Source organism: Sturnira hondurensis, unplaced genomic scaffold (genome assembly GCF_014824575.4).
Source record: "Sturnira hondurensis isolate 20B ecotype Veracruz unplaced genomic scaffold, ASM1482457v3 Scaffold0005279, whole genome shotgun sequence".
In the NCBI taxonomy this organism is placed as follows: Eukaryota; Metazoa; Chordata; class Mammalia; order Chiroptera; family Phyllostomidae; genus Sturnira; species Sturnira hondurensis.
This window is the reverse complement of record NW_028077910.1, coordinates 17,882,374-17,954,462: the sequence shown is the minus strand read 5'-3', so window position 1 is coordinate 17,954,462 and position 72,089 is coordinate 17,882,374. Positions and strand designations below refer to the sequence as shown.

General features: G+C 39.5%; 1 protein-coding gene across 2 annotated transcripts; it reads right to left on the bottom strand.

Annotated features, from left to right (window-relative positions):
• Positions 1–27,368: 27,368 nt before the first annotated feature.
• Positions 27,369–46,662, bottom strand: STRIT1 (small transmembrane regulator of ion transport 1). 2 transcript variants are annotated; one of them, XM_037046712.1, is made up of 3 exons: positions 46,378–46,651; positions 43,758–43,856; positions 27,369–27,610 (listed from the first exon to the last, which is right to left on the bottom strand). In XM_037046712.1, the coding sequence occupies exons 1-2, from the start codon at positions 46,388–46,390 to the stop codon at positions 43,762–43,764; spliced, it is 108 nt and encodes a 35-aa protein (XP_036902607.1). In that variant the 5' UTR covers positions 46,391–46,651; the 3' UTR covers positions 27,369–27,610; positions 43,758–43,761. The 2 variants fall into 2 exon arrangements, with proteins under 2 accessions (XP_036902607.1, XP_036902608.1); XM_037046713.1 differs by lacking the exon at positions 27,369–27,610 and adding an exon at positions 41,835–43,659 and having other exon boundaries at positions 46,378–46,662.
• Positions 46,663–72,089: the final 25,427 nt, after the last annotated feature.

Here is a 72,089-nt window from a genome sequence, read left to right as displayed (position 1 = left end):
AGTTGAGGTAGGTTGCTGGGGCAGTTTTTCAAACAGACGATCATGTTGTCCAAAACACACCGGAAGAAAAGCACTTTTCAAGGTAGTCTGGGGCCAAAATGGGTGGGGATCTTCAATTCAAAATGACCAAGTTTACATTGTTCAAGTGCACTGGAAATTTTAAAGCCTGATTTTGCGCCTGAAGGAGGGCTATGCTAACATGAACCTAGAGACCTAGTAAACAACACAAGAATTCATACCTGTTTTCTTTACCATTGTGCCTTCAGGGCTTGGTTAAGGACACAGTACATTGTAGCACTAAAATTTTGTTCTGGTTAGGGACTATGCGCTGGGTTTAAGGCATTGTCATTAACCCTTCTACCACAAAACAGATCTGTTAAAATATGTTCAATACATCCCAGCTAAGCTGACCCCAAACCATTTTCTGAGTCATTTCATAAGTGGCTTTTACATTCTTTTCTGGTAAGATATTTTGCCAGACTCAAATTAAGAAGTTAAAGTTAAGAAGCTAGTGATAAGCAGACACAATTTGAATAGAAATTGTGACAAAAGACTAGAACAAGGGAGACTTGCTTAATAGAGTTGTTCTCATCCTGCTGTAGAGACTTGAATCAGAACCAGCAAGTGGTATTCAGTGTGAGGCCAAGGCAACACAAAAGAAAGTGGAGTTGAATGCAATGGGGTGAGAGTTACTGAAGAGGTCCATTCATTTCAGCTTCAGGATTTCCTATATAGAAAGTGTGCTATGCTGGAATAGCGTATTCCAACTCCTGCCATATTCCAACTCTTGCCGTTTGTGACACCCTTGGCCTTTGTCATTTGCTGAAATTCCCAGAAGAGGGAAGGACTACCGCATAGCACTAGAATTAGTGTGGTGCTGACATTGTAAGGTATAAAAATGTCAACTCACTATACTGTACACCTGAAACCTATATAACCAATATAAGATTGTATACCAACTATTGCTAAATTTTTTTCAAAAGAACCAAGGTTTGGAGGACAGCAAGATTTGGAGGGCTACCAGATGAAGATAAACAGATAAAATAGATCAAGAACATTAGCTGTAAGGTCCTCATTTACAAAGCAGAGGGAGGTGTAGAGAAAGTATCACAGTGCATGTCACCACTTTGTCTTACGACCGGTCCATCAGGGAGGAACCAACACCCTATCCTCTCAACTTTCTCCCAAATATTTGTTAGAAGACTGTGGGGGCCACACACATGCTCCACAAAAAACAAGTCCAGTACTCTTGGCCACTCAAGAATTTCTTTGTCTCTGGTTTCAGTTTTCTGCAAAGACTTCTCCTATTAATGCCAATTCCTAATGCAGCAACTATGCCCCGATACCTACAAAGGGGACTTTAGCTGCTAATCCCCAGCAAAGGGACAGCCAGCCTCAGCTACCTGTCTCCAGTGACACAACTCTCACAGTGTTGATGCCAGGCACCACCAAGGGCACTGTCATCTGACCTGAGGGTTCTGTCTCTTGTTACTGCCAAAGATTTCCTAGCATGGAATTTTTCCATTGTGTCAACTACCATATTATTGACATCTTGTGTTCTCCCATCCCACAAAGATTTTTATTTTTAGGGGGGGGGACTATATACATAATATATGCTACATATAATATGTGCTATATGTAATAGAATATATGATACTATATAGTATAGAACATGCAAACACTAGCCACATAAATATGTGTGTATATGCATGCATGTATGTATGTATGTGTACATGTGTGTGTCTATATACTGTAACATCAATTACATATATAGTATTCATTTGTCTTGTTATTGCAGACCCCTCAGCCCAGGACTCCAATTTGAACTCATGGCAACATTCTGAGTGACAGACAATGCAGGGAGCTCAGAATCTCCTTTTTCCCAAACTTTTGAATATCATCTCTCACTTCCCTGAAGACACGCCATTTCCCGTGAGGCTCCTCACTTCACCCTAAACAAACTCTCGTTGTGCATGCCCTCCCCCACGCCCACTGCACAGGACTGATATTCTGTCAGCAGGAGCCCATGTGCCTATGTTATGTGTTCACAGCTGCCACCCATTCGGATCAGTCAGTAGGAAGTACTTCGCCCAGTCTCCTGTCTCCAGAACTCCCTAAGTCCTGGGATAAATACAGTGGAGGTTCCCAGAACGACACAGATTTTCTAAAACAAAACTCAGGAAAATGCATTTTCCAATAGGAAGAATATAGGATATTAATGTTATTATATTAACACGATAATAAAGTATTAACTTTTATTTCAGGGGATGTTAATGCATCTCATGTGCCAGGATACTTACTATAGAATGAAACAAACTGTGACAAACTGATCCCTTCTGACACTGAAAATTGGCCCAAGGTCTCAGTGGGTGGGGTCAGTCAAATAAAAACTGCTGTGACGGTGCTCCTCACGCTTTTCATAGCAGAATTCCTGAGCCTTGTCTGATCACGTGGCCACTCGGCTAGAGACTACATTTTTAGGCGGGGGTAGACATGTGATTATGTTTCAACCAATAGAATGTGAACAGAAGCACTGTGTACAACCTCTGGGTCATATTACTTAAGAAGGACATTTTTTGCACTCCACGGTGAAGACTGAATATACAAATATGCTGATGAGCTAGTTTCAGCCGGATGGAAAAGTAGCCAGATAGATGAAACACAGGTCCTTGCACAGGCTCACTCTGGGCCTATTCGGGACGGTTAAATGAAAAAGAAATTGGGTCCTACCTTGTTCGAGTCTGAGTGTTTTATTGAGAGGAGAGGAGTCGCTTTGTTCCAGCAGCTTAATCTCTGTGCTAAGAAATACAAAGAGTTATTATAACGCCATTATTAGCCTCTGGTGGAAGAGACGAAGGTTTAAAATTTGTATGTGAAAGACGAGAAAAACTACACGGTACAACTTCAGGGACTGTGTGGTCCCCACGGGAATAACTCCTGTTGAGAAGAAACGCTGTGGGCTGAAGTGTAGATGCTAAACATCGCAAACGGCATGACAGTCTGGAAATCAACCCTATTCATGATTCCATATGACAAAAAAGAATTATGTTAAAGTAGAGAAGTTTTGGGTACCTCTGAAGTAACTTCTCCCGTGCTAGTTCCCAGGCTATCATAGTAAAATGAATAAATAAATAAATAAAATGTAAAAGACAGTTGGATGTGTCTCAGTCATTAGTGTTAGCTATTATAATGAACACTCCCGAACTTGGGGGGCACAATCAAAACTTTGTTCACCTTCACCTGTGATACCCAGTGCAACCAGGCAGTTTTCCCACAGGCCTCTTCGCTAACCCATGACTGCCACCTGGCTCCTTCTAATATTTTTACTCACTGTCTTGGAATTGTTTTACCACATGGTTGGGGGGATAGGGAGAGAGGGCCTGGGGAAGACGCATAGAATACACAGTCACCCAGGCCTAGAAGTGAGAGCCAATATCTTCACTCACATTTCATTGACCAGAACTAGTCATATGCACAACTGGGAATTATAGAGAGTCCATGAATATTCCTAAGTATTTACAGTCTCTTCCACAGCAGTCATTTTGACTGCCCCAGAAAACAACAACCCCAAACATACTGATTATAACCCGTCATCCCGTAAACTCCCGATCCCCCTCAGGTCTGTGAAATACAGGAAGGATTCAGATATAACCTCCATTCCACAACACTGGCCCTAGTTTTATGGGAGTTGAGAGATTAGAATTTATTTTTGCATTGTTTCATTTGGAATTCTTGGTGAAATGCTTAAATTGCATTCTAACTTAGTTCCAAACCGGAATTTAAACTGGCCTTTTTAAGATAGCCATAAACTTCCCTGTGCCCTGGTGAGCCATCTTAAAACAAAACAGAACAGAGCTGCAGCGTCAGGAGAGAGAAGACTGTGCTCTCTCTCGGGCTGTGTCCCTGACTATGTATGTTTGGGGGAAACACCCTCTCTGGGCTCTGTCTTCTCACCCGTGAGAAAACAAACAAGGGGAACGCTAACGGCTGGAGGGCAGGGAGTCACTAGCCGATGTCCCAGGCGTCGGCCACAGGTGGTCTTCTGTGGCTCTCTAATTTCAAATGGCATGTCCTTGATGATGTTGACAGTGTTAAAAACCAGGACATTTTAAGAGCTTCCTAGACTTTGGGTATTTTTATTTTAGAAACTCCACCTTACTTCCTACCAAACATGTTAAAATGTACTCACATTCTACTGAAATGTAATTTATGTGTAAATATACATGAGTTTCATATTTTGAAGCCAATAACTTTTTTCAAGTCTAAAATGTTTTATTGACCTTAACACTATGCCTACAGGGCCCAATGATACATTGATCCTCCAAAGAATCATATTCCAGATTCTCATAAAATGGGTTTCACTGTGGCTCAGTGTCTTTCACCATGCAGAGCTCCTAAAAGTGGAGCATATCCTGAAACCTTCTGTTCTTAGGAAATAGAGGCTGCACCTATCACTACACTCACTTGGGAAGTCGAAGGAGCTAGACAGGGATTGGTAGAGGGGTAGCCTAACATGACAAAGATGCCCAGAGCTGTTTAAGCAATGTGGGCCAGCAGCCTTGATGGCTGTTATAAGCTCTCTTATCATGATTGTGGGAGCACGTTTGGTATATTTAAAAGGGCCTAGGGATTTGAAAGGGAATTTAATTTTATGTGGAAACATTTACAATAGTTGAGGTATAAGAAAATGGGAAGTACACGGCTAAAAAATTACATGGATTATTAGACTAATCGGCTACTGGTCTATAGAATTCAATGGGTTGAACCCTCCCTACACAAAGTTAGGCCGCGTGCACAATCAACATTTCACACTAACACCCACCAGCTCCCTAGAGAGAACTGTTGGCTAAACAATCTATCTCCCCTATTACCCAGCTGGAGACACCACTGAAAAGTTCGTGAAATGAACAGCACTTCCTCCCAAGGACATTCTGCTCTGGGACCCGTTGGCCCCATGAACCTAGACTCAGCCAAACGAGGCGCACAGCCAGATTCACCCACTCACACCATTCACTTGTGAAAATTTCAGCTCTCCGGACACGAGCCCTCTGAGGGTCAATGCAGGTAATCTGAGCTGGGGAAGACTTTGTCAGCCCACTAAATTCGTAACAGCCTTATTAACAGGCCAGGCAACAGTCAAAATGAAACATCTGTGGCAACATAGACTTCCAAAATATCTATCACCACAAGTTGCCCTGATGGCTAATAAGGCTTATTTATCACTTGGATCTACAGCTGGAAGATAGGAGTGACTTCTTCCTTGACACTAATAAAATTGCGTATTTACACAATCAATGTCTTCAAGATACCAGCTTAATTAAAAAATATAAAATGAACATAATAATCCCTTTATTTGAATGCCTATGGCCTGTGTACCGCCAAGAACAACCTTAGAATTACTTGGCCTTCCCAGCCTGATTACCATGAAATAAATCCTTTTTTTAAATTCAAGATTACAAATAAAGTTGTCATGTAAGGCCAGTGGTGAAAATCAGGAAAAAGTATTTTAAAACCTCGGTACATAGTGAAATCGACTGGCTCTGGCAAGCATCTAACTCATTACAGACCTATTTTGTAATTTGGAATGAGGCCAAGCCATTAAGACAGCTTATACAAAACAGCCCAGACTAATAAAGGAGGAACTCAAGAATTAAGATGAACCCAAAACGAGCAGAGCAGCTGCTGAACACCTGGTAGTTAATTAAAATTGAAGTCAAATAGTTGACAATATACAGTAAAAACCATGTCAAGATGACTATTTGGAAAAGAAAGATCCCTGCAAGAAGAAAAGAATTCAAGTTTCCCAAAGTAATGAATTCTATCTCAAATTTATCCAAATTTAAACAGCAGAGGATATCAGCAGCAATCAATAACTTGATTTTGATAGAAGTAAAAATGAGATAGCAGAAAATTTGTATTCTATCCATAAGTATACGTAGAGAAATTGGCAATTGGAAAATTAAAAATGATCTTATTGCTGTTTCTGATGAACAACTTTGAAAAGAAAGGGAATAGGACTAGAAGTCAGGAAACTCGTCGTGAAGGAGGCTGTGATCCTGGGCACGTTGTTTAACTTGTTTGTTCTTCAGCTTCTCTCCTAAATTGAGGCAGTTGGACTAGATGACATCTAAAGTCTGTTCCAGCTCCAACAGGTTATTTCACAGAAAAGCTTGAGAAGTCTCAGCATGACTAAATTAGGGGAATGGTATTTTATTGAGAACAATGGGAACAAGAGCCTACGGGATTTTTCTTACTTCTCATCCTTGAATTAAGCCCAGAGTGCCTAGATTTAGAATTCTCTCCTAATTTCTTGAATAGGGCACTGTTTCTTGTGGCTAGTAGACAGTGTGGCTGCCTTCATGAAACTGTGCAAACTTGCCTAAAAATTTTTCAGCGTGCTTTGTTTTGGAGTGGATTGTTAACAGCACGGCCACAGCAAAAATATTTACCCTAACCTTATCACAATAATCTCTGTGTCAGGGGCAGAGTTTCCCTTTTTCCTCTTCCATCAGGACCAGTTTTAAGATATAAGTAAAAAGAGTCCTTCGCACCTTACCCTTCTTGCCCAAAATCCTAACAGCACCCTTTCCTCGGTACCTTCCCTCTGGCCTCAGCCAACCTTCACGGTCAAGACTGTGTCGTGAAGACAGCTTCTGCGCACAGAAGCACAGGCTTTTGTGGCAGAAAAAAAGCAAGCTTGTCACAGGCAGACACGACCAGCACCCACCATAATGCCTGGCACAAGTAGGAGCTGAATAAATGCCATGAGACTCGCTCACAAAGCATTTTAAGAGTAACAAACCTGATTTTATAGTCCCTCAAGACCCTGCTGCCCCTTCCATTAAATAGCTCCCACCCGTCACTGGATGCTAATGTGTTCACATGACAATCTGAGGTCAGAGGACAGCATTTTCTAGACTAAACAATTTCACCCCTAGGCCTACCCCCAGGGTCAGAATGGGAGATGAAAGAACAGCTCAGAATCCTCCAGTTTTTACAACACCCTCGCAGCCTCATCTTTCAATCACTTACCTGAAAATATAAAATCTTCACTTACTTGAAGTCACCAGTATGAGCGACTTTAAGACTTAAAGGATAGAAGGAAAGAGAATAGAAAAGAGAGTGGGACTGACGGGAAGTTCTATTGTTGAGCTCTGCTGAATGGCTGGTACAGTTCTGGACACTTTACGGATAATGCCTTATTTAGACCCCAGAATGTTAGGTCATTCTTTGACGGACAAGGAAAAGGGGGCTTGCAGAAGCTGGTTTGTTTATACAGAGTTAAGAGACTGAAATCCAGATTTTTTCTTTCTTTTTTTAAAAGCTATTTATCTCTTTCAAAAAAATCTTTTCACTTGTGTTTGGCCCAGGTGGTACACACTGTCAAAGGAACCACAGCAAAGCTACCCTCTCAGCGTGTGCACATCTATCTGTCTGTCTCCATCTGCCAGGTCTTACAATTTGCCCCTTCTAGGCCCAGTTCAACACTTCAAAGAAATTTCCATTTTTTACTCCCCTTGCCTTCCACTGACAATGATATGCCACTGTTATGGGTTGAATTGTGTCCCCACAATAGATGATGGAGTCCTAAGCTGGAGTACCCTATTTGGAAATAGGGTCTTTGCACATGATCGGGTTCAGATGAATTCCTTAGGATGGACCCTGATCCGATGACTGGTATCTATGTAAGAAGAGGAAATTTGGACACAGAGTTGCACGTAGGGAGAGAGCTACATTAAGACGAAGGCAGAGATTGGAGTGAGATAGCTACCAGCCAAGGGATACCAACTTTTGCCAGCAAAGCACGGACGGAAAGCTGGGAGAGAGGCATGGAACCGAGTCTCCTGCTCAGACATCAGAAGAAACTAACTTTGCTAACACCCTGATTTTGGACTTCTGGCCTCCTGAACTGTGAGATGGTAAATTTCTATTGTTTAAGCCACTCTGCTTTGACATAATGTTAGGACAAATCCAGAAAACTAAGACAGCCACCATGCAGCAAACACTAATAATACACATAGAACAGCTGCAAATTACATAACAAAAATTATTCAGAGAGATCAAATAAAAATTCAGAAGGCAAAAGTAATCTTTGTTCAATATATACTCACTCTACTCTGATCACTATAATATTCAGAAAATGAGGCCATCAGATGTAACCAAGTATTTTAATTACATTAATTGCTAACAAAAACTAAAGCTTTTAATCTGGTAAGTAATTTCGATGCTTCCTAGAACTGTATTCTCTGAGGTTCATACATGTGAAACTGACAAATGTGTTTTTAATTCACAAAGGAAATGGATACTGCCCAGAAACTGGAAGCCATTTAACTATTGAAATTCGGCTGTAAGTTCCAGCTCAGTGCAGGCAAGTTGTGTATTTGAAGACCCAGGGAATAAACAGTGACAAGCAAGGACACACTTCACAGATACCTTTCCAGCCCGACTCATGCCGTACTTTCGTACACCTTTCTGGTTTGCGTGTAAGTACAAGAGGAATAGAATTCAAATAATGAGGAAAATGAGATCGTGCTTTAGTGGACCCAATTCATTTTGTTGGCAAATACTGAAATTTACTTGTGAGTTCGTTGGGAAAATCAGCAAACATGGAGTTAAGATAACTTCCATTGTGTATCAAATGAGGTTCAGCTGGTACCCAGGAAAGGCAAGGGGACAGGGATAATCAGTTCTACAGACCAGCACATCCTGTATTTTCTGTTTTATTTCACATTAGCCTCCAGCCACCTCATGTCTTCCAGCTCCAGCTCATCACGATGCATTACTCAAGAAAAAATATTTTAAAATTTACTGAGCAAGTATTAATTTTTTATTAATTTAACAAATACGGACTTTGTTTGTATAGTGGGCCAGACACTGTCCTCAGGAATCACTTTCTTCTAAAGGTCAGTGATGAACTGAAAGGCACAATCTCTTCCCTCTTAACACCCACCTTTGAACTAATTTGTGAACTTGTGTTTCAGGCAAAAAGAATGCTTAGCAATGTAGTACACCTGCAAGAAGCTTATGATGGTTTGTGAATGCCAGACCCATAGATCTCTCAAATCTCAATGCAATGTAAAACAGAGAACTAAGAGTCCAGTACATAATATTAACAATTACTCCTGGGTTTTGTGAAAAAAAAAAATCACTGTCACTGTTTTTCTGCCTAACCTCACCCCCCTTCTATGAATTGCCCCAGCCCCCATTTCAGAAAGGCAGCCACTGTTTAATGTAATCCTGCCCCCAGAGATGATTCACATCACCTACCACCATCTAAAATCCAAATCTAACATGGATTATGGGAACTGCCGTGAACCCAGAGAGCAACCAAGGTTTTGCTGTCCCTTGAGATCTAAAGAAGATTGACTTAAACTCCCAGTTCTGTCCTGTAATTCAAACACCTTCAGCCTCCACATTCTGTTCTGCCACCTTATTTTTTACTGGGAATTGTGAGATTGCCTTTATTGCCACCATTTTCAATCTAAATGTGCCTCCCCCAAACAAATAAACAATAAAAGCCTTACTCTACAAGCACCCTAAAATGGAATAGCAATGTCCCTGGCCTGGCTCTGTAGGCCACTCTGTGTGGAGGTAAAAAAACATCCAAACCTATAGAGAATTTGTATAGTAGTTTATTTCAGCCAAACTGATGTCCTGGTCCCTGGGGGGGGGGGGGCAGCTTTTATCACCAAAAACTGCTGAGGAGTTCTGAATTCCAATAATTTATTTTCTGCTGTATCTCTAAACCTTTTCCTTGTTGAATGCCTCAAACTGTGGGTCTTGAGAGAGTATTAGCACGGGGAGGTCAGAAGTGGGGTATCTACGTTGAAACCAGAAAAGGCAGTCTACACGCTGTCTGGCACTACCAGAACCAATAACAGAGACAAGAATTGAGTCTTTGTGGGCGCTTTATTCAGATGCCAGCAATCTGAGAAGATGGTGGGTTAAGTACCCTCAAAAACTCTTAACATCTCACCTCCAACTGACCTTTGTATAAGGAAAAGAAAAGGTGGGTGAGGGGTTTGGGAAAATGTTAGTTGAATAAGAGTTGTAGTCACGAGCTGGTTTTCCTTGTACTTCTTTATCTGTGGATCAGCAACTCTTCATCTGGGTCTTGAACATTCCCTCCCTCCAATGCCAGGGCTCAGATACCATCTGCATGGCTTACAGACCTCCTGGGGCACAAAGGTGGGGTTGCTCACTGACCCCCTGGAGTCCCACATTCCAGTTCATGGAGTAACAGACTCCCACAAGCATTAATCACTCAAGCCTATCAACTATGACCAAAGTTAAAATTTCTACCTCTTGAGCTCCCCTTTCAACACTCGCCTTATGGGAGTTTACCCAACTTCACAGCATTGATCTTATTTTTTATATCTGCTATACATTTTTTACATCTCTAACAGTTATTTGCTTTTCTTTAAATACCTATGTATAACTGCATCTTGCTCACGCTTCAAGGATGCAAAAATCTTATCTAAGGATATTAATGGTAGATATCAGAAGATGTTTGTATGTTTCTGAAAAGTTTGGGATTTTTCAGCTTCCCTATTTTGATGGGTTTTTTTTAGTTTTTATCTTTTATGTTAAAGTTCCTTGGGTATCTGATGATCTGCTCATCTTTTTTTTAAAAAGCAGAATCAAAGCTCTGTGTGATGAGTGGGTTTTTTGACTGTGGGCCTATGCTTTTTGATCTTGAACCTACAGGTAGAAAACTAGCAATCCACGGACTGAATCTGAAATAAATGTGTCTGTGTTTTGTTTCGATTTTCAGTTAGATTTGCATGCCTTTAACTGTGGGTGTAAGTTTTAACTACCTGTAAATCACACCATTCCTTTTTGATTTAAACTACTTTCAGCCTTCAAATTCCTACCTGATACTTTTCCTACCACTCAAAACCCTGCTTATCTTTCAACACAAGCTCAGATGTCTCTTGCTTTGTGACATCTCCTCTCATACGCTCAAGCCAACTTACACCCTGTCTGGTCTGGGTTCCACCAAGGTTTGTTTCTCCGTCAGAGCCCTTGCTCTGGTCCTCCTTAGCACGACAGATGTTTTCGATGTGTCCAGGGCCTGGGATACTCCACGTGCCTGCACATCTGTGAAGGCGGGGGCTTTTTTTTTTTTTCAGGCATGCTAGTCTCTCAGACTGCGGCTTTAGTAAAACGCTCAAGGTTACTTGCAATCTTTTTGGGTTCAATGAAGCAGGGGTTGAAGGGAAAAAAGGAGGACAAGGGCACGTAGATCAAATCTGGTACTCATCCCTGAGTATTCGCTTATTCCAGTCATGAACTCAATCCTCCCCGCCAGCCCTCAAGGAAGCAACACACCGTCCCAGGCTGCAATGTGGCTTCAGTATACTTTCAAATGATTTCGCAGAGCATAATCTGTTTCACATGATAGAACATTTCTCAAGCAGTAACAAAAGAAAGAAGAAAAAACAAAAACCCCATTTTATTCAAATGAAGGAGAAGAGTGTTCTGCATTTGAAAAGGTAATTTATCCTCATTTGTGATCACGTGCCCTTTGAGAATTCAAATCAGATGAAACATAAATCTTGACACATCTGCAAAGACAGACGGCACAATAAGTCACAGTTTGGGGGAAATATTCCAAAAGCACTTTTCAGATAGCTGGGGCCTTTGAATCTCTGTTGTTTTTATTTCACCATGGCCTCAGTTGTGAAGAATCTTGATGTTCCTAAGTGGCATGGGTTTTTTTTTATTTACTTACTTGTATTGAGATATATTTGACATCCAACACTGTATAAGTTTAAAGTGTACATATATCAATTTGACACATTTATACTGCATATGATTGCGTGAGCTGATGTCCATATAATTATTACTCCATCTAGGAATGGAAACAACTAAAATCTAGTTTCTTTGCAAGTGTAATGTTTATAATACAGTTGTTGTCTATAATCGCTGTACTGTGCATTAGATCTCCAGGTCTTATTTACTGCAAGTATGCACTCTCAACCTCTCCCCACTCCCCACTCCACACCCCTGCCCCTCGCCCCAGCCCAGGCTACTCACCATTTTCCTCTCTGCTTTTACAAGTTTTTTGTTTGTTTCTTTTTTGTTTTCTTTTGTTTTTGTCTTGTTTTAGATTCCACATATAAGCATTATCACACAGTATTTGTCTTTGTCTCTGCCTGAGTTACCTCACTTAGCATTACGCCCTTGAGTCCATCACGCTGTTGCAAATGGCAGGATTTCTAAGCAGCGTGGATTTTTGTCACGCCTCACATCCATTTCCACCGAAAGCTCCAGGGACACAGTCTGGCCTCTCATCCAGGCTGCATTCCCTCCCTAGCCGAACTGGTCTTTTCTTTTTTGATTCATGGTCCAATTTAACAGGGCTAGTTAACTTCTTCTTTCCACTAATTCTTTCCTTTCAAGATGGTTTGAACATTGTGGTTTTTAAGTTTTTGAGAGAGCCCTGGGAATTACCAAATATAGACTCATTTACGAATTCACACAAATTTATGACTCTGCAAAGACTTTGAAGAACCAGATGGGTTTTAAGGACTGCATGTCCAGGTACTCCTAAACTGGGCATGGCAGTTCAAGGGCAGAATGTGGTGGCGGTGGCCTGAGTTGCCATCAAGCCACCGCTCATACAAACAGGGTAGCCTCAGGAGCTATTTAGCTTCTCTCTAAGTCCCAACCCCCATCTGAGAAATGGGCAAAATAATTGCATCGATTTTAGAAGACATTCATGAAGATCAAATAAAAAGGTGCTTGAAACACACATCATAAATATCACTTGCTGTACTTTTCATTAACAAGACCACCAAGGCTGAAACACGCCGTCATACAAATAAACTGTCAGAACTGTCATCCATAGTTTCAGAACCAGTCAGTCCTCTACACTTGCCAAGTCCAAAACCAGAGTAAACTGGTGGTATAAAACCAGAAACATTCAGAATTTAATATTTAAACAAGTTATTTTAATACATTTGGGAACAAGAATCGTAAAAAACTTAGAAGTATCTGGCTTCCAATGGTTTTAATATTATAAAAGAGAAAAGCTTTAGAAGAAATGTACCAAACTGCCAGGTCAAAAACAATTTTTTAAGAATCTCTTGTTTTTATTAGAAACCAAAATACAATGCACCCTTTGCCTCCTGCCCGAAGGCATGTGTCACAGGCCCCTGTTCAGGAGCCACCTCATCTCACTAAGGATGGTAAAGGCAAAGGCCTCGGGAACCCAAACTGAGCAAAACAATAAACCTTGGGCCCTGGCTGGTGAGGCTCAGTGAATTGAGCACAAGCCTGCAAACCAAACAGTTGCCGGTTTGATTCCTAATCGGGGCACATGCCTGGGTTTCAGGCCAGGTCCCCAGCTGGGAGCACACAAGAGGCAACCCCACACTGATGTTTCTCTCCCTCTCTTTCTCCCTCCCTTCCCCTGTATAAAAATAAATAGATAAACTCTTAAAAAAGAATAAACCTTGGCCTAAGAGAATTAGCTTAACCACTTTTAGTTGCCTTTCTGAGTGGAAACAAAGGGGAATGTTTTTCAGACAAAAGCACTTTATAAAATGTACTTTGCTACCATGTATTTACTTTGTTTTATCTAAGTGGGTAGTCAGTTGACATATCAGGAATAGTTCATGTATTTTTATAAGCATTTGGATAAGTTGCTTGAATTAAAGTTAATCTTACTTTGCTTTTCTCTAACCATCATCCACAGAACATTGTTTCTAAAATGTTAATAAATATGCTAGGAGAAAACTGTACCGGAACAAATGAGTTTGAAATAGAGGCATTCATTACATATATTTAACAACATGTCAAATGCACACTAGCATATAAAAGACTGTAAGATGTTCTGTGCTGAAGAAATCTATTTTTTAATCTACTTTTTCCCCACACCATTTGAGCCTGGAACCCACTTTTTCCAGCTCCTCTTTCAGCATCCCACTGAGCACAATTTGCAAAATTCCAATTTGAGGATACATTGATTACGGTAGGACTCGTTTTGCAACTCATTAAAATGCTCTTAAACTGAAGATTGTCAGGCTTCTGTAGAATAATAATAATAACAATATACACCACATATTGAGCACGTAGTAAATCTTAGGGAAAGTATTTCTTCCCTACTCTCTGCCTCTTTTTCCCTTGAAAAAGGTTTCCCCTCCATATTCCCGGCCTCTTGTCCCAACCCTGACCCTCCTTTTGTGAGGAGGTATGTTACCATTGGTCTGCGCTCCTTGGTTAAGTGGAGCTAACAGACTGAAAGTGAGCATGAGCACAGACACTAAGCCTCTTCTATTTTTACTACACCTGGACCAGGGACAATTAATTAAGTGTCTTCCCCCGTGAGGCAAATTCTTTGAAGTACCTTGTTCCAAGGTCAAGAACAAAGGGTAGGAAGTTAGAAAGCCTATTTCACTGGCCATGCTAAGTTGTATCTTCCAACCTAAGCCTTATCATTGATAATGGCAATGTTGTAGGTCTCCATGGAATAAGTTTATTATATTTCAACTCCTTCGGGTCTTGAGCAGCGAAGAGGGGTGTTGTTTTGTGTCCCCCTCATAACTCCAGCGTATATCATTAATTCTGCATGATATTTCACATGTATTACCTCATTTAGTCCTCACAACAAACTTGTAAGATAGATACTAACAAAGCCCCTTTTTACAGATGAGGAAATGGAGAGGGGTTGAATAACTTGCCAGAGGTGATGTAGGAAGTGGATAATTTCAGCATTGATGAAGGACACATCACGCCGGCGATTTAATTTCACTGTTACTATAACTAGTGCATCTCATACAGCAGTGTTTGTGTTTGGTCCCCTTTATTACTTATCTCTGAATCCCTCCTCTGCTGTGCATATTGATATATAAGACTGTAGTTATATGGAATGAATGTGGAAAAATAACCTTGGTCAGTGAAGGAGATACTCAGAGAAGGCCTAAAGTCAGAAAGGTCTAAATCAGAAATTCTGAACCGACGGCCAGCCCATCAACATATCTTGGTTGGCTCCCAAAGTGTTAAAGATGTAAATTAGCTATTCTCATGAAAATACAGATTTCTGGCTTCTCTCGGAAAATGGGGACATCTGGGCGGCAATGAGCCAGAGATGCAAAGCCACTGTCTTCTTCGCATGGAGCACAGACAGCACAGTTCACCTTGGCCTCCGCTGTGTCATTTCATTTAAGTACTTTGCTGGCATGTGCTTCTGTAAACATTTCAATGTGCAGCCCTGGTGCCAGATAGAATGCCTCCCACCCCCAGTCCCTTTGCCCCTGTGGAACATCTGGGCCATCGCAGGAACCCTGAGTCCGGATGTCTGTGTCTGTGGTCGGGCCAGTAAACGAGCGCTAGGTGTCTGTGTGAAGCAGCCGAACGGCAGGCAGCAGCCCCCCAGAGGGGTGTCCTGCAGTGCGGGTGCTCATTCCAATCCCTCGAGCAAAAATGTTCAAGATGTATCTGTGGAGCCTGCACGGAGTGAGGCGAACACCTGGACTGCTGGGGTCGGAATCCACCACACACACCCGGCCCAGTGTGCGTCTGCTCGGGTGAGAGACGTCTGTGAAATGTTGTTACACAATGGGCTCTGGTGGCTCTAGAGACATGCTAAAACCATTGCCCCCCAGACCCTCTCTGTTCTCATCTTCAATACTGACACTTCTTCTTATATCAGTGTTCTTCACATAACAGTGGCTCCATAGCAGTGTGTTCAACGAGTAAATGAAGAGACAAACTATGTGGGTTCCAAGATAGAGATTGTCTTTCCCTTAATGTATGTCTGAATGAATGACAAACAACACACTGCCAAGGCCTCATCCCATGCTTTTGTTAGGTCCCTCTCCTGAATCTCACTCCACTCCATCACCAGCATGGGCAAGGTTATTTCTTATTGCGATCAAGTGTTACCTCTTCGGGGGTATCTACCTTGAAAGGCTCCTTTAAAGGCAACACAAGAAATCTTAAAAAAAATAAAATAAATAATAATAATAAAAGAAAAAAGAAAAAAAGAAATCTGCCCTCTCTTTGTAGGTATATCAAGCATCAGAAAGCTGGTGGAGTATATATTTGGGGAAGACACTTTCTCACCCTGAAATGAGGTCTTATAGCACTGATTTTAAAATCAAAAGAAATGGCAAGTTAAAAATATAAATGAACCATGGTTTATATTTAAACATGAACCACCCTAGGATCATAGAACATGAGATGGAGTTGGGAGGAACTTAGCAACAAATTGTCAGAAAGGGTCTGGCATGGCAGTCACGAGGTTGAAGGACCCCCTGCACCATGTTATTGTAAATAGCAATTTGTTGAATGGCTGTACGATGCTAAGTATAGTGGGTTTCTTGAAANAGCATCAGAAAGCTGGTGGAGTATATATTTGGGGAAGACACTTTCTCACCCTGAAACGAGGTCTTATAGCACTGATTTTAAAATCAAAAGAAATGGCAAGTTAAAAATTTAAATGAACCATGGTTTATATTTAAACATGAACCACCCTAGGATCATAGAACATGAGATGGAGTTGGGAGGAACTTAGCAACAAATTGTCAGAAAGGGTCTGGCATGGCAGTCACGAGGTTGAAGGACCCCCTGCACCATGTTATTGTAAATAGCAATTTGTTGAATGGCTGTACGATGCTAAGTATAGTGGGTTTCTTGAAATAGCTAGTGATTGAAAATCATCAACAGTAGACTTCCATAGGGGGAGTATTGAATTGTTCTTTAGTGTCATATGAACCTGTTAGAGAGAAGGCATGCTTTGGGATAATAACAGATCAATACCATATTAAAATTGATTAAGACTATTTGCTTCTACTTTACCAGGCTTGGCTTACACAAATTATCTGAGTGGGCTGAGAGGTCCTGTCCAGAAGACAAGTTCATACCCACCGAATTAGAAAAAGTGAGAGGGAGGGACTGGACCCAGCCCATACTTTTTATTTCAAATAAATGACACAGTGTTTCTCTCCAATGTATCAGTCATTCACAGATACCCTCAGAAGCTCAGTTTCAAAGTCATCACCAAAACAACCAAGAATTCTTGTCTTTCCACAAATGATCTGTCTGGCTTTGGTATGAATTACTTGCTTTTTGTTAAATTCAACCCTAAGAAAATGAAAAAGAAGTGAATATTATTTCAGCTTTAAAAGTGTGCCAGGGTCCTGACTGGTGTGGCTCAGTAGACCTGGCATTGTCCTGAAAACTGAAAGGTTGCCAGTTCAACTCCCACTCAGGGCACATGCCTGGGTTGGTGGCCAGGCTCCCCCTCCTCATTGAGGGTATGTGAGCCAATCAATGTTTCATCAATATTTCTCTTTTTCTTCCTCCCTCCATGACCCTCTCTCTAAAAAATAAATAAATAAAATATTTAAAAATAAAATCAAACAAAAGTGTGCCAGGAACTTTTTATACCTTAATCTTTTAACTTGGCTTGACCACAAACCTTATGAAGTGAATATTATAGTCTCATATTTACACTTAAGAAAAGGGAGGATGAGAGATCATACATTCATGTTTTCAATGGAGTCAGCTTTAATTCTCCGTTGTAATTTGCTAGAGTGTAGTGATAAGAAACAAAACTTAATGATGTGTGTAAAGACTTATTTTGACTGTTGCAAACTCATTTGCATTCAAGGATAGTTATCATACTCCTTAGAAGAAGCAGAAAAATAATTGAGTTGGCTCTCACCTCCTTTTCATTGTTTAAAAAATATACATGGGGTGTCGTGAGTATAGAAGTTCAGCTCAAAGTAGCTAAGACAAAAAATAAAGAACTAGTTTGTCCCTAAGCCTGGCAAATCAAGGTTAAGTCTGACTTTAAGCATAGCTGGATGCCAGGGCTCCCATATTATCGTCACCGCCCTCTGTTTTCAAGTTCTTGGCTATAATTCTCAATCACTCAGCTCCACTCCCTCCTGCTGTAGGAAACCTTTCTCCATGTAAAATAGTTGCCAGCAGCCTCAATGTAATTTTCTTCAAGATTAGCCACTCCCAGGAAAAATAACTCCTCCCAGCCTAATAATAATTCCAAGGAAGGCTTTCGTTTTCCTCTTCCAGTCACGTGTTTTCCTTTGCATGGATCCTAGAAGGATCGTGTAATATACAGAAAAATGACACCCTCCCCAAAGATGTTCACATTCCAATTTCTGTAACCTGTGAAAAGGCTAACTTCACAGCATCAGGGACTTTGTAGAAGCAATTATATTATGGAGTTTGATTATTATGGATTATCCTGGATTACGCAGGTGGGCCTGGTGCATTCATAAGAGGGATGCAGGGGAGCCAGAGCCTGAGAGAAGGTGATAGGATGAAAGAAACAGAGCTTGGATTGATGTGCTCTGAAGGTGGAAGGAGCTACAAGCCAAGGAACAAAGGTGGTCTATAGAAGCTGGGAAAGCCAACGAAATAAATTCTTCCCTAGAATCTCCAGATGGAACCATGCTTATAGACACTGATATTGGACTTGGGCATCTAAAATTGTAAGAGAATAAGTTTTTATTATTTTAAGCCACGAAGTGTGTAGTCCTTTGTTACAGCAACATAGGAAACTAATGCAAGTTGGGTTTCCCAATATGGCTCAGTTTAGGTTACATGTTTTGATCTGTAGTCAAGGAGGAGCAAGAGTTTCCAAAGGGTGGTGAGAGCGGGAACGCATGGTTGATGGGATAGCAAAGGTCATCTGAGATCAGGCAGAATTTTCCCCAAAGAAGGCTTACTATAGACAAAGAACAAACAGAAAACGACTCCATAAGCAGGAACAGCCAACATTGCCCTGTTCTAATGTCCCAAAAGACAGAGAATGATGAAGAATAAAGCACATGTCTTAGAATCAGTAAGACCTAAGCTCAAATCTGTCACAAAGAACCGACACTCTAATCGTGGTTTTCAACAGTAAAGTGAGTGAGCTGGTGCTTCAACAACTCTTCTGCAAAGAATGCCTGACAGAGACAAAGAGGCTAAATGCACCCACAGAGACGCTGGGTGCGTCACAGGGGACCCTAAGCAAGTGAAAATTTCCTTGACTATTATTTTGATAATTTAAAATTCAGGTTACTATTTGCTTTAATACAAAACTAATATTTTGAAAGTCCTGTAAGTTAAATTATTTTCTGTTCTCAAATACTTCCGTTAATTGGCTGCTCTGGGAAGGTATACCAATTTTACTCTAGCTTCAAACACTCTGTGACTTCAATGACTCACATGTGTAGCTCAATTGTGGGACTAGGGCCAAGTACCTTCCAGACCTCCAGTTCTAAGACAGTCACTACGGATGTGCTGTCCCATTTTCTGCCACCTGAGACCTGAGCTAGGAGGAAGGCATTGTCAGGAACAGAGAGAATTCAACTGTGGTGAGGGGGCTGCTCCCATGTCCCTTTCAGATGACATTTCAGAGCTTCACAAAGGGAGGACTGAAATTTTAGTGGCTTCAAAACATACCAGCAATTTTTTGACAACCCTCCCATCAAAAGGTGGTTCTATGTCCTCTTCCCTTAAAACAGGGCAAGACTTTATGACTGCCTTGACTAAGAGAATGACCGGAAGGAAAACTATGGGACTCTGGAGACTAAATGAGCCAAGGCAATATAGCTGCCACCCACCCACCCCCTCTTGGGAGGTTTGACCTTCTCACTCAGCTGCTATCGTGTGAGGGAGCCACGCCAAATGGAGAAGTATTCAGGCCAACAGCCCCCACTAATACTCCTGCCATAGCCGCCATCAATTTTCAGATACATGAATGAGAAAGGCTTGGTGATGACTCTAGTCACGGTGATTATGTAGCCTTAGTCATTGCCTGATTGGAACAGCAGACAGACCTTGAGCAAAATCAGCCTAAGTGAGTCCAGGCAGCTCACAGGAGAAATACTGATAATGTTATTATGGTTGTTTCAAACCACTAAGTTTATGCAGCAATAGATCATCAAAACAGGGTAATGTCTGCAGAGAAAAGGATGGAATGTGCGGCTCAGGGAGCGTAACCGTCACGTACCTGGGACCCCAGAGTTCACCACTGCACCTCTGATTTTGCTTTCCATGTTGGAGCATGACTCGTCCATTTACTTCTTCACTTTCCCGTCTGGAAGGTAGTAGGTGCTTCATAAGTGCATCGGGGGGAAGAGATTGAGGAAACGAGGGAGGCGGGGAACCGAACTCAGATGATGAGAGCAGTAGTCCTGGGACCCCAGTGACACCTTTCATGGGTTCAACTTGGTGAATAGTTCCAAGTAGTGTAATGCTGCCTGAAGATGCCATGTCACCAACTCTGTGACCTCCCAGCTAAGTGATGATGTTGCTTTATGGACAACGGCACGTTTCTCACACCAAAACACATGAAACAATGGGATCAACAGGGTCTATCTTCCAAAAGTAACAATTATACTCTACTCATTTATTTTACACATATTTCTTGAATATCTGCTGTATGGTAAGCACAAAGATAAGCAATCCACAGTTTTATATTGGAGTAAACACCGGTGTATTATAGAAAAGAATGCAAAATTAGCATGGATTTAAAAAAATAAAGAACGCTCAAAGAATATTGACCCTTGCGGTCGCCTCATGCCATGTCCCTAGAACCGCAGACGTGGGCATAGGTGTCCACTTGCCTCAGCTGGCAGGGGTGCAGTGTTAGGAACTCCCCTTTCAGGCATTGATAGAAAGGCTTCCACTGTAATGTCTTCCTATACCGGAAGTCAGAACGGGTAGCTCAGAGTGCAACCCACGGGCATGTCTTATTGGAACCACAGATTCATTTTCGGTTTTGTCTTCACATCCTGAACTAGTGTCTGGCATTTAAAACTCAGGGGTGTTATTTATTAAGTTGGATTTCCAGCTTCCCCTCGAATAAACGGGAGGAGCTAACAACCTTGGGCCACCTCCTCACGTGTCAACCATCAGCTGTCTAGACAAGACTGGATCCCGTGGCTGACCACTTCCTGTCCACACAAGCTTCTCTTGTCCATGGAACCTGTCTTGGCCTGGGAAGTATTTGAACCTACACTACATGTTCTAGCTTGAATCATCTGGGTCATTTTTCAGTATTTAACACTGACTGATCCAAATTTCTAAAATGGTCTGCAGTTTTCAGAGTACTAATCTCAAGAAACAGATCCAGAAATTGGGCCTTATCTGCCCAAGTCTCAAATCAGAGCTGCCACACAACCGCAGGGCCCAGAGAGTGCCCCAAGATTCCTGACATCCTCTCCAGGGAAGAAGCAGACTCAAACGTGCACCTTCTCCAAACACAGTCCCAGCAAATCAGGCAAACAGGAAATTAAAGGAGGTTAAACAGGGTTATTTTAGAGTGTGCACTCTCCCTATAGGACACAGATTTTACAGTGTTAACAAAGAAGCAGAGGGTTCCCAAAACGTCTTTTGATTCTGTCAAGAACAGGCGGGGGTGGCCTCTCACCAGGATACAGACAGCCAGGTAACTGAGTCCAAGGTCCCACGGTACTGTGCCCACGTGCAGGCATGCATGAACCTGTGCATGTGTGCCACGGTATTCACCTCAAGGGCAGTGAGTGTTCACCATGAGTCACAGTTTTGTTTTCCGGGCTCAGGAGCCTGTGGTCTGGCAAGAATCAAGGCCCAGGATTTTGCAACAGCTGTCTGTGTCACCTGGGAAGGCAAGGAAGCATACACTGGGGTCATTTTCACCAGTTTTGAGCACAAGTCCTACCGGCCAAAAGGCCATGGTCCTCAGCTAAGAAAATAATATTTCCATCTGGGACCAGTGTGGAGTCTTAAATGCCAGGGCTGAAACTTTTAATTTATATTGTACAGACATTGTTTGCATAGCCTCTAGTTCTAACATAACTAACTTCTAACCTCTAAGCTCTAACTTCTAAAGGGAACAGCTGCAACATCTTTTCAAATGCTGCCATAACTCTGGGGAGGCTGGTCAGCATACAGGATGGCGATAAAAGCTCATTCTGCGTATTTAACTCATCATGAAATAACTTTCTCATTGTTTCAGAAAGCAGCCACTTTGTCCTTCGTTCAGGAATGTAATATACAACCTTCTCTCTACCAGGGCAACTGTTAGAGGTTCCTTCACATCACCTTGTCGCCCTGGTCTCCACAGACCTCATTTTTCCCCACCCTGGGGGAAGTCTCTCTAACCCCTTGATCTTGCATTTGCTTCTCCCTGAACCCTTTCCAGCCTTTCCATGGAGAGAGGCACAGTGTCCTTTGGACTGTGGCCATGGGAGAAATGCCGATTGTGTGATGACCACAGGCACTGCCTGTTCCCTGCAAATAGCACACAACAATGACAGAGGGGTGCCACAGGGGACGACTGGCTTCCCTCTTGCTGTGGGAACCTGTTTTAACATATTTGGGATCATGAAAACAGCTGGTTTGGTTAGCAGATGTAACAGAAAACCTTACTAAAGGCCTGAGCCATACTTAAGTCTTGGAAGACAGTTAACGGTCTGAAAAGTCAGAGCAGGTCTATCAATCCATTAATTGGGAACTCAAAGCTCTCTCACTGCCGTGTCCTCAAAACAGGATGCTTATTTGGAAGACAGTCACATTAACAAGGAGAGGTTTTTAGGGCAAAAGGCATTTACATGTATTGGAAGAGAGGAGAGTGGAATTTTTCATTTAGGTTATGTTTTTAAGAATCTGCCTCATGTTTCCAGATCCAAAAGTAGTATTGACAGAAAAGCCTGGGTACAATTTATTGCAGCGACTTGTTTGATTGTCACTTTGATATGCAATGATTTACTTTTAACGGTGATTCTTTGTCTCATCATATCTGAGCCTCTCATCACAAAGTACTAACTCTTACACTTATGATTCTTCTACTATAAATTTTTCTCTCTGCTAATGTAGCATTCTTAAGGCTTTTGGTCTGGAGCCCTGCATAAGATGCAAATAATGCCGAGAGGGATCATACTTTTTGCTATTATTAGTAGACATAACAGAGAAAAAAAACATTAGGAAGGATTGATTGTCAGTAAGAGACAAAAATGGGATTCAGAAGAGGTCATGAAGAAGCAAAGAAACAGAGCAATAGGGTGTGTGTTTGTCTTAAACTTTGACACTTTAAAAAAAGGAATTGAAAAAACCCTCCTCTTCCTTCTCTGCCCCCATTCAACCCTTTCACAGTTTTGCCACAAGTTAGCCTTACCACTAAGGTCCCTTGGAACTTGCCCACCAACCCACCTTACCCTTAGTCAACTTGTAAACTAAGAAGAAGCCTCAAGAATAATAGATTGGTTCCAAGAAACACCACCCCACTCAGATCAGACCACAGTTCTCCATTTCCAGGACACTCTTGGGAGTCATTACTTCCAGGAAAGGAGTCATTGCATTCAGTCCTCTGAGAAGCTAAGCATGCCTTCCTGATGAAACAGCATGCCAGTGTGTCAACCGATTGGGATATTGCTCTGGAACAAAGGGGAACACACAGCAGCTATTCTGAGAATGCTATTAAGTCATGATTACCCCACAGATTGGCCCCCCAAATGTAACCAGCATGTGTGTGAAATGCAGATGAAAAGGACTTTATTGATATAATTTTCCTTCTTATAATTACAACTGGTAATTCTTTTCTACTTGTCATGAGTTGACCCAACAAATAGCAGAAGAAAAACATATTTGTGTTTGATTATAGGCAATGTTGTTTTCCTTAGGATAGGAGAATGGTGGGATGTATATTGAAAAGGAACCATAAACCATAAATTAGACCATATTCTTGGTGACGGAGGCAGGATGTCTGGAGCAACATCACAGTCCTCTGCGGAACGCCCATGTCCTTGGTCTACCGCAAATGGGTACTCTCCACATGGTAAACACAGACATGGTCTTTCCGAAAGAAGGAGTCAATACCATTGTTTTAGTCACTCTAGTTTTCTTAAAAACATTAAGTTTCACCAGACATACAAATATGATGCTATTTTCAACTCTTTTTCTGTTTTTTCTTATTTAAAAAGCGAGGTTTCTTTGTGTGAGAGTTCTCTGATTTTTAGTTTTGAGGCAATTTCTATAAATAAGCTAAAACATTGCTCTGTGAATAATTTTCCTCTCAACTAAAATGGCTCATTCATTTCAGTTGATATTGGCAAGAAAACCTCCACCTGTTTCATCTTGATTAGTTATTTCCACAAACTGAAAGAATGAAGAGTGCCTCAAAGACTCTTAATGTCCCAGAAGATCAGTCAGTGAAAGAGAAAAATGTACAAAAAAGAATGCCATCTTGTGGCTGTACCACTAGAATGACAACGAAGCAAGCTTTTTGGCCCTAGAAAGTAATGCTCTCATGTCCAAACAGGGGCCTGCACAATGTAATAGGAGCCGCTGAGACTCTGGTCCACAGTGGGAGGACTAGACCCGACTCCGACATGAATGCAGGTGCCATTTTGTCCTTGGAACCCAACAAGGAGGACATTGTTCAGTCTGTTCCCTAGAGCCGGGTACCCCTGGGAAGGCAAATTATTTCTACCAAAGATTCTAATTCACTTTGGGCAATGCCACTGGGTGCGATACTGACTGGTCTAGGAAGCCAAAAAGACCTGATGAGAGATGGCTAAGGGAAGGCCGAGCAAGCTCATGCTTGACTTCAGAAGAAAGCTGCTTTCTGGTGGCAGCCTAAAACACACTTCCTGACATGAAATGAAATCTTGAAAATAAGAATTTAGAAAACACCTGTTCAAGAACATGAATTGTTAACCAGACGATCGCGGTTCAATTCCCAGTCGGGGCGCATGCCTGGGTTGCAGGCCAGTTCCCTGCAGGGGACGCATGAGAAGCAACCATACATTGATGTTTCTCTCCCTCTCTCCTTCCCTTTCCCTCTAAAGATAAATAAATAAAATCTTTAGAGAAAAAAAAAGAATGTGAATTGTTTTGAGCCAAACTATGGAAGAAGAAAGCTCAGTAAACATTTGTTATTTTAAAATGGTGATTAAGATCAGAATGAAGGGTTTGGATAAACTCGTAGTTTGTAGATACATTACCATTTAGAAAAGCAAATGATATTTAGTAGACATTTTGTGGCTGGTGCCTACAAGATTAATGATATTCTTCCACAAAACCAACACTTAGTTTTTAATGCTGCAGAAAGCCTGGAAGGTCATCTAGTTCAGTCTCTTAATTTAACAGAGGAAGAAAATAAGGTCAAGAGAGGCTGACTCGAATAAAATCACACAGGCAGCTAGCTAATGACTGAATTAAGTGCCAGACCTGGGGTTCCCAACTTTCTCCGTATGCTACTTAAAAAACACACATACATATACACAGCCATATATGTATATATGTATATATGTAATGCACACCCTTTTCTAAAAGATTCAAAATGTACATTATTATATAAAAAATTCTGAGTAATCATTCAGTAAAAAAATCGGTTCAACTTTACTGAGCTCAGCTTTTCCCAAACCTGCTCGGTCAAGAAGCCTCTTTTGTCACGCAGCAACTATTAACATCCCATACAGCCAAATCATGAAAACACTGCATCCAAACCTCGTTTGAGTCCTAATTATTCTCTCTGGCCCGCTGGTTCTTTTTTTTCAACCTAGTTATTTCAAGCTAGAAATATGGACAGCAAATGAAAGTAGATTCTTAAGCAAAACCCGACACAGTCTCACTCACTCAACCAGCTCCTTAAAGTAACAATAAAATGCTGAGGTTACAGCCCCACGCATCTGCTGCCTAACCCAGAATCGAGGGTGCTTTTGCATATTTTCTTTTTTACATTTTCAAACCGCGATGGCATTGGCCCACTTCTTCAAGGGCGGACAGCTACAGTCTTCCACATATGCCAATTTCTTTGAGGAGAATTGTCTTTAGCATTTACTTCCAGACATTTTTGGCATAAAAGAGAAAGGGGGTGCCCCACAGCAAAGCAGTGTCTGCAGGCCCTTCATGTGCCATTAAGAGTACATTTACCTTGAGCCATGAACTTTTACCTCTAAACTAAGTAAGAAGACATGCAGCTTTATCCCGTATAGAGATTTATTACAGTTTTATTCTATCTGAAAACCTACTCAGCAATTCCTGCGGCATTGTCATTTTATCTTCATGAAGTGGTAGTATCAGGCTGTCGGGGGGTGTGAAAATCCTTGTATTCTTAAGTGTATAACCTGGATCAAGAGAACCACAAACTTGGAAAGGCAGCATTCGCATCTGCAGAAGGCGACAGACTCCTCGGGCAGGGGGCCTGACACTACTCATTGCATCCCTCACGGCAGAATAATTTCTAGTATTTTATACAGGCGCCAGCCAATATTAAGGAGTTGTCTGAGTTCCTGTGAGATGGACATGTTTCACACACTCACAGATACACCCCCCCCCACCCCCCGCAAACTCATAAACACTGAGAAGGTCTTTGACATCCCCCTGTGTTTAAAATGGACCCGGCAACCACTTTCTGACTCAACAATTTTAGGAGCCTTACATGTCAGTCAAGGCAAGATTCTGCCCAAGGTTCGTGTGCCGGCAATCTGTGTTCACGCTGATTTCCCACAGTCCAGTCCTCTTGAGACGGCCGCTGACGTAAGCGGAAAGGTGCCTGGCTAACCTCATGTGATTATCGCAGTCTAATGCAGCTAAACTGAACCCATGCTATAATTTAACACGACATTACATATATATCTCCAATCAATGGACTGATATTGTGACTCATTTTATAATCAACAATTATTTTGACTTTGATCTCCACCCCTGAATGGCTATTGTTACTCTTAGGTGAAAAGGATTATTAGTTTTGTGTGGCCCTTAGTACTACTTTGTGTACATGGTCATACCTGTAACTGGCACTGTGAGAATTGGAGGATAATAAGATTGTTTATAAGGAAATATCTCCACAGTTCCATATGAAATGTTCTGAGCTTCAAAGGATTTATAGAAGTGGAAACAATAGCCTTTGGAGAGTGGTTTCTCCCTAATTATCTGCCTCACAGCACAGCTAAAATCAACGTGATGGCTTTGGAAGTCTGATACACTGGGGACTGGCTGCCCGGTGTTTTGGTTCTTCTAAGACTGCCTGCAATCCAAGAAGCCTGAACAAAACAGCCAAACTAGGTGTGATACTGAGGCTGGGCACGAATGAATTCGAACAAACCTTTCCAATGTTTATACGGAGGTTTACTGCAGACTTCAAACTGTATGAGTCTAGCTTCTGCAAGAAATGCCACACCAGCCAGGTCGTCTGTACAAGAGACAGCCATCTACCACCAGGCAAAAAAAACAATAACTCTGGAAGAAGATGACCCAGGGAACACTAGCTCGTGGCCCAATACTTCAGAGAAAGGTCTCTCTCTCCTGCACAGGTCACCCCTGTGCTACCAGAAAAGGGGTGTTTACGTGCTAGTTCTGAGGATGCAGCACAGGCCATTATGCCTGACCCGCATACCATTTTTTAAAAAATTAATACACAGCATTTTCAATACATATATTTGACATTTAAAAGTAGAAGTTTTCAGAATCTCCTGAAACATTGGAAGATCAGATCAGATTAGTCTTAAATTTTCACAACCCAAAATCTTGCTCCAGGTGAGTAGCAGCTTTCTGCTTCAGAGGGGCATTTGTTTCCAGATCCTTAGTTTCTCCCCGACCCGACCGGCTTCACTCTTCTCTCACCTGGACCCCGCAGGCACGGGGTTTAGACCCCATGATGTAGCTGAAAGGACGATGGAGGAAGAAGGACATGTTTCAGAAATGAATGGTTCAGATTTAGGCTCTACAATTGACCAGTTTCTTAGGCAAACTTTCAGAACAGTATCTACGGCATCTTTGAAAGTCCCAGGATATAGAGAATTTCAGTCATGAGAACATACATGAATTTAAAACATATAGATGACTTTGTTATATGGAAAACAATAAAAGAGAACTTACATCTAAATTTTATTTAGTTTAATAGTACTGTTTCCAGGACCCAATGAAACAAATATATTCACTAGCTAAGGATAAATACATGTCTATTTATCTGATCTTGAGGTGAAGGAGAGGGGAAGTATTGGCTAACCAGAAAGCCAAGGTCTTCTCTTGGAAGGAAAAAAAACAGAAATGACATTTCCTTTTCTAAACCTTTGTTTGATGAAGAAATCAGTAACACTTGCTTTAGTTACAACTTTTTTATGCATACATTTTTAATAGTGCTAGTAGAACAGATTAACATATCCTGATATTTGGGCAATTGATTTTATAATCACAGTAAAACAACTTTTCAACTGAATGGTTCATAGTATTTTGAGACTTAAACTCACCTTCAGAAAATAAAGTGTATGAATGATGAAGCAAAAAATATAGCTAATTGACAAATTAATAAATATCTTTTAAATTGAGCACTCACTAATTTTTAGGCCTTGTCCTACATGCTTGGAATTGGGTGCAAAATTTTTATATGTTAATAAATTTAACTATTAATAGGAATTTCAGCCTGATGGCAAGTGTCTTGGTTTGACTGTCCAAAGGAAAATAATTCTAATACTGTGTTTGGAGCAAGATTCAATATGTGGGTCATTCAAATCTTTGGCTAGTTTGATTTGGTGTTCTTTTACCTTAATTTCTAGTAAGAGCATTACAACCCCTTATCAACTATCAAATTTATAATATTAGAACTTAAAAGATATCAAAACAGTTAAAGCTATAGACAACATCAAGAACAAAATATTAGCTGCAATGAAGACATATCTTTTTCATGGTGGTTTTATGTAAGTGGTATAATATTTTAAATCTTTTTGCTTTAATTGTTATTACAATAAGTTTTATCTGCCGTTGAGGGTGTTTGAAATGTTCTAAGACAACTACAAGAAACATGTTGTATCCAATTTTAATTGTCTAGAGATTTTTTATCAATAAAATCAATAGGCAGGTAATGCTGACGCGCTCAAGAAAATTTGGTTTTTGATGTTTCGTTCGTTTGGTCTGAACTTCAGGGAGGTCTTTCAATATGACTCTGGATTTGCTTCTTGCAGCTCTGCTGTCTATAAAGTACTGAGTTAAGATAACAGTGGAGCGTTGATTGGTTCACGCAGTATCAAGCAGATTATACTCAGGTATCAGAAGTGGTGAGTTTTGTCTGCATTCATTTGGCCTCTTCTAAAGGAGGGTTACTTGGAATGGACAAGGTTGGGTGAGGAACGCTAAAGGTCCATACAGGCTTCCATTTCATCTTTATTTTTTAATAGTTTATTTTTATTGTGTTTTTTCTACTTACAACTTTTTTTTGCCCCAAAGCCAAGCAAGAGTCCTGTGATTTTGGATCAAAAAAAAGTATATTTTATGCTAGTTTCGCTGCCTCTCCATACTTTGATTTCAAGTGGCAGCTGTCTTGGATTTGTTCGTGCATATATTTCTTAACTCAGTGCTAAGTGAAATCAAATGAGGAAATAAAGGCAAATCATTGTGGAAAGATCTGAAAGCCTGTGTAAGTCTTTTAACCTTCTTATATACCTCACTTTGATTTCCTAGAGTCTAGCTCAAAGCAAAGAATTTTACTGCACTACACATTTTTTGAATTTTTATTTGTTGATTTTAGAAAGAGAAAGAAAGGGAAAGAGAGAAAGCCTTTGATTTGTTTCTCCACTTATTTATACATTCATTGGTTGGTTCTTCTATGTACCTTGACAGGGGATTGAACCTACAACCTTGGCATATCAGAACAACACTAACCAACTGAGCTACTCAATCAGGCTGTACAATACATTTTTACTTTCTTTTACACGCTCAAGTTTATATATATCTACAAATATGTAATTCCAACAGCAATCAGAATTAAAGTCACCATTTACACATCCTTTTCTTGAGAATAGACTTGTAACAGATTTTTTTAATTTAATTTATCTTTAGAAAAGAAGGGAAGGAGAGAGGGAGAGAAATATCAATGTATGGTTGCTTCTCGTGTGTCCCCTGCTGGGAACTGGCCTGCAACCCAGGCATGTGCCCTGACTGGGAATTGAACATTGATCTTTTGCTTCACAGGCCCATGCTCAATCCACTGAGCTACAGCAGCCAGGGCTCGTAACAGATTTTTTTAAGTTTTATTGACTACAGTAAAGGTTGTAGACAAACATGTTCTCTTTCAGCGGGCAATATTCTTTTAATATAAATTTCACTCTCCATTTGTTCACACAATTGTTACTATTCTCTAATTTCTTGCATTGGTTTTGCATCTCTCATTTTTGCTACCTGGCTGTCACTAAAGCCTGTGGGTTTTCAATCCCTGAATTATCAATGAATGTGCCAACATGTCATTCACCACAATTAAATTAGAGCCAGACTCAGAAAGAGAACAAAAATTCTTCTGTAATCTTTACTTTAAAAAAAAGTCACAGATCTTCAGAAACACACTGTGTTGGATTGTTGATTGACAGACGCCCAAGTTGAGATGGTATTTCAGGGAAAAGGTAAAGAGGCGGGTTGGAGACGGTGTTTCTCAAACGCGAGCACTCGCACATCAGAATTGCCTAGAGGACTTATTAAAACACCAGTGCTCTCCCCTCCTCCAACGTTTCTAACATGTTTCTAGGTGATACTGATGCAACTCTTCCAGGGACCAAATTTTGAGAACTAGCTGAGTTGAGAAATACCCAGAGACTTGAAATAGTTGTAAAAGAAAGTAAAACTGTCCAATTTATTTTTCAACTCACACGCACACACAGAGCCTTTTTCTCTACTAAATGATTAAAATTTCTTCCGATAGAACTGAGTGAGGCGGTAAAGATAATGAATTACTGGAAAGGAATAACTAATATTTGGAAGGATGCAGAGAGGTGGGTTAGAAGGTGGTGTGAGGTTCAACCTTTGCCAACAGAGTACACTGATTTGAGAAATACCAATCTCTAACTAGGCAACACCAAACAACAATGTGGTTTTAGACACTTCTTTGCTGAGATAACGCATACTACACAGGTCTGTGGTCTGGTTGTTAAAAAAAGAAATCATTACCAATTTGCTAGGAAAACAAAGAACCCTTGTTACGTTCTTGTATCAGTGATGAACGAACCAGACATGAAAAAAAGTAGAGTGCACTGAGCAGGTTTGTCGGGAATGACGCAACAAGGCAGCTATGTCGGGGGATCACCAGGCTTGTTTTCATCACCCTGCGAGTCCTTCTCCTGTAGACAGTCACCAGCTCGTGCACCATCTGTCCCAAGGACAGAAGAATTCCAACAGATTTTCCAGGGCCAAATACTGAGTCAGACTTTTCTTTTACTGTTACTTTAGTCTAAGATGATTAATCAGCAGGGCATTAATGCATTTACTACCTGGGATATGGCTTTCTCCTTTAAAAAAAATTCCATAACGGTTAAGCAGAATTACTTCAGGCAGTGAGTTTCAATGCTTCTCAGTAGCTAAATTTCTTAATATGACATCAAAGAAAACTCAGCTATGGCTTCAAAATGTAACACTGAGCTCTGCCCACACTTGACCCTGGGTCTGCTTTCCTTGAGATAATGCATCACAAAGCCTGGCTTTCCGCTTTAACTCCCCTTCACTTCCATTCCCTGGCATGGTGGCACGACACACCACTTTTTTTCTCAGAAGTTTTCCTTGTCACTATCTGAGGCCAGAAAGTTACAAAGATTAATGAGTTGTCACTGAAGTTATTATATTTAAACCTCTTTGGATTTCTGGATGGTAGTCACCACTGAAATGTCCAGTTTTATTTTTCCTCTTTTATCTAAAGTGAACTTTAATATAGAGTGGCTTTTTTTTATATTTCAAGACCAGTCTTCTAAAGGGTAACTTCTGAGGGTGTTTTTTGCATTATATATAAATCCCAGGACGGTGAAGCAACGTTCCTAAACTTGAAAACATTTTCGGTCAGCACTTTCTAGAGCCACGTACCAGACAAACCCGTCACGCTTTCAGAGCTCCCACATTGCCTTTACTGTATAGCTTCTTCAGTGGATATGCAATCAAGATTGGCAGGAAAATAAATACATCAGCCTCGGCCTCCGGTCCAAGAAGATGAAGAAGCAGGAGGAGGAGGAGGAGGACTAATGAGCGTTTCCCACCAAGCAGAGCAGTTCAGAGAGCTTTAGCGATGTGAATATATGTGGCGATGGGATATAAAAATGTAAGCACTATAGATGTGGGCAACAGCGTAAATTAGACCTAAATCATTTACTGTAGGAGTACTGTTCATCAGGCTCAAAAAATACGCACTGCCCTCGCTCTGTTCATCGGGCTTGAAAAACATGCACTGTGAGATGGCGTGTGTTGTAGCAGAAAGACTGTACAACATAACAGTAATAATCTTCAGGCTCAAAAGGAGACTGCCTGAGTTCAAGTTCACTAAAGGAGACTGGCTGAGTTCAAGTTCACTAAACCTGTTCCTCATCTTCACACATACATAACAGTCACACCTACTCAGAGGGTCATCATGAAGATTCAATGAGCTAACACACGCAAACTGCTTAGAACGGTACCTGCCATGTGCTTCAGAGCCCTGGGCCAGGAATCGAAGTTCTGCAGAGCTGGTGACCAGCTGTGAGAATGGGGGCGAGTTTGTTTTCATGAGTCTCATTTCACACATCCGGATGCACCTACCTTTCAGGGGAACCTAGCGAGATAATGCAGCATCAGAAAGCACTACTAAAATTAATCGGAGAGAGACATATTGTATGATTTCACTGATATGAGGAATCTAAAGAATGAAAGAAACAAAACTGGAAGAGACTCAGACACAAAGAGGGACCTGGTGGTTGCCAGAGGGGAGGGGAGTTGGGTGACTGGGATTTTGGAAGATGGGAGAAGGGTGGAGAAATGGGTGGAAAAAGTGAAGGGATTAAGAGGTACAAATTGGTAGTTACTACAGAATAGGCATGAGGGATGTCAAGTGCAGTCAATAATATTCTAATAACTATGTATGGAGTCACGTGGGTACTAGATTATGGGAATGATCACTTAATAAGTTATATAATGTCTAATCACTGGGTTATACACCTGAAAATAATATAATATTGCTTGCCAACTGTAATTAAAAAATAAAAAATCATTTAATTTTAAAAAGCTATGAAGTAATTGCAAATAAGTAAAGCCCAAATAGTAATAATAATATTGAACCAGTAGAGACAAAAAAGTTTTTATAACTATAACATATAAACTCTTTTGTAAATGCATTAAAATGATTTTAGGTTGATACCCACTAAATTACTAAGGGTAATTAGTAATTACCTCCAAGGGAGGGAGTAGAATTGAAGATAGGTGAATGAAATCTAAGCTTTTTACTTCATTCTATATTGGGAATTTTCAGGGAAAGAGGTTTATTACATATATATTGTTTAATGATAGTGTCTTCCTCACATGTTATTGTTATTAGCAAGAACTGCAAGCATCTAAAAACCCTTGATATCTAGGAAATATAGTTTTACTTCCAAGCACCTGTGTGAATATCTCTGTTCAGTACTTACAACATGAAAACTCTCAATTCAAGTTCCATACCTGCAGAGAAAGATTCAAGTTCCATACCATATAGAGAAAGATTTAATGTTTTATGTCCCTTCGCTTCTTGGAGGAGGTTCACATTGAGACAAAATTTAAAATCTGGAAGGAGGTAGTTGTATAAATGAAGGTGTTAAGAAGGGGGGTGGAGTATTTTAGGGCCAAGAGTAGTTCTTTTCCAAACAGAATGTGCAAAGATGGCTTAGAGCTAGAAACAAAAGCAGGCAGCCCAGATATACCTCACTAAGAACCTAAAGATCCATGATATAAAGATCCCTTTATGTCAAGAGACTATGTCAAGAGATCTTACAGGACTTAATTGTGGAAACCAAGAAGCATGAAAACTAAGTGTTGCCCGAAGAAACAAATGCCGTCATCAATCTTTTACACAGAGGTTGAAGATTTCTCTCCCCTGAAATTTGATGTACAATGTCTCACAGGATAGTTGAGGGTAGATCTTGGAATTTGTTGATCACAGAGTACAGTTGAAAAATAATTTGTAATTTGGAATCAAAACACATGCGTTCAATTTTTGGTTGTACCAATCACTAACGTCATAACCATGAATGAGTTTTAACATCTCTACTCCAGTTCCCATATGCGCAGCGTGGGAATGACAGTAACACCTACTGTACAACGTTGTTGGGTAGAACGCATAAGAAAGTGTGTAAGAAGTAATAAGGAATATTGTGATATTAATAATGACTAAAATGATCTCTTAAATTAGTTGAGCATTTAGTAAGCGCTAAATACTATACTAAGAGCTTCACACAGGGGGTGTATCTCATGTGGCTATTTGGTTGAAGGTGACATTCAGGCATTCATTCACTTATTCATTCATTCATTCCTTACATATCTATTGGACATCATCCTGTCATAGCTAGTGAATTCTACATTTTATACATTCTACTTTGAAAGAACTTACCACCTAGGGGACAATATAAAGGGAAAAAGATCTCACTTGGGAAAAACAAAGAACTCTACCTGTGTGCGTATGTGTGTACATGGAGGCATACGTGGTCAGAGATGGGAATGTTTAAAAAAGTGAATTCTAAAGTAGTGCTCTTCAAACTACTGATCAATCCACTGATTTTGAAATTAATTTGGTGGGCCGAGACTAGTATTTTGTTTTAAATTACCACTGACCCCACTTTTTTTTGCCCCAAAGGACTCTGAGAACGCAGTATGTAGTGAGATCCGGCGTGTTTGGGCTCCTGAGGGGCACCTAGACTAAAGCCTGCTTTTGTAAACCTGAGGAGCCTCCTGGGAGAGCTCATCTTTGTCGGGAAAGAAGGCAGCCTTCAGGGTTTTGACAATGATTGTGAATTCAGTGAGACAGAGGACACTTCAGTCTGTCTGGCCCTGTCCTGGATGTTCGTCTGGGTCCTTGAGAAAAGAGGGGAAGCCGAGCATAAAATTTTTTTAAATGTCTAATTCAGCTCTGAGGTACATTGCATCATAGCCAACACTGTTTTAGTACTTCACAAATAAGCAACTTGACCATAGACCATTGTACAAGCCCCAAAAGGGCTGGAATGGGAGAGATGGGGAGGAACAGGCATGGTCCACAGTGCCTGGGATAAACTTCTGGGTCCCGCAGAGGAAAGTGGTAACTTGAAGGAACAGACATATGTATAAGTCCACATGAGACCCTCCGGGTTACTCATCAAGAGGGAGACATGCGGCAGGAATGTCTAACTTCATGATATAAACCTGATCCTATGACTCCCCGTAGGCTACTGTGACCAGAAAAAAAAAAGGGTTGGTCATGGATACCATAGAGAGAATATTAAATAAAAAGAGAAGAGCAAAAGGCAAAAGGAAAAACAGAACTGGGTGAATCTGACTGCATGCTTGAAGAGGTGACCGTACTTCGACTCTGAAGCAGCCTAGCCATCTATCGTCAGGCTCGAAGGCAAGTATCTACCTTTAGCCGGACCGAAGAGGGATGTGCCCAATGCCTGCAATATCCTAATGAAATCATCATGCTTATTAGACTACAGGATTGCATTTTCTAACTTAAAATGCATTCTCTCCTGAGTATACTTTCACATGATAGGGATGAGAGAAAATGTATAAGGCTCTGGCTTAGTGACTTGGAGCATATCAATATGCAAATCAATAAAAAGCCTATTTCTATTTTCCCTTCACTTCTGGGCCAGTTTTACACAGCAGGTAATGTATAGCAACTCAAAACTGGTTTCTCCATGACCCTGTTTCTTTCAACATCAAGATTCCAATCGATATCTTATTTCCTTTAATATTCACAGGCACAGGCTCCAAGAAAGACCTTGGTCAGGTACATAATCTGTGTCATTTGGAATTGTAAATTTGTAAGTGCCTACGTGCCCAGTCCAAGGTAACTGCAAATGGACTTAATGCGAGGATAATGGCCAAAGTCTTAAACCCTGGAGTACTCTCAACCTTCCAAAACAACCTCAGCTCTGTGCCCACTCATGATTTGTTCAGACAATTTATAAGAAATTGCATGGCTATCTCCCTTTTGCAAACCAAGAAATCACTTTCGAAAGATAATGTAATGAAAGTGAAACATTCAAGCATCTCATTCCCTGGGAAATTACCAACTCATGATATTATTCTTATGTTCTTTTCTTTCCTCTGAAGAAATCCTAGGCTCATGTATATTTATGTTCTAAGTGGAACTTCTGTGTTTGTCCAAGAAAAGAAAAGGGGGAAGGGGCTGTCTGAGAAATAGCAATAAGCAAAAAAAATAAGGGTTTCGAGTACATAGAAATAGGAAATATTTTTTCAAGAATAAGAGAATTCAAGATTTATACTATCACAAGATCTACAGATGGATCTTATTTGAAAGCATCACTTCTGTCTGTGCACATGAATGTCTCCCCTAGGGTCCCATGCTCAACAGAATTTTCTCAGCTTCGCAGGCTTAGTACCTCATGAGCAGTAGTAGCCTTAGTTATTTCAAATTCAATTGGACTTTATCTCTTTTTCCCAGGTACAGAGTAATGAAAACCTTTTTTCGGGATGTTTGTGTATTTTATGTCCTAATACAGAGAACAGAGAAAGTAATAGTTCTCAGTTCTGACACAAGTGTATGCCTTGAGTGGGGGAAGGGCATAGAGCGCGGGCGTTGTGGTGATGAAAAGCTGGGCATCAGGCAGCGAAAAAACATTAAGAAACAGTTAACTCGTAATCTTCTCAAATAATTATATCTGCACTTTGATAGAATGTTAGCTGGAGATTTTGTTAATTTAAAAACAAATCAGATTCTGTATCTTGTGAAATCTATATGGAATTACCTACCTGAACCTGTAGTTCACAGATTACTAATCACTTCTTTGAGAATTCCAACCAAGCTTAAATTGTTCCAGTGACATCTCTAAAGTTCAAAGTTATATCATCAACATTGTGTAGTCAAGAATATGGTGAGGGGACGAAAAAAGAACAGGGTAAGGGGAAATAATGAATAACCTACTTGACACATACATATTGTTGTCTATTTTGAATTATATCTATGAGCCAGAAAGATGAGAAATGGATTCACTCATAAAAAGCTTACAGATTATTGGGGAAAATAAAACTCACATAGATGAAAATATTAGAGGCCAAATATTGTTATCTATCACTATATTTCATGTACTTAAAAGCATATTGGAATATTATATAACAGACATAATAAAGTGCTATTTTTGTTGCAGTAATAAACAGAGAAGTGGTTGGAACCCACCAAAACAAGCTGTCATAGATCAGTAACGATCCGTATCAGAGAGCAATGTCTAAACACACACACACACATACACATGTTATCAATATATGTGTTTTCTAAACTTCTGTGATAATAAAAATCACCCAGAGAACTGATTTGTTTAATAAACCTTCTCCAGGCCTATTGAAATGAGCCCTCCAGAAAAAAAGCTTGAGAATATGTATTTATAACAAATGACTCAGTTGATTTGGATCGGGTAGATTTAGAAAACATTACAGTCCTCAAAACAATTCTATAAAATTATTATCAGTTGTCTTTCCCAATTGAAAAATTAAGGTTAGAGAAGTTAATTAACGACTCAAAGAACTTCCAGGCTAGGATAAAATGGCCTGACGTCCCAAACTTTTGTCCTTTTCACTGCACTAAGATTTCCTGGTTCTCCGAGAAAATGATCAGATTGGATGTGGAAACAGAATTAAAATACTTACTGTAGAAACATTCATTTCTACGGCTGCTTAAAAATCAATGCTACAGCCATTTTAAAGTGCTAGAGAAAAGAATATTGAGCCCTTAAAATAAGGAACGTCTTTGTCAGGGGTAGAATGTAAAGATTTATGGGAACTCTGGGGTGGTTCGTGTTCCAGGGAAACGTTGTGCACACACTGGAACAAGAAATAAGGGATCCTGTATTGTCAAAGAACCACAGAAAAGGACCAGTACATGCAGAGAAACATGCTCCAGACTAAGGAAGGACATTGTTCTGACACACCTAAGGTGCAGGTTATCAGGGTGCTGTTTCCTCACTCTGCCTGTGTGAGAGACAAATTCCATGACCCTGATGTGTAAACAAAGCCAGAATACTGACAGGTGATGCTGAATTTGTCTCGGTAGAAAGAAGTAATAGACAAACTCGATCTTTAGCTAGGAAGAAGGCTAAAATATGAGGTGACACATTTAACTCCAAGTGAAACCAGAGCCAAGTTATGAAGAAGTCTCAAGGCTTCCGACAGTGAGAGCCGCTTAACCTGGGGTGTCTTTTCAATGGATTTCAGGAAAGAGCATCTTGATTATAGCATCTTATTTTTGTGTGAATGTCTTATCTGGAAAATCTACAGCATTCATGGCTTTCTCATCAAAGTCTATGGCACAAAAAGAGGTCAAATAAATAGAAAGATCATTTCTTTAATTAACTCAAACAGTTTAGAAGAAAAAAATAGCTGGTCTTAAAGCTCTAAAAAGCCTATGTAAGGATCAGGTGAGTCAACAGGAGTGACATCAGGAGTGCGCTGGCAAATGTTTAACAATTGGCTGTCCAGTGGGAAGAAGCTATAATTTGTAACACTTGTTAATTTTTGTGGTATAAATTAACCATTATGGCCAATTTCAAGCTACCAGTGAATTGTCAAGTAACACAAAATTCCTGAAAATTTAACCATCAGCTTTCACAAGCTTGTGGGAGCTAACTCCAACAGTCCTCTTAGTCAGGTTGTCCCTGTAGTTAGCTAGCTAATTATTAACAGAGGGAGCCAAGGGAATTAGACTTTGAGTTTGATAAAATGGGGAGCATAAGCCTGTCTGCTTAGCCGAGACGCTACAGCTTCACACCCCAGGGACTGCTGCCGGGGAGACTTAGGCCTCCAAGTGGACAGGAAAGCCTTCCTGGGGTGCTGCCAGCCTGGTACCAGATTCCCAGAAGGAGGAGGAGGGGAAATTTCTCTGCTGTGTACCTGCAGAGTGGAAACCAGACAAAATAACAAAACTTTTCAACATGAACAATAGAAGTCGAGATAGTGCAGGGAAAGGTGTTTCTGTTTGGTGTTGGTGAGAGCCAGGGTGACCACACTGAGGGGCAGAGCCTAGCCCAAGGAAAAATGGAAAGGCGATTAATAAGATAAAGGACATGGAACCCCAGTACATTCAAGAAAGGCATCGGTTGGGTGTAGGGCCTGACTCAAACCCAGAAAAAAATCAGAAAGTTGGGTTGGATGGTATGAATGGCACCTTGTTCTTTACCGAGAACCAATAAAATATATGGACGACTATCAGCAATCTGGTGGCAGTTGCTGTGAGAGCCTGCCTACCCTCTACATCCCTGAGGGTGTATAATTCTCTTAACCCAATAAAATCTCCCCATCATGTTTTAACTACTACATGCATGTGCCACTTGAAATTCTTTTCTGTCGACACAGCAAAAGAGCTGGTTTTGACTGGCAACAAGGTGAATTAGTTCTCCTCAGGCCTGGAGACAACTAAAACTAGGTGAAGTCACTAACGAAAATAACTGAGCCTGATTTTGTGTACACTGCATGTTAAAATTTTATAAATACTGCTTTAAGTAAACCTTTTCAAGCATCCTTCATCAAATGTTTAACCAAATTTGAAATGTAAAAATCAATGAATAAAGCCAAAGCTCTCTCTAATATTTTGAATAAAGAGATTAATTTCTGTGAACAGATAATAGAATAGAAAAGAATGCTGAAGTTCTAAGGAAGAAATCAGGTCCCTTTTTATCTTAGTCCATTCAGACTGCTAGAACAAAATACCACAGACCAGGCACCTATAAACAACAAATATTTGTTGCCCCTGGTCCTGGGGCTGTAAGTCCAGGATCGGGGTGCGGTGTGGTCAGATTCTAGCGCACACCCTCTTCCAGGCGGCAGACTTCTGGTTGTATCCTCCCCAAGAATAACGGCTGGGGAGCTCTGCCCACTCTCTTTTATAAGGACATTGATCTCATTCACGGAGGCTCCAGACACAGGACCTAATTCACCTCCTAACATTCCCCCTTCTTCCTGATATGGCTACATCATATTTGGGGGATTAGGGTATTAAACATATGCATTTGGGGGAAAACAGACATTCAGACAATAATACTTTAAGGACAGTGGTTTTCCAAATATAGATCATGGGTCAGCAGCAGCCTCACCAGAAACCATGTTAGAAATGAAAGTCTTAGGCCTTCACCCCAGACGTCCTAAATCAGAAACCCTGAGAGAGAAGCCCAATAACCTGTGTTTTAACAGGTCCTCCAGGCGACATGGACATGCTCTGAGGTCTGAGAAGCTTGACTCTAAAACTAGGGCTCCCCGATTTCAGTGTGCAGGGAATCCCCAGGGAAACACGTGACCCCGCAGGTCCCCGGCCCAGGACACACCTACTCCATCAGTATCTCCAGGGAGAAGCTTCAGAAACAGTTTTAGGTTTTATTTCATGTTATTTTAGTCTGTGTTTATTTATTTGCATTTTTGTAATTCGCAACTCAGAGCCATTGGGAGGAAGAGAGAAACTCACTTCTTACAAAATTTATTAAATATGTACAAGGGTGGAAAAAAGAGTATGGTGGGGCCCTGGCTGGCGTAGCTCAGTGGTTTGAGCGCGGGCCTGCGAACCAGACGATAGCAGTTTGATTCCCAGTCAGGGCACATGCCTGTGTTGCAGGCCAGTTCCTTGCAGGCTAACTACCAGCACGGAAGGCACAAACGGCAACCATACATTGATGTTTCTCTCCCTCTCTCCTTCCCCTCTAAAAATAAATAAATAAATAAAATCTTTAAAAAAAAAGAGTATAATGAATTTTTGTGGAAGTACCCCTTAGTTTAAACAAATATCTGCATTTTGCCTGTCTTATTTCATATCCCCTTAATTTTTTTAGTTTGTTTTCTGGGGGGAAACTTTAAGGCAATTTCTAGACATTATATAATTTCATCAGTATATTTCAGTATGTATCTAACAGATAAGAGCCCTTTCTTTTCCATTGACAACTATTATTGTAATGCACAAAATTAACGTCAATTTTGTAACTCCATTCCAGAAACACAAAAGTGGTTTCAGTAGTTAGTCCGGACATCACATTTGTTTGTTGTCCTTTGAAATCTCTTACTCTGTAGCACTCTTTCCCTCACCATTCCACTTGTCCTTTTTCCTCGTGCTAGCTCGGTATTTTACTTTTCTTGAATTTATTGGGGTAACAGTTAATAAAATAATGTAGGTTTTTAAGTGTACAATTCTATAACACATTATCTTTATATTGTATTGTGAAACCACAAAAGCCTAGAAGAAAATCTAGGCCATAAAACCTCAGACATTTCTCATGTCAATATTTTTTCTGATATACCTCCTTGGACAAGGCAAACAACAGAAAAATAAACTAATGGGACTACATCAACCTAAAAACCTTTTGCACAACACAGGAAACCATCAACAAAATAAAAAGCCCAGGGAACGGGGGAACATATTCCCCATTTCACTTCTTAATGCAAGGTAGTTGTTAAAAACTGGGTTATGTGTCCTTTGTAATTTTAAACTCTGTGGACTTGGCTGAAGGTGTCCTTCCGATTTTGTTTAGAGAAGCCTGGAAGAAATATCTAGAAACTTGTTTCACCGGGGTTCACTTGTTTTGGCAAGAACACTTCACAGGGAGCATTGGGCATTTTCTAACCTCCCCAAGCAAGAGGCTCACACTGGCTGTTCATCCCACTTTGGGTGATGTCATCAATGGGTTCGGCTCTCATCAAATTGATGGGCCGAGTATAAAACTCCCCCATTGACAATTAACCTAGTTGTTCAAACACCCATTAATAATTGTTGACAAGATTAATTATTTCATTAAGGTTTGCAAATTAACAGTTTTCTATATTATCTTTCCTATGTATTTCAGCTAGAATACTCCTATAGGGAAGAAGTGTCAAAATTTATTCAGTTGTCTGAAAGTAGTTTATTCAAGAAAAACAAGATTCTTTACATCTACTTACAAATTTTACTGTAACTAATTGCTTCCTTAGCAACCTCCAAATGTAACATTGAGGATTTTATTTACTTATTTTCATTTTGTACTACAGAGTCATGGGTATTTATACATTTTATGTATTTTGATCCTTTGTAGCATTATGGAGTCAATTATGCAGTCATGGGTATTTATACATTTTATGTATTTTGATCCTTTGTAGCATTATAGTTTTTGATGTTGAAACTACCACAGCTTTGTCCAAAGAAGTCTTTAATAGGTTCTTTAATTTCTGGAACAAGAGGATGTCCCAGAATCATCTTGCACATTTCCTGCTCCCAGCTAGGGCAGGGACCCTGGATCCTCTGGGTGGACCCTGAGATTTAAAGACCACAACGAAGGTACGAGGGTGCTCCTCCTTATTAGTCTTTTCCAGTGGGTGGCATTAAGACACTTTGAATTCTAGAAGAAGGAAATTAATTATGAGTTCATACTGCTATCTGCAGTCCAAAAGGCAAGATTACCTGCTATTTACTTGACTTCTTGTTGCTGATGATATGAATTTCAAACTAAAAATACCATATTACTTCTAACAAAAAGACTACTGAGCATGGCTAAGATTTCTATCCCATGAGAGAATTGTACAGTCAGAAATACTGTTTTAAGGTCACTTGAAAGAATTTTTTTCTTTGTTCAGTTATGCCACAAACTTGAGATAGTATCAGATCTATTTGTTTCCGTTTGTTTTAAGTTGGGGGAATGACTTTTTTCTTTTTCTTTCTTTTTAATTCATAGTATACTAACATGATTTGAATAATGAAAACTATAAAAATAAGGTGCACTTAGAGATAGCCTCTACTGTGGTTTCTTGGTTACAGTATTTTAATATAAATGGGTATGTGTGCCTACCGGTCTAGCTTCCTCTTTTCTGACACAAAAGACAGCATACACTGTTCTGTACCTGTTTGTGTTTTTTACTTAGCACTTTGACCTGGACATGACGTCACATCAGTATACAGAGACCTGCTTTATTCCTTTCCACAGCTGCATTAAGTACCACTTTTTGTAGACAGACCATAGTTTTTTCAGTCAGACCTCTACTAAGGGACATTCGGCTTATGCCTAGATTTTTGTGATAACAAATTACGCCACAGTGAATCGAATTGTATGTATGCCATCTGGTATTTTTACCAGAGTCTCTATGGAAATTACAATATTCTTAGAAGAAAGACAGTGAGATAGCTAAATAGTCAAAAGCTAAATACATATGGAATTTTGGTAGATACTGAGTACCAAACACTCCTAAAATGGTGGCCTATATTGAATTCCTAAAGACAGTATAAGAGTTTCTTTCTCCACAGCCTAACCAACACACACATTGTCCAATGTCTTTACTTTGCTCCCATCCAGTAGGTGAGCAATGGTTCTGCGGTGCAGTTTTAATTACTGTTCCCTTATCCCGAGCGAGTGGTTAAGGGACAAGTTCACATTTACATTTTGTTTTCCACAGTCTGTCTTTTCTTATCTCTAGCTCATTTGAAGTGGCCAAAAAAATTTTATTGTAACTGAATCTACCAAACTTATTCTTATTGCTTCTATATTTTTAGTCACAGTTAAGAACATTTTTCCTATTCCCAGGAAATATGGATGAAAAAATCATCCATATTTTATTAAAGTTCTTATTTATGCCCCAAATTAAACAAGTTTCTGAAAAGATCCTTACTTACACCAAAGTACCAGTTTACAAATCCAGGTTTATAAAGTGATGTCAAACACTGCAGTTATCTACAAGAGAAACATTTAATAATCTGTCATGTTTATAATTTCCTTAATTCTTCTGAATGATGCCAATCTGAAGTCTTCTTGCCTGCATAATAAAATGTTTTGTTAGTCAAACAGAAAAGAGTATTTCTGGACTAATGTATGCTCTTTATGAATAAACATAGTCATTATTAAGAACTTTACCTTTCTAAAAGAAGACAACATAAACCATTATGATGCAGCCCACAATCCATCCAATTAAGAGAAGAACAGGAATCAGAAGTTGTGATGATGTAGATTCTGCTTAAAAATGAACAAAGTAAAACAGATTCAGTAGGTCATTTTGGCATTGTATCTTCTGAATCAAGAGAATAAAAGAAATATGGTAATACTAAGGGACAAATACACTCTCTCATCATACCCAGACATGACTATTACATTTTCTACCACAGGTACATGTGACTCAGCTGGGTATTTGGAATAGAAGGCCTGTGTTCAATCATAGGTCTTCCTTTTACAGTCATGTGACCTTGGGCTATTCTGAGCTTGAACTTCCCTATTTGTAAAATCTGGGTAATGAAACTTGTGGTATCTACCTCCTGAAGCTGTTGCATGGATCAAATGATGTCACATATGAGCAGGGGCTTTGTAAACTCTGACCACTGTGTGTGTGTTTAGGGTAGGTGGCACACATTCATGTCTGTGTTCACTAGTACAGAGAGCAGCTGTTCACATATGCAAGACAGAAAATGGCTCTGGCACAATTCCTACTGAACTAAGTAACAACCGTGACAGAGAGAGGTATTGAAATTGTTCTTGGCCTTGATAGCTAACTTTACTGTTAACTGTCATAGGGGGAAAACATTATATTTTATATAATCATTCTCAACAAGAGAAGAGAAATTTGAGTGTTTTAACTGCTCACTATTGCAATCAACACTGACCCAAAACACATACAAAAGACATTATATAATGATCCCTCCTTTGTTTCCTATCTGTACCCTGATGTGCAAAAAGTAATCTTAAAAGTATCTCTTTTAAAATATTCTCTGCATCTCAATCTTATTGTTTCAAACACACACATGTCACTGAAAAGGATTCAAAAACAGCACAGAAATATGCAATTAAGATTATGTGTTAAGGACTCAGATATAACCTTAATTGAAAAACACAATTAGATCTTATGGCATCAACTAACAAAGGAAATACATAGTCTTAACAATCGCATTTCTATTACCATGCTCACCACTTTAAAATGTGGAGCTTGTTAAATACTGGTAAAATAAAAATCATCTGGAAACTTCTAAAGACACTTCTAAAATTAGAAGACATACTTATCAAAGCAAATTTTCTGAAGTGAAAATGCATAGTAATAGTTTAAATCTATGTTTCCAGAAATGCTGGACTCTCTCTTAATGCTCAAAAATTAAATAGGCTTTCCTCCTTTCTCCACCTTCCCATGACCTTGAGCAAAGCATTAACCACTACATGAAAACTCCTCTCTTTTCCTGCGGTGTGGTATTGCTTTAAGGATAAAGTGAACATTATGACATACCCTTTACTCTCATTTGGATGAAAGCCTTTTTAGGAATTAAGGTACCATGAGAGTGGAAGTACAGAATAGTAATTTTTTTGAGCTATTCATATATGTGGTGTAGTTTCTTTTCCCAATTTCAAAGGACTAAAAAAATTAATAGATATTTTAATTTAGTGTTAAAAATATTGTATACAAGCTTATTTTTACACAGTTCTAAAACGTGCATTAAAAATTCTTAAAACATATGTATCATTATTTATTATTCCTTATAAACCAATACAATTGACTGTGTATTTTAACATTCAAAGTATAAGTGCATTTGTGTTCTTTTAACACTAACATTTTAAGTTTTGCCAAAATCTATACCATTGTTTTGAAGTAGTAGCATATAGGAACTTTGCAAATGTCACTTACATTAATAGCACAAATAAGCACAAAGCCTCTTTTAAAATAAGACCATTTTCAAACTGCTTCTTCCTTGGTCCAGTCCTGAGCATGCTCAAGTATGTAGTTACACCTAGAAGTCTTCTTAAGGTCACTGTGCTCCAGAACAAGACTGTCCAAGTTCAAAAGGTGGTACCATCACCTTCTAAGTGTGTGAGTGCAGGCAAGTTACAGAGTTTTGCTATGTTTCAGCTTCCTTATCTGTGCAGAAGGAAACATGGTGAGGCTGCATAGCTCACGAGATTGCGGTCAGGGTTAAAAGCAACAATTCCTGTAGGCATTTAAAACCTGTTTCTTGGACACAGTGTATTCAGCCCATTTCTCAGATTAGTGTTAATCATTTTTCTTAAATATAAAAAATATTTAAAACCTAGAAAAAGAGGGAATTCAGATGCAAAGCATATTAGAGGTGACTAGGCCCACTTTGTTTATTTTCATTTTAGAACTAGAAGACAGGCTCAGAGAGGTTGAAGGACTTCCTCCAACTCATGTGGCTATTTTAAATCTCCTTAATTCCGGTGTGGTATGCCACCATACCTTAAGTCTAGTACAACACCAGAGAGTAACTGACCTCTAACTCATGTTACAAAACAAAGGTGAACAAATTCAGCTCTCTCATTTGTTGGATCCTTTTGATATTGTTCAGAATGCACAGACACGTTCCTTACACTGCACACCTAGTGCACTTTTTGTGGTCACACTAACATATACGGTTAACACTCCTTTAACAGAAATACCACATTCATCAAAGTAATTGAGTAACACTAAATACTGGGGAATGTAAAAATAGACCAACAAGCCTGGGTCTTTTTTTGCCAAGAGAGTCTTATGCTTAAATCTTACCTTTTTCAGCCATTCTTCCTGTTGTTGGGTGGTTTGGTCAGAGCCAGGCTTACCTCTTTGTTATTGTTTTCCAGCGTCGCTTTGACCTTTAAATAGAGAGATTATCTGAAGAGGGCAGCAGCTGCCCCTCTCCTGGCTGCCAATTGTCTGCAGGGTGATGTAAGATGTTGGAAAGCAGAGCTCCTCTGGCTCCTATTATCCTGTTAGGCTGGAGGGAAAGGGGGCTACATGGCCTCAGTGAGTAAATAGGCTGCATTATCCCAACCCAGACACACGCAGATTTTTCATTCACCCAATGCCTTCAGACCACATGAAGAACACATTCAGTGAAGGGGTGTACAGAAGGAAAATGGCATTGCAAGAGAGAAATTCTACCAAAGAGGGAGGGTGATATATTGGAAAGAAAGGATTTTGAAGTCGGATCTGGCCTCCACTTCTATCTCTGCTGTTTCTGTCACAAAGGCCAAATTGCTGAACCTGGGCATCAGCTTCTTTAGTTTTAAAATCAGGATAGCAATACCCACCCACAGAAGAAATGCCATAAAAACAAAATGAAAAAGCTCTATGAACCAGAGACAGTTCTTTACTACATTACAAGATGCAAAAGATAAAACAAATTAAATGGCACCCCTTCAAATGAATGATTGTAAAAAAAAGAAATTTTAATATAAATGTGCTCAAAGCTAAAACAATAAAAGGCTGTGGTGTTGCCTAGAATTTTCAGAAAGCAGTCATAATCTTGTTATTTTTATCAGCAATAAAAGTAAGACATTTCATTTTTTAGAGTCCAACCTGGTTTATTATGTAACGTGACCTAGACTATGGTCTAGATTCTCATCGGAATAACTTTAATTTTTAGGTTTAGATGGAAAAGCTTTGCAAGATGAACCTGTGAGCAACTTTCCCCAAACGCCAAAGTGTGATTGAGGGTGTCCTCCTTCAGAACACAAGAGCGGCATGATCAAAGCCGTTTCCACAGAGCTCTAAAAATGATGGTTCTCCATCCTTCTAGAGATGGTTCTCCATCTCCTAGAGAATAAAAATCTGAAGTCCTTGTTAAGACACCTAAAAAGCCTTATCTCCACCTTTCCACTTGCAAGGATGCTTCAGTCCTGCTGAACTCCTTGCTGTTATATGACCTCAAGATAAGCCTCCCCATACATAGGTAAGGAGAACATTTGATTTTCTACATTAAGTCATTTGCTTATAGATTAGAGTGTGCTGCCTGGTAAACTGACAAGTTAGTTACCTCTAATCTTTACCTCTAATCTGGTAAATTTATTACATGTCATTTAAGCCAACTTATCATCTCTCTCAATTCATCCCTCCAACTTAATATTGAAACAAACAAACAAAAATGCTCGACTACACCAGGTAAGAAGAGAGACTGTGCCTATATCTGTGCAGTAAAATCCCTGGTGAGGAACGATATTGTTTTTTCAATATTAAACAATTATATATTGAACAAAGGTTAACTGAAGACAAGATAGAGACAGGGAAAATAAAAAATGGTGATTGATCCCACTTAAATACTGAAATTTTTAACTAAATGGGTTCAAATAAACACTTGTTCTTAAGGCAAAGGGTAGGGGGTTAGAGAAAGAGACAGAGAGTGAGGGAGAGAGAGAGATTCAAAAGAAATAGTGAGGTACTCTCTAAACAACAAACATACATTTATAGAGGATAAAACAATTTGTCTAAAATGAATGAAAATAAAAATATAAAATGCTTCTCTATTTTAAATACTTATTGCCATTTCAATTATTTTAAGCTTTTTCTTTTGATATGAAACGGACTATTATTAACATTATTGCTATCAAGTTGGATTTTGAGAAGAGATTACTTTATAATTCATCATTTATTTTACTTTATTTTTAATTTTCTATAGAAATAGAGAAGTGGAAGAAATTAATTCAATGAACATGAATTGCTCAGATCTCAGAAAAGGGTTCAATCTAGAATTTCATTTCCTTGGTATCCTATCAGTAAATTTTTTTAAGCTGTATAATAATTCTTAAGGAGAAAATGTTTTATTCATTAATAGACTGGTTTCACTTTGAACTCATAAACCCATTTTCTAATTTTCCTCTTAAGGCACACCATTCAGGCACATTTTCTTTCTACTTTGCATATTTTTTGAAAGATTTAGCTCTCAAATCCCTTAATATCAAAATGATATTAAATTCTTCTAGGCTACTTAAGCTAAAAAATTTAATAATTTGGCTCCTTATTCGAGATAAATCAAAATTCTCTACTTTTCAACTATTTTTAACCACCGATGTCTGTAGTTGCAGTAGATAGACGTGAATGTAGTATATTAAATGGGCAAAATCTTATAAAGACATAAACTACCAAAACTGACCTGTTCAAAATTTAAAAAATTGAATAGACTTATAACAAGTAAAGAGATTGAAGTCATAATCAAAGAATGTCCCACAAGGATACACTCTGGAACCAATGCCTTCACTGGTAAATTCTCCCATTTAGAGAGTTAATAAGACTTCAAAAACCCTTCCCAAAAATAGAAGAGGAAGAAAAACCTCCCAGCTCATTCCATGACACTAGTACTACTCCGAGACCTAATGAAAGTATCATAAGAAAACTGCAGACCAATCTTTCTGGTGAATATAGGTGCAGTAGGTGCAAACACTAAACTAGCAAGCCAAATCCAGCAGCATATAAAAAGCATAATACACCACGACCAAATGGGCTTTATCCCAGGAATTCAAAGTCAGCACAACATTTAAATACCAATTAATATAATATACCATATTAATAGAATAAAAAACAAAAACCACATTATCATCTCAGTAGATGCAGGAAAAAGCATTTGAAAAATTCCAACACCGTTTCAAGAAAAAAAAAACACTCAAAAGTGAATAATAAAAGGAAACATCCTCACTGTCATTAAGTGACTCTATAAAAGCCCACAGCTAACACGTACTGAATGGCAAAAGAATGGATGCTTCTCCCCTAAGATCAGGAACAACACAAGGATGTTCATGCTCACGCTTCGATTCAATATTGTTTTGAAATTTGTAGCCGGGAGGTTTAGGCAGAAAATGAAGTAAAAATATCCAACTGGGAAAAAAAGAAATTCGACTACAGTCATACTTCAGTGCGTGTCGGGTTAAGAACTCATCAAACCTGGCACTTACCACATTTTAACAAGAAAAAAATGTTTCAACACTTGGCACTTGCTAGAACTTGCGTGAGTCCGGACACCACCCCACAAGAGAAAATGCTCCATCAGTTGTTGCCTGCTTGCCATTCACGGGATCCAACTAACTATGAGTACTGAGGCACCATTGTATTTCTATTTGTAGATAACATAATCTTATACATAGAAAATGTTAAAGAATCCACCAAAAAAGCCTGTTAGAGCTAACAGGCTTTAGAGCTAAATCTTCATCAAGATTTCAAGATACAAAATCAACACACCAAAATCAATTGTATTTCTACACACTAGCAATAAACAGTTTTAAATTTAAATTAAGAAAAAAATGGCATTAAATGTCAACCAAAAATACCTAGGAATAAATTTAACCAAAAATGTATGCGAGTTGCAACTGAATACTAATGAAACATTTCTGAAGAAAATTGAAGAAGATATAAAAAATGGTAAGACATTCTGTGTTCACAGATTGAAGCACTTAGTATTGTCAAAGATGGCAATACTAATCTAAGCAATCTACAGATTTAATACACTCCTTTCTTTTAATACCAATGGCCTTTTTTCATATGAAATGAAATGGATCCCAAATAATCAATAATCTTGAAGATGAAAAACAGAGTTGGAGGACTCACACCTACTGACTTCAGAACTTACTCTAAAGCTATAGTAATAGAGGATGCGTGGTGTAGGCATAAGGACAGACATATAGATTAATGGAATACAATTGAAAGTCCAGAAATAAACCCATTCACTTATAATCAACTGATTTTCAACAGGGATGCCAAGGCAATATATTGGGGAAAAATAAACTTTTCAACTAATGATGCTGGGACAACTAGTTTTCCATGTGCAAGAATGAAGGTGAGCCCTGGCTGGTGTAGCTCAGTGGATTGAGCGCGCACGGGCCTACGAACCACAGGATCACTGTTCAATTCCCAGTCAGGGCACATGCCTGGGTTTCAGGCCAGTTCCAGGGGACGCATGAGAGGCAGCCATACATTGATGTTTCTCTTCTTCTCTCCTTCTCTTCCCCTCTAAAGATAAATGAATAAAATCTTTTAAAAAAATTTTAATGTCTAAAAAATAGAATGAAGGTGAACTCCTACCTCACAGCACATAAAAAAATTAACTGAAAATTCATCAAAGACCTAAATGTAAGAGTGAAAATTATAAAATCAGAAGAAAAAATAGGGGTAAATCAGGCAATGGTTTTTTAAATATAATACCTGAATTACAAGCATTCAAAGAGAAAATAGACAAATTGGCCTTGATCAAAATGTAAAAGTTGTTTACATTAAAGGACATCATTAAGAAAGTAATGTGTGGGGGGGCATGGGTGAAAATGAAAAAGGTTATAGGAGAATAAATGGTAATGGAAAAAATAAAATAAAATATTGGCAAATCATATGTCTAATAATGGTGTAGTATCTAGAATATATATATATATATATATATATCAAGAATATATATATATACATATACATATAAATCTACAATAAAAAGACAAATAACCCAATTCAAAAATGGGTAAAAAATTTGAATAGATATTTAGCCAAAGAAAATATACAAGTGACTAACAAGCACATGAAAATATACTGAAATCATCAGTCACTTGGGAAATGCAAATCAAAACCACAATGAGATACCACTTCACCACTGCTAAGGTGGCTATAATAAAGACAGACAATAACAAGTGTTGACAGAGATATGGAGAAATTAACCCCTTATGTAGTATTAGTAAGAATGTAAAATGACACAGCTATTTTAAAAAACAGTTTTTCAGTTTCTCGAAATATAGAATTACCTTATGATCCGGCAATTCTATTGTTAAGTGCTGTATACCCAATTAATTGAAAATAGGTGTTCAAACTATACACAAATCTCCATAGCAGCATTATTCATAATATTCAAAAAGCAGAAACAATCCCAATGTCTGTAAACTGGGGAATGGATAAACTAAGTGTGGTAGACCCATACAATGGAATTATTCAGCCATAAAAGAAAAATGAAGTTGTGGTATATGCTACAACATGGTTAAAACTTGAAAATATTATGCTAAGTGAAAGAAACTATGTTGTATTGTATGATTCAATTGATATGAAATGTCCAAAACAGTCAAATCTATACAGACAACATAGATTAGTGGTTGCTCAGGGTTTGGGGAATATAAGTGATATCGTTTATTTGGGAAGCAATAAAAATGTTCTGCAATTAGGTACTGGTGATGGTTGTACAGCCTTGTAAGTACACCAAAACCACTTAATTGCACATTTTAAAGCAGTGAATTTTATGCTATGTAAATTATATCTAATTTTTTAATTTGTTAAAGTTAGGTCTTGAAACAAGAAAGTTCTAGAGAATACTTGCCTGACCCCCAAGACACAGAAGAAAAGGGAGGCAGAACAGGATTGGGAGAAATGCCAGACAAAATAGTAACAAAGTCAAATTTTTTTTTACTTTTAAAAGAAGCATTTACTGAGCACCTACCAGGTGCCAAACATCATTCTAGGCACTAGAGATGCATCAGTGAACAAAGACCCCTGCCCTCCTAGAGTTATATCGGAAAGATATATGTGCTATGAGAAAAGGAAAAAGTGGGGCCAACTAAGGTAAATCATTAGGTTGATCCTAAGGCCCGCTCTTCTGGTAGGATTGAAAAAGAGCAAGGAGTTGGCATGGCTCCAGCAGCGTGAGCAAGGGAAGGGTTGTAAGAGAAGAGGTCAGAGAGCTGAGTAAGGAGGGCTTATCAGACACTGTTATAACGTTGGGGGTTTTTTCTCTGCGTGTGGCAGGTTTAAAGAGAAAACTAATGTGACCTGATTTACATTTTTAAAGTATCATGCTGGCCGCTGTGACTGGAAGCAAAGATAACAGNCACTAGAGATGCATCCGTGAACAAAGACCCCTGCCCTCCTAGAGTTATATCGGAAAGATATATGTGCTGTGAGAAAAGGAAAAAGTGGGGCCAACTAAGGTAAATCATTAGGTTGATCCTAAGGCCCGCTCTTCTGGTAGGATTGAAAAAGAGCAAGGAGTTGGCATGGCTCCAGCAGCGTGAGCAAGGGAAGGGTTGTAAGAGAAGAGGTCAGAGAGCTGAGTAAGGAGGGCTTATCAGACACTGTTATAACGTTGGGGGTTTTTTCTCTGCGTGTGGCAGGTTTAAAGAGAAAACTAATGTGACCTGATTTACATTTTTAAAGTATCATGCTGGCCGCTGTGACTGGAAGCAAAGATAACAGCAGAGACAGGAGGAGGCTACTATAACAATCCAGACAAGAGTCAATGGGGATACAGATTACGGTGGTGCTTGATGACTCATCAGGAAGGGGGACTATCAGGGAGGCCAGAGAGCAGGGTGGTGCATTTATGGTGGGTGTGATTAGTAAGGGTTTGGATGGATCAGCTCGGCCTTTCCCATGGTAGTTACTTTTGTTGACTGAGTTGTTGTGTGGAGCAATTTACGTGTTCGAAGTCCAATCAAAGGGTTCAGCGAATTGCAGTAGAATATACAGAGCAAGGGCTTTACAACCTGAGACACTTTAAATGCAAAATACATTTAGACTAATGAATAAGAGGCAACACAGATGACAGACTGCCTGGTCTTCCCCAGGACTCCTCCTTGCATGTCACAGAGAGGAAAGGGTGGCTCAGACAGAAGGCAGCACTGTGATGGTGGGCAAGTGGGGATCGAGTTTGAATACCAGCTATGGACGCAGCTGCAGGAACTTACACATGTTTCTTTGTTTGGAAAATGAGAGGAATGGCTTCCAGGGTTGCTGTGGAACTAAAGATAAATGGATAAAAAGTGGTCAGCACCAGCCTTACGTGTAGTAGGTTGCCAATACATGGTAGTTATCATTAAACAACGTATTAAACATGATAAGCAGGAATAACGATGAAAGAGAAGCAACATCTGCAAAGAACCACATGTGCCCTGGTACATGCACCACACTTCCCCACAGTCATTGCCAAGAGTTGTCTTAAAGGGACCCTATCTATTGCTCTTCAGGCCACAGCGTAAGTGGCCTGAAGGAGTCCATTTAAGGGCAGGAGTCCATTTTTCAACTCCCATTGATTCCTCTACATTAAGATCTGGCTTCAGCCTGCATTCTCCATTGACCCAGCTTATTTCTAAGACTACTAAGATCTAAGGTGATGTGACTTCCTTGTTGATAAAGTCAGTGGAAAATTTTCAGTCTTGGTCTTACTGATGGCCTTTTGGCACCGCTTGAGTCCATTGGTTATTTTCTCCTCTTCAAATTCTCTCTTCTCTTGGCTTCTGTGGTCAGGCTTTTCCAATTTTTGACTATTATTCTTAGTCTTGGAGGTTTACCCTCACCTACCCAAACATTAAATATTTGTTTTAATATAAATACATCAGAACAGAGCTTTAATGATAGGGAGGACGAATTGGAGAGAGCTGGTTAAGTGGAATCACTAAGTCAAGTGCATTTTATAAAGTCCTGAGTGTTCCTTCAGGGGCGGCTTCTTGGGCTTGCAATCTGCACAGAAGACTTCATGCTGACAAGGACTCTGTGCTTATTCTAACACTCTGCTGTCAGTGTCTTGAAATTCTTAATTTTATCTTTGAACTTGGGTACCATCAGTCCTCGGGACAAGGGAGCACGCACACAAGCAGAAGTGATACGCAGGTGATAGTGCATGCACTCTGAAGTGGTCCTGCAGCAGCCGTACACAGGAAGGTTCAGACACCGCAAACAGCAGCCACGTAGCAACTGGCCCTGTGTGCAAGCCAGCACCTTGGGACAGTCCAAAGCTGAGGGGAATGGGAGAGAGCCAGAGTGGGACCAGGTCACAGAATGGCAGCAGTGACAGTCGCAGGCATGCCAGCACAGCAGTCGCTGATGGATAGGCAGTGAATTTCTGCAGTCTATGATGGAACTTCCCACTTTAAAAGCTACTATAACTATGCAGGACAAAATGCACACAGACTTCGAAGTAGAATTTAAATGTGCAGATTGCCATATTCAATGGAAAATACTATTCTATATGAAGCATTGCATGAACCAAGTATGAAGAAGTAGATAATTTTTACATTAACTTTTCCTCATAATTGGAAATACAGCAATAAAATGCATAACAGACATTTTGAAATTACATACAAATCATGAAGCTACTTTCTGTTTCTTGAACAACCTCCATATAAAGTTACAGAAAATGTCAGAAGAAATGTCAAAATGCCATTGTATAAATTTACATTTAAAATTAAATTTAGACTTAAAAAGACTGACTTGCATGGAGAGTTCAGTCTTTTTCTAGAAAAAGTTCCACAGAATCATCAGCTCTACACACACTAAAATTTATATTTTGATGTGAATGTATCAGAAATGTATCTTAGTATTTTCACTGCCTACCAAATACTCCTAACAAGTCTCCAGTAACAGTCACATTGGCAGAAAAAAATCTTTTTTAAATATTTTATTTATTTTTAGAGAGAGGGGACAGGAAGAAGAAAGAGTGGGAGGGAAACATCAATGTATGGTTACCTGTCATGTGTTCCCTACCCGGGACCCGGTCTGCAACCCAGGCATGTGCCCTGACCGGGAACTGAACCGGCAACCTTCTGCTTCACAGGCCCATGCTCAATCCACAGAGCTACACCAGCCAAGGCTAGAAAAAAATCTTCCTTAATTTTTTAAATTTTAAATTTAAATTTTTCAATTACAATTTATATTTAATAGCATTTCGTATTAGTTTCTAGTGTCAGCATAGTGGTAACACAATCATATACTTGATGAAGTGGTCCCCCTGATGTTTCAGGTACCTACCTGGCACTGTACATACCATATTTTTCACACTATAAGATGCACAATTTCACACACACCTCCCCTCCAAATTTGGGAGGAATAATGGTCATTAATGCTGCTGTTGAGCTCTGTTTATATTTACATTGGTAAAACATTGTGTTATTTATGTTATTAAATATTTGACCACATTTTTTGCTTCAAAATTTTTTTCCTATTTTCCTCCTCTAAAACCTAGGTGCATCTTATGGTCTGAAAAATGTGGTAATTGTTACAATATCATCAACTATAATCCCTATGCGGTACTTTACATCCCTGGGACTGTTTTGTGATGACCAATGCATTGTTCTGAATCCCTTAAAATTTTACTTATATGTGGAATCTAAAGAGCCAAATAAAGGAAAAAACAAAACAGATCCCCATAGATTCACAGAACAGACAGATGGCGGCCAGAGGAAAAGGAGGTTAGGGGATTAGATGAAAAGATGAAGAGAGAAATCTCCTTATAATTAACAATTATCAAAAATCATTCCCAATCTTGCATTTTCCAAGAGTGACTAACGTTGCTTTCAATTATATAGAAAATGAAGTTGCTAATCCTATAAATTTTGATGATTTAATATTAAAATCCATGACCAATCAAGATATCAAGTTACTAAAGTATTATTATATATTATATTACATAGAATTATGATCCCAAAGTATTATTTTTGTAGTGTGTGACTTTATGTCATTTCTCATGTATCAGGACCACATCTGTTACATCTTATATGATCAAATTTTTATTTTTAAAAAAGCCTTCACTTTTTATCATAGTTAATGTCTTTTTTACTATTTTTTGAGCAGCATTTTTAAATTTTCATCTTGAACAGGGCCCTGAAAACTTAGGAGCCAGCCATGATTCCAGTCACAAGCGGAAGAGGGGATGGGCAGCCAGAAGGCAGGGGATTCCACGTCATTTTCTCCCTCATTTCCTGGAGCCACAGTGTTTCTGTTTTATTTGCATCATATTTTTGGAGTTGTGATGTTTAAAAGGTTTAGAAACCTCCTACCTAATCCAGCCACACACAGAGGAGAGGAGAAAACAAACTAAACCATAGAAGGATGAAGTGACTTTTCGAACTTCAGACTCAGCCTCCTGACTCCCAACCTCTCTCCTTCATGCTCTTTCCCGGTGTCCATGACCTCTCCGTGGGGACATAACACATTCAGTGATTGTATATGAGTCATGACATGATGTGTTTGGTGATTATGGGCGAGAGCTCCTTTGCTGAAACCCAGTTTGGAAACCCCTATTATCAGCAGGAGCAGAAGGTACCGTTACTTCAGATTGATGTTTAGTGACTGAGCCGGATGGTTCTGTCATCTAGAGAATCCTTGTGCTTCGGGGATGTCTTGGCTGTGAGAATTATCGGCACAGACCTGATAAATCCAAACATTCTTAAAAAACAAGTTAACTTGTTACTGAGTCATAACAAAGGCTGTGCAGTCACGGGGACGGCGGTTCGCATCTCTGCCTCACTCACAGCTGTGAAATCTGGGGGCAGGACAGTGTCATAAAGACTCTCCAAACTTGTAAATACGACAAAAAGATGGGAGCAGACACTTTCACTTTTACATTGTGACAAAGACATAAGTCACCCGAGGATTGTTGAGACCTGTACTTAATTTATCTCATTTTCACTATGATTAAAGTTTCCATGCTTAGGTAGTTTACTTGCTAACTTGTACACTGTTGTTCAGTAAAGATGCAGATAATTTCCATCCAATGGAACAGATAACCCCAAATATCAATGATCTGCTGGACTTCAACCAGATCTATCTCTAGCTCAGCAATCTCATACTAACATTTCTTCGTTAAGTTGTTGATGAATAGACCAGCTCCTTAAATGTTCTTCGAACCAATCAATACCTTAATCAATGAGCTCAATGAAATATAGTATTTTCTTAAATTTATTCACATAACATTGGTTAATAAAATTATGTATCAATGAAGTACCAGGATCATGTCCCTTTTATATTTGCCTGAGAGTCCTTTAACTTTTTGGAAATCATAACTTAAACTCTCTTGACCTCGGTTTCTTTACCTACAAAACGGAAATAATGAGACTTAGCTTACGGGGTTCTTGTGAGAATTAAGTGGCAAAGTACATAAACACCCACATTTGACAAACTTGCCAGAAATGATTTTCTGCTTCTATAATCACACTCTTTAAAATCTTCTTTGCCAACCTTCTGCTAATTATATGCCTCACACCTCATGGAAATAAGGTCCAGTGGGAGCTGTGTGTGAGAGCTGCGTGACCTTCAGTGACCTTCATCTCTCACAGCTTTCCCGCGCTCGTTCCCACTAGAGCTCAGGCAGGTGTGGGGTTTAAAAAGCCCACAGTCTTGTCAGTGAAGTAAATTTAAAAAGACACAAAGAAAGTTTTTCTCAGACACTATGCATTAGCGTTCCCATTTTTCAAGTGGCAACTTTTCAAGGTGCAAAAAGACAGCATCAAAGATGATATTTTCAATGAAGGATATGGTGAGGAAATATATTTTGTTGTAACCATATTCCATGAGCTATTTTAATGATTAAAATCATTCCCCCTCCCTGAGAGTTCTCAAAACTACAGAATTTTCATATATTTGAATTTCTGGTATTTCCCTTTTACCACCAAAATATATACTTCCTTTCCTAACCCATATACCAAATAAAAGGGGCCCCAAATGTACTCATCAGAGCCCAAGTACAACTTTATGGTTGAAGAAACCTTGTCGGGATATCATATGACTTCACTCATATGTGGACTCTAATGAACAAACTGAACTAACAAGGAAAATGGGGACAGACTTGCAGATGTAGAGCAGACAGCTAGCTGGGTGGGGGAGGGTAGAGGATGGAGGGATTGAGCAAAAACAAAAAGGACCCATGGACATGGAGAACAGTGTGGTGATTGCCGAGGGAAAAGAGTATAAGGGGACAAAAACGTAATGGAAAAAAATACGATAAAGATAAAATAAAATACAAAAAGACAGAAAGAAAAGAAATCTTGCCAGTTTTCTGCACAGGGTGGCAAAGTTCCTCCTGCTGGGAGCCGGGCTGAGCTCCCAGGACGCCCAGTGTCTGAAACTCTGTGTGCAGAACACAGAATCGTGCTCCTCTCCCAACACCCACTGCACCCAGTCTTTGAGAAGTATAAACAGAGGGTGGAGTATCACGAAACTGCAGGAAACAAATAGTTAAATAATCACACTCTATGAGCTACTCAGAATTCCTGAATAAGCTGTACTAAATCCTAGAGCTTTAATTATAAAAGAGCAACTTTATCCCAAACTCGAAGAACTAAATAATCACCATGCTTGAAGAACGGAGCTGCCCCTGGCCTTCATAGCATACTCTCTAGTATGGGGACTGCTTTTGCCTCCTGAACCTTCAAACGTGGACAGTCCACGAGGACCACGTCTCCCCTTGGTAGCCAATGCAGCTCGCAAAAGGACAGCACTTGCCCGGCAGAGAGCTCTCCGGGGGAGAGGTGCTAACATTCCCCACAGCATCACACGTCAGAACACCCGGAATCACTACACAGTCTGGGAGACTCACCCCAGGGGCAACCTCTGGTCCCTACACCCAACCCTATCCATCGGTGTTCTGGTTCTTGAAACTACTATGAGAGAAAAGCTTTTCTTCTATAATTAAAGTTATAACCTAAAGATGTTTTATTGTATTCTGCATTTCTCTATATATTCAAATTTATTTTTTCACATTTCATTATGAAATTTGAAAGTATACAGCAACATTGAGATAATTTTAGGACATTACAAATTTTCCATATATGCAACCTCCTAGCCATCAATCCATCTTATTTTCTGATTTTTTTCCCTGTCTGGGGGAAAAGGGGGAAGGGGCAAGCTAAGGAACACAAATAGAGGGCTCATGGGCATGGACAATGGCCAGGATTGACGGTGAGAGTGAGGGAGAGAGGGTAGGGGTGAGCAATGGGGAAAATGCAGGACAACTGTAACTGAACAACAAATTGTTTTTAATTTCAGTATCAGCACACCTTCCCTCAGAATACCTTAGCATGCATGTCATTGGACTAGAGTCCAATAAATTTTAATAGAATTTCTTTCAAAATAAACTTTATAAACAATGAAATGCACAAATATTTATTTATTTTTATTTTTGTTAAGGACAGTTGTCTCCATTCCCCTCCCCCCAACACTTCCCCCTGGCCCCACCCATCCCCACCACCAACCCTTGATCCTGCCCTCCCTTGCATTTGTTCATGTGTCCCATATACGTGTTCCTTGATGGCCCTCTCCCTTTTTCCCCTGTTATCCTCTCCCCCACCCTCTGGTTACTGTCAGCTGGTTCTTTATTTCAATGTGTCTGGTTATATTTTACTTGTTTGGTTGTTTTGTTGATTAGGTTACACTTATAGGAGAGATCATGTGGTTTTTGTCTTTCACCACCTGGCTTATTTCACTTAGCATAATGCTGTCCAGGTCTACCCATGCTGTCACGAAAGGTGAGAGCTCCTTCTTTCTTTCTGTTGCACAGTATTCCATTGGATAAATGTCGCATAGGTTTTGACCCACTCATTTACTGATGGGCACTTAGGTTGCTTCCAACATTTGGCTATTATAAATTGTGCTGCTATGAACATCGGGGTGCATAGGTTAATCTGAGTTGGTGTTTTAGGGTTCTTAGGGTATAATACTTGGTGCTGCACCTTTGTAACCCAAACTCCAATCGAGATGTAGAATTGAAGCTTTTTCTTGACTTGATACTTTTTACCTGTAATCTGTCTATTCATACCCTAGTAACAATCTGTTTTAAATATACCAGCTTTAAAATATTTTTTTAAAATCTGTATGTCTTGTCCTGCTTATTATTATTATTTTCAGAATTACTTTTACCATTCTATCATGTTTACTTTTTCTTTTGACTTTTTCAGTCACTTTAGTTCATTCCCCCCAAAAGAAAACACATGCTGTTATTTTTAACTGACTTGCAGTAATGCTAAGAGACAAACATGGGATCCATGAAGCATTGTGATGGCCCACTCCACCGGGAACAGATGCTGGAGAAGCCCTTAGTCAAGGCTTCTTTGGCGTCTTAGAGTTTTCTTCATAAAATTCTTGCGTATTTCTTATTAAGTTTATTCCTCTTAAAATACTTGCTGGTTGTTATTATAAACACATTTTCCATATATTTTTTATAAGAATTTTGCAAGCAACTTGCCAAATTGGACTGTGGTCAACAGAAATTTTCCCACTGATTTCCCTGGGTTTTTGATAGACTTACCACCATCCACATGCAATAATTCTCCCTCCTCTCTTCCAACTTCTGTGCCTCTTTCTTTCCTATGTTAATAATTCCATCAGTCAGAGCAATGTTTTCACTGAGGAAGCATTAGTGCCTGTGACACCTCTTATCTATTTTTTGTAGTAAATGGTCTCTAAATATAGTAACTGGTCTTCCTCTTCTGGGGATGATTTTAGCAAATTTCCTTTTTCTATTCCACTTCAATATTGAGTTAATGAGAATCAATTATTTCTGGCCCTCTGTATCTCTGGTTATTTCCCTATCTCATTTCTTATTTTGCATAATTGTGCTTTTCTCCTTTTAACTAGTTTTTTAATTATTTGAGAGAATTTTTAAATTTCTAAATAGTATTTTGCTTTCAAAATGAAGCACGCAGTGACACTTAGCATAGGAAAAGATTTTGATGTAAAATACTATATATTTATGTATCTGTGCAGGAACTTTTGTTTCTTCTATGTTGGAATTTTTTTCTAAAAAAATACTTCTATTTAATGTATTCTTATGTATATAAAAGTATATACCCTTAAAAGTATTTTAAGTGACATGACTTAATTACAATGTGCTAGCCTTGTATTTGTGACACAGATATGCTGACTGATCTATTCCTTCATTGTCCTCCTTTATTTTAGAAGACCGAGTCTCAGAAATTAAGCAGTTTGTCACACCCACACAATGGATCTCGGAATCAGAACAGTGGAGCCAGGATGCCTGCCCAGGTATGGCTGATTCTAAAGCCGACAAAATTCTACACCCCTAAATGATACCACTAGAGCCACAGGAGAGAACAAAGTGCAAATTATTAGACATATTATCTGTAGAAAATATGTACAGAACACACCACCCTGAACATGCAATCAGTGAGAATGTTAGGGACTCCGAGTGAGGAATATAAGTGTGTAATTTCACATTTCATGAAAGCACATGGCTTTTATAGATTCCAGTGCAGAGAGCGCTCCAGGACATCATTCTGCTTTTGGAAGTCTTTCAGGTTTTAAAGCATTCTTCCAAGAGGTTCTTTTCCATGGTCCACTCTCACTATTAGGAATTCCTCTTCATACCCAACCTAATTACTTCAGGCTGAAGGTTAGCCCTCTCTTTGGGATTCTTTCATGATGGAGAACAGCTGGTCCCTGATCTCTGTATAACTCCTCACAAACTTAAAGCCTTCCGTAGCAGTCATCTCTGAGCTAAATAAGTCTGGTCTCTAAGTCCTATTTTTAAAGTATTCTCTATAATTGTGGTTATTTTTCTGATGGGGAGAAGGATGCTGTGGACATTGCCCATATGAAGTTATTAAGCTGTGTTGACCGTTAAGGGGATGCTGTGTATGGGGTGGTGAAGGCCACTGCAATGAGGTTGTTTTACAGTATCTATGTGTCTACTGGTGCCTCCTGAGGCCTTGTAAACTATTTCATAAGATTCTATCCATCATTTCCTATCCATCACTCACACTCAAGGTGCTCAAGAAATCAAAACTGTACATGATGAAGGGAAAAATGAGAAAAGCATATAAACAGCAGAGGAATTTGAGGGATTTGCAGTGTTTTATGTGAAGTGTATTATTCTTATTTTTAAAAAGGAAAACTTATTTGATAGCATAGAAAGGAAATAAAATGAGCATCAAGTGTCTATAATAACAGAGTAAAAAATTTTTTTTAGTGCAGAGAAGAAAGATAGTCCATTAGGGGCTCTTCTCTCTTCAGAACTCTGGAAGGATTTCCAAGGCATGGGCAGCTTTCAAAATCATAAGATAACGACAGAAATCTAGTCACATGTTAATGACAGTAAAAGATGGATGGATTTGTTGAAACTGAGTACTGTACATAAGAAAGTCTCATATATACAAAAGAGATTTTTATAAAGATAAAATCAATGCCTATAGTATATTGCTTGAAAGAATGAATTAATTCTATAAGGTATCGCAACTAAATATTAATAAAAGATAAATGTTATCAAGAGCTTCACAAGGAGCCAGTCATTGTTTTATACACATGGGCTGTATTCACTCATTTAATTCTCATGACACCCTATTAAATAGAATTACTTTGGCCAGTTTTACAGCTTAAAAGCCTGAAGCAAAGGAGGGTAAATTGCCTGGTAAAAGTGACATGGAAGGTTTGTGGCAGATTTGGGATCTTAACACAAGTGGTCTGACCCCAGGGTCTCTGGTTTTTAATCACTCCACTGTGATTAAAAAGTATCACAGGATGATTTGACCAAAGACTTAGCTATCAAATCCACCAATTTTGCAAAACATCACTCCCAAGAGTTCAGAGAAATGAATTATAATTGCAACATTCTCTTGTGCTCCAGTCACAGGTAAGATTAAGGGGACCATGCCCATGGTTGGATTTTTTAAAAAAGACCTTCATAAGATACATGCTGATGGCTGCAATTGAGATGTTGTCTAAACCCAGCTCCAAGGGAATGCACTGGGATCTAATACACTCCAACTGCAGTGTTTCCACTTTGAATTTAGTCACTCTAGTGTATTCACTTTTTATGGAATTCTTCTAAGTATTGTTTATGTCTATACCCTCCTTCTCCATCAGATTACAAGGTCCTGAAACATCAAGGATTCTGCCTTCTTCATTCATGGACTATCAGTATCTAATTCTCTGTGATGCCCACCCCTAAAAAGCATGAACCAATGGAGGGTGCACCCAGGAAAGTGTTTACCTGGGGCACAGGGTGAAAACCAAGGTCAGATGTCAGATGCAGAGACCTGAGGCTGCCAACAACAAAGCCAGATAAACAGTCCAAACACATATGCCTGGTCCAGAGATTGAAATGGAAAAGTGGGAACGAAGAGGGCAGGAGAGAAACTCTGCATAGGGAAAGGGGGTTAAGACTAAGAAGTGTCCAAGAGAAACCAGGCTTTTGTACATCAGACAAGCATCTGTCATTTGGTCTCCATTGTGAAGCCTTTTAAATGTCACTGGTTCCATTTTGGCTATGTTGCCATTTTCATCTGTACAGAGGAATTTATTTCATTATCACAGTGCTTTTTCCTATTTTGTAAAAAATAAGTGAGAAATGGAAAACTGTGATGTACCTTATTATAGAAACAAAAAGCACAGGACCCACTACACAAATGTAAGGCATTCTGTGTGCTATAAGCAATAACTTTTAGGTTCAGTCTACAGTTCACTGGACTCAAGCAGGTCAAGTGTATAAACAAACAACCCTGTTGTCTCTGTAACTTAACACACCAAAGGTTTATTGCCCTCGTCATAATCCAATGTGGGTTGGAGGTAGGGGGCTCTGCTCTTTACAAGCATTCAAGTAACCAGGTTGCATCCATCCAGTGGCCACTCTAACCACTAGGGTTTCAAAATCTCCCACTAACTCTTTCTGGGAGAGGAAGAAAATGAGCCTTTAGAGAAATTCTAGGGAGACCCTTCGGGCTCTCTCTAAAGGTGTGTCAAGCTATTCACATTTCATTGGCCAGAACTCAGTCACGTGTCTGTAATGCCAAGGGGTCTGGGAAATGTAGTCTAGCTATGTTTCCAAGAAGGGAAAATAAGTTTTAATAGGCGCAGCCAGTCTCTTCCACCATGCCTTACCTTTGTGACTAACAAAATACTTTGCTCATGCATACTTAATAACAATTAATTAATAATATGAACTAATACAAAGGAACTTGCTTGAAGCAGTAATTCCTTTTAAAAATAGTAACTAGAAGAATCTGAGAATAACATTTACTATAAAGTCATCTACAAATTTTATTTTAAACAATGTATGTATGTCTCACCATATGAAATTTGATAGTTCACTAGCCAGATTTTCAAGCACTGTTTCTAAAATAAAAACATGTCTATTATTTGATATTTGTTTCATAGCTTATACTTTTCAAATTCATAACTTATATAAACTAACATAACTTATATGAATCTAATTCATTTTTAAGTTTTCTTCCCTAAGTTTTGAATTGCTTGACTTTTCAAATAAAAAGCATACAACATTTACATAATAGCAAAATTATTATTCTTATATAATTAATGTAAAACTATATATTGGCTTTCTCTACATACCATTCTAGTAAGGACAAGAGATAAAACAGCAACCACAGTCAATGTTTTAATATTTTAATTTAACCTTTTGACATTTTTAAAGAGAGATTGTTTTAAGCAGTTACCTCCATAGCTTCTTCTAAAAAAAAAGAGCAGCTAACCTAAAAATAATGTCTTGCACCACATCCCATATGTCAAATATCTGGACTTTTCCAGGCCAAACTGAGGGTTTATTTCTATAGCAAAAAAAATAAAATTTTAATACCATCAGTGAATAAATTAAATTATTAGGCAACCACTTCCCAACTGCCTGGATTGACACCGTCCTGAAATGAACTATTGGGTTTAGTTTAGCAATAGATAGCATATTGCTCAAAAATAACCAGTTTCAGCAACTTGTATACGATATTTTTCCCTTCACTTCTGTCTGAATGTTGACGTTCTTCTCACTATGGATTGCTTATGATCAGCATATCACACGAAGGGGCCCATCGCCAGTGTGAGGTAAGGGTAGAGACAGAACGTGCTCATGATGAAACGCTGGGTCCCATTGCAGAGGAGATAGCAATGCAGGAGGCCTCGTAAATATGCATTTCTGACCCATTGCTTACGGGGAGGAAAGAGTTTATGGTTTGGGAATCTCTGGCTGTAAAAATATTCTGGTTTCTTCTATGCTACCAAGTAGTCTTTTATTAAAGTCAAGTTTTATGGGTAAGTTATTACTGGGAAATCTGCCTTTAGAACATTAGTAATGCAACAAATTCCATCCAGCTCATCTGGGTTATTTTGGGCAGAACTATGTCTAAATGAGCCAACTGCGTTTCACCAAAGATATTATATTCTACTCAGAGGCTCATATGTGAACTTCTTTGTCTTTGTCCTTTTAAGATCAGACAAGAATAGTCATGATGGGAGTTTCTTATATTTAGAGAACGTCAATCAAAAGATGACATAAAACTTTACTGAACAAGAATTTGTTGTTAAACCAAGTAACTGAACTGATCTGCATGATCTATTTATCACATTGCAGCTCACGAACACAACCTGTGAGCTTCGTGAAGATAGTTTTCTGTTTTTAATCTCTCGCATATGAAGTTTATAACTTTTTCTTTCAAATGCTGTATGGACACCATGAAGTCATCATTCTACAGCTGTATCGTGTGTATCTGTTTTGTTTCCAAATTAGACTGAAAACACATTGATACAAGGATTGCATATATACAAGAGGCAATTTAGCTTTAGAGTCAGATGTCCTGGGTTTCAATAATGACTCTCTAGTTCTTCGCCATGCGGCCCTGGACAAGTTACTTAGCAATCCTGTGCCTCACTTCCCTGCTCATGAAAACAGTTTACTGACTATTCCTAGTTTACTATAAAGCACACGACAGGACTTGTTGCATGGAAGAGGTGCATAGGACAAGGTATGAGCGGGATGCTGCTGCATGAAACTTCCATGCCTCTCCGGTACACCGCCCTCTCAGGAGACTGAATATTCACCGACCCAGAACCCCTCCAACCTCCTCATTTAGGACCTTTCTGGAGGCTTCACTACTTCATTACATAGACATGGTTGATGAAAGCACTGACTCTTGGTGGTGAACTCAATCCTCAGTCCTTCTTCCTTCCCGATAGTTCAGGGGAAGGGGATGAAAGTTCCAACCTTGTAATGGTTGGTTTCTCTGGCAAGCAGCTCCCATTCTCTAAGAATCGTCTCATTAGCACAAACTCAGATATGGATGAGACATGTTATCAACAGCAGAAGATTCTCTACTCACCTCTATTTTTTAAGATGTTTTTTATTTATATATATATTTTAGAGAGATGGTAAGGGAAAGAGAAAGAGAGGGAGAGAAACATCTGTGTAAGAGGTACACATCAATAGGTTGCCTCTCACACAGCCCCAGCCAGAGACCTGGCCCACAACCCAGGCATGTGCCCTGACGGGGAATCGCACCAGTGACCCCTTGGTCTGTGGAATGATGCCCAACCTACCGAGCCACACCATTCAGGGCTCTACTCACTCCTGTTACCCAGGATAGTCCAAGAGTTTCAGGAGCTCTGTGCCTTGAACTGGAGAAAAAGACCAGATGTGCACTTTTTATTGTTTCACAGTATTGTTACTAGACCGAAATCCTGGTGCCCAACACACTGAAATGCCAAAACTCAAAATGTCAGGGTGTGAAGTAATGAAAGCTTTATTGATTGAGAAGGCGCCAACCAAGAAGATGGGAGACTTAGGGGTGCCTCAAATCCAGTCTAAGAAAGTATGGAGTTCAGGCTTCTTTTATACCCAGGGGAGGGGGAAACAGGAGGGACAAGAGGTGATTGGCAACCACAACAGTCTGGGTGCCAACAGGGGTCTGAGGAAGACTGTGCTTAATCCTTGACCCTAGTTGGTGTGACCCCGATCACAAGGTTCCGGCACATCTTTGATAAACAACACATACTTCCTTTAGCTCCTCCAGTGAGGCACTTTCTGGTAAGGGGCTGTTTTTGTAAAACTCAAGCTGCAAGCAGAATTCCTCTGATGACTAGCAGGTCATAAGCAACACAAAGCAAGATGAAGCTACAGAACAAAGCAGGCTGGGGGTCAGAGAGGCCCCTCGCACTCGGTTACAGACAGACACCCATCCACCAAGTTTTGTCAATGTCTACCTTGCGCAAGGCACTGATGGGGGTGGGGAAATGGAAATGGAAATGCTATGACTTCTGTCGCTCATAGTCTATTGAGAAGTGGGATTTTTAAAAGGGGATGAAATAGGTATGCTCATGCTTTAAAACCAAAACAATTTAGTAGCCAATTTGGTATTCTTTATTCAAGGAAAACAATTCACGGATTGGGCCAAGGAGGGGGTGGGAATGCATACAGTGCTTACAAGCAGCAGACTTTTCCGGAGGGATACTGGGAGAGAGAAAGTTTATAGAGTGTTTATTAAAAGCAGAAATGTCACCAGAAATGTAACCTTAATTAACCAGTCTGGAATTTTCTGGTCAACGCCAGTAAGGTAATCAGTCACGTGGGCCATCTCCATCCCTCGCAGGAAAAGGCGGCCCTCTGCACACAACACCCTTGCTGGTCCCTTCTTCCCAAAAGAAAAATATCCTGGCCTAAAAATAATCTTTTTTTTTTTGCTAGTGACTTCCAAGCAACACCCTTCACCCTCTAAAAACCTCAACCTTCTATTTTGTACAACTCCTCCCTGTTGAATGGGACGCTGCCTGATTTATGAGCTGTTAAATGAAACCAATTAGATCTCCAAATGTACTCCTAGAAAACAATATAAAGAAGGCCACTTTGAAATGGAGCTGGAGCGGCCATTCCAGAGGTACTGCCTTGCACATCTTATGCCTCAAATCTCTGGAAAGTTAGAACAGGTTTGGACGGGGCCTAAAGCAGCAGTGTGTCCCGAAGAACTGTTTGCAAGGAGAACGAGAAAGCAGATATGAACTACCCACCTGAAAATTTCTAAAAACTCGTTTTAGAGTTAGTGTCACTATGTTAGCTCACCTGCCAATAGAATGCCTTCCTTCTGCTGATGTCATTGTTCCCCTTCCCTCTCTCAGAAGTGCCCCTCCCTTTTGTCTTCTAATTGGAACAATATTTGGGTTTCTGCCTGAGTCAGTGCTTCCCGAATAACTATTCTTTTTTTAATCTCAAATGTTTGTTGCCTCTTACTTTGGCCTTTTATTTCTAGGTTAGCACACAGTTGAGTTTTATCTTATAAGAGTATAAAGCCCAGAGTTAGCTTGGCATTTGTGTTTTTGGTCAAGTGAAGTAGTTATCGGAGTATAAAAGTTTGGTTTGCTGTCAAGGTACCTTGGGCAGAAGTGGCTCTATCTTGGGCCTAGAAATTTATTTCAATAGCTAAATTTTCAAAAGTGAAACCAAAATAAGTAGAAAAGCATAAATATAGATCAAAAGACATGTTGCAGTAAACCATAGCCAGGCCCTAGCAGGTGCAATAGCACAGTAAGGAATTAAAAACTAGGTTATGTACAAGATACTTGGTAAATGTTAGGTACCTTGGTGGTGCAAAGTGGTACTCCCCCAAAAGTTACTTCTGTAACCTAGAAGATGGGTCTGAATAACACAGTTTAAATAAAATACAAAAGCTTTTGCCCTGGCTGGTGTAGCTCAGTGGATTGAGCACAGGCCTGCAAACCAGTAGATCATGGTTCAATTCCCAGTCAGGGCACATGCCTGGGTTGCAGGCCGATTCCCTGCAGGCCAACTCCCAGCAGGGGACGCACAAAAGGCAACCATACATTGATGTTTCTCTCCCTCTCTCCTTCCCCTCTAAAGATACATAAATAAATAAAATCTTTTTAAAAAGAAATAAAAAAAATTTTTTTTAAAAAAGGCTTTTTTTTTAGTCCTAAAACCTGATATGCACCCAAGACAACACTCCCTCAGCACAGGGGTGCTATCAAGCAGCTTGGCCACCAAGGGTGACTTCTGCAAGCCACCAGACCCCTGCCTCCCATGGCCTGCTGAGACCACCCATGCCTCTATGACAACCAGGCTGATACTGTGAAGTCCAATTCACTCACACTAACATGAATCTTTAATCTCCTTGTATGTCTTTTAAATTTCTTGTTTGCTGATTACAAAGTCAAACATAGAAAATGTAATTTTGCTTAAGAAAGATGTGTTAAAAAACAAAAAGAAAGTCCTGTTATCCAGCAAATAATTTTTATTGACTCTCAAATGTGGAATGTCTTTTGTTGTCTGCCTCATTTTACCAGAGAAGAAATGGAAAGACTTACAAATATTTTGTTCATTATTGTAGCAATTTTCAAAGCATTGGGGTGAAGGGGAATCTAAATTTTCTAATTCATTCAAATTCTAATTCAAAGCTAGAAATGCTTTTTAAAAATACAAAAACAGAAAACAAAACTATAGGTCTGCATTCCCCAAACTGACCTGTGAGTCCGTCTTTCTAACACATATTAATGATTGGTACACACACACACACACACACACACAAATTTTGTGGTTAAATAATTTAGATAAGTGCTACATGGGATATCCTTTTCTTGAAAGTTCATATGCACCTTCGTGTAAAAGGCTCCAAGAAGTTCTACAGTTTTTAAAATACTATTTAACCAAGAATTTTGCATATTTATCTGACTGTAAGCAACCACTCCCTTCTGAAAGGCCCAAAACCTTTTAGGAAGCGAAGGTCAGAAACCCCAAAACAACAATGACTAACTCGAGTTGAAAGCACGCCAGATTTCATCAGGACAGTAAATACAGACCGTACCCCCTTCCCTAGAAGTTAATAGTAAATGTGTAATACCTCGTAAGTCTGACAAATAATTACATGATTCTCTATGTATACATTTATATATTATTATTTAGATCTTTCAAAGGGCATTTTATTCCCTTAAATACCAACTTAATGTGATTTATTTTTACACTTAGATTTTCCATCATTGGTTTTCACAGACACAAGTTAAATTTGGAGGAACCAGAATTAGCCAGACAAAAAGGGTTGGCCGATCTAGGTAGAGAGAGTAAGAAATGAGTGATTTTCTGGAACTTCTAGCCAGAGTCCTCTTTATTATTGACACCCTAGCAGAGGCACACATAAAACAGAATGGGCTTCCAAGCCAGGTTGTGGGAACCCAGTGCAATTCCTTTACAAGACTGCTCTCCAAACCCTGTAAATACCATGTGTGTCTCATGTGCTATTTGAACAGTTGGCTCCAGCCGTGATGCGTCTGACCCAGCTCCAAGATGGAGGTCAGACTTTAACTGGAGATGCTTTTTCTGGCCTTCATAGTGGATGCTAATGAGAGTGTTCCTTGCCTCAGCTTCAACAACTCTATGACTCTGAGAGTATCAGCCAGAGAGCTGGCATTTGATAAAGAAAAGCTTCCACTATGCAAGCTACATTAGGCTATGAACACCTTGGCCTTGGAATAAAACGAATTTTCAAATGAACAGTATTGCATTCCATGCACAAAAATTTTGGAATCTTCAGCCTCAAATACCTTTGTAAATTCATCTTGATTTCAGTACTGAAGAGCTATCATTTTGTGTCATAAAAGATATTGCAAAGTTATGAATTCCTTTATTTCCTAAAAATTGAATTTTTCTATATCATGTCTGTATAGCAATCAAAATGCTACACATTCTAGGTGTCATTTTGATATAAAATCCACTTCATTTTGCTTATTAATTTTTAATCTAACAAGAGATCTTAATACTAAAAACTCAACATTGTCTTAAGATTGTGATACTACAAACCCAATCTGGGTTAAATATGTCTTTTGGCTTGATTTAAAGGTGGATAAAGTTTCCTAAGTTGAATTTTTGTGATGTCCCTTAAAAAAACTGAAATATTTATAAAAAAAAAGGAATGTTCATTCAAAATACAGGGCCTAAGACAATGAGTTGGTCCAAATTAGCACCTGTTTAGGCTATCTCTTCAAATTTTTCATTGTTTTTATGGTTGTGATTTGAGTTACAACAATGAGGAAATAAATACAGTAATCATAAGAAAAAAATCCAATTACAAATGTGTTCAGCTACATTATTTCTTATAAAACCAAGCATTTTTGCTTGGTTTTATAAGAAATGCCAAGCATTTTTGTTTTCTCATTCTAATGAATATTGTAAAAGGCTAGCAGACAAATCATGCAAACATACTGTTAAAAGAGGTAGTTATTATCATACCAAGCAATACTTCGTAATTTTTTAAAGGCTACTCCAAAATATCAAAAGAGCGAATGAGGTTTTAAGGGTACTTGGATAAGTAAAAGGAATTATTTTTACACCAGAATCACAAAATCACATCCACTTATTATTTTTAAGTGGACACTAGGCACTAGAGGGAAGAGAAACAAACACTGCACTCAATGTGTGAAGATTCTAGACCTCCAACGCCCGTGCTGAGAAGAGTTCATCTTACTAAGAGCTAGTATGGGCACTGGTGACGTGACACCATTAAATGGCCCCGTCTTTGGTCAGTTCCAGGGAAACAAACTCTGAGGCTGAGGCTCCTACAAGGCAGGAGACTTACTGGGGGGCAGCATCCGGGGAGATGGGACGACTAAGGAACAATGGGCCAGTGAGGTAGAAAGGGGCAACGTGAAAGGCTGAACTGCGGCTCAGCTGCGACCGAGGTCTCGGGCAGCTTTGGTGAAAGATATAGGAAGCCGTGGAGCTGGGATGACCCTTCAGAGCTCTGCCAACTTGAGGCTGGGCCTCTGTGCCTCCACATTGACTGGTCTTTGTATGTGGACTGCCATCGCGAGAAGATATGGGGCCAGATCAGCCCTTCGGGACAAGAGCAAAGCCCAGGGAAGGACTCAGCTGGGAACTGGCAGCACACAGCCTGCAAGGCAGCTGGTGGAATGAAGGCATCCTGGGCAGTCTGCAAAGCAGCCACCCCCAGTCCCCAGAGTGGGCACTGTTGCTAATCGGTGATACTGAG